Raw genomic sequence first — 55,596 nt, 5'->3', positions numbered from 1 at the left:
GTAGATTTTGATTGATAAATTGGTATTGTATGTCATTTCCAGAGTTCAAATATTGTTGTTGAGATAAAAATTTTATACTGGCATATTTTGGGGTGGTAATATGAGATAAATGTTTATTTTTCAATTGGCTAAATATAATTTAAATTTATTTGTTAAATCTAAATTATAATAAGTACTTAGGATTAGTGAGGGAGGTTAATTTTCTGGCATGGGAAGATATTGTATTTTATACTATTTGCAGAGCTCCCATATTGTGGTTGTGATAAAAAAAATTTTTACTCCCATATTTTGGGGTGGTAAATAATTTAAATTTTTTTGTTAAATCTAAATTGTAATATAAAAATAATTTTATAAAAATTATTAAATTTTACTTTGATTGGATATAAATACTTACGTTAAAATTAATATGTGAGATAAATGTTTATTTTTCAATTGGCTAGATATAATTTAATTTGCTATTTTAAATTTAATATATTCATTCTTACCATAATTTGAGGTAAGGTTAGTATTCTTTTTAATATAACACAATAAGATCTAAATTATATAAATTAATTGAAAAATATGTTAATAGCAAAATATTAACATATATAAGAAAAATTATATTACAAAATTTAATATAGAAGGTGATTGAGTGGAAGAACGTTTGCTTATAAAACGTTAAGTCATAGGTTCGAATCCCGTTATGTACAAAATATTTTCTTAAAATTTAACATTAGAGATATATAGTCTCATCGATTTATTTAACATTAAGAGTATAGGAAAGTTGAAAGAAAAAATAAAAATTAACATTAAGATGATAGGAAAAATTAATATTAAGATTATACGAAAACGTTCATTTCTTGATTACGGTGATTATATATATAGAAAAAACAAAAAATTTTATTTATAAAAGTCATATTTATTATAAAAAATTTTAAAATTATTATATTTGAATGGCGTTTAATTAAAAAAAATTGAAACTCTTCCTTGATGGTTATGAATATACTGTCCTCATCTAAATATTAAAACTTCAGGGATTCCTATTTCATGAAATACTTTAAAATTTACGAGTCAAAACAATATACTATTTACATAAAAAAAAATCACATAAAAATCACATAATATGACATTATTTGAATTATAAAAAATGTGTAAATTTTTTTTAATACTATTGTATTATCATACAGAATTAATTTAAATATATAATAGTATCTAATGTTTGATTTTATGATGTTGCATAAATATATTATAATATATCTTTATATATGTTAGCGGCAATGTGAAATATTCGGCAATGGGAAATATTCGGCAATGTATATGTCGTAATTTTTAAAGGGATCATGACTATCCGGGATCTTCACGGGATTTAAAGGGATAACTAAAAAATTAGGGTTGATAATTAAGGAATGATAATACGGGATTATCACGTTTTAATCGTGATAAAGAGGAATCTTATTTTAAAAGCGTTTTCCACGAGTTTCGTTGCGTTTTTAATTTTTAATTTTGTTTATTTTGGCCTTATGATATAAGATATGTCTAGTATAGGGTATCATTCGATAGCTAATCAAAAGATTTATTCAACTGGAGGTCAATCTCTGCTCCAGTGATAATACCATTTTAAAGGGATCCCTTTAAATCCCGTGAAGATCCCGGATAGTCATGATCCCTTTAAAAATTACGATATATACATTGCCGGAATATTTTCGGCAATGTGAGGTAGTGGTAGGCAGGGTAATTTTGTTATTTCGGCAAAGTATACATTGCCTAAATAACCCGGCAATGTATTCTATTTTACAAATTAATAAATTTATTATTTATTTGAGATTTATTTATTATTATTTAATATTAATTTATTATTAAAAATTTATTTTATATTTTTTTTATATTTTTTTTAAAATATATTTTAATTTGTTACAATATATTTTTTGATTGATATTTTTTTTTAATATATATTTTGATCGCTAATTTTTTTTATTTTTTGTGTTATATGATTTCTTTAATAAATTTTTTTAAATATATTTTTTTGATTGATATTTTTTTTTAAATATATATTTATCTTGATATATCTTATGATCGCTAAATTTTTTTATTTTTTGTGTTATATGTTTTTTTAATATATATTTTTGATTGATATTTTTTTTTTATATTTATTATTTTTTGTGTTATATGATTTTTTTAAATATATTTTTTTGATTGATATATTTTAATATATATTTTTAAAATGATTTTTATATATTTATATTTTACATAATTTTATCTATTATATATCTTTTGATAGATAATTTTTAAGGTAATAGTGACAAATGTCATAATCGTTATTTTTGAACTTTTTTGAGTTTTTTAAAGCTAATAGATAAAAATATGTTTTGTAAATATGTTAAATTAATATTTCGGTGAAAGTGTACTATAGAAGTGACAATTGTCATAATCGTTATTTTTGAACTTTTTTGAGTATTTTTAAAGTAAATAGGTAAAAATATGTTTTGTAAACATGTTAAATTAATATTTCAGTGAAAGTGTAGTATAGAAAAGTGACAATTGTCATAATCGTTATTTTTGAACTTTTTTGAGTTTTTTTAAAGTATATAGGTAAAAATATGTTTTGTAAACATGTTAAATTAATATTTCAGTGAAAGTGTAGTATAGAAAAGTGACAATTGTCATAATCGTTATTTTTAAACTTTTTTGAGTTTTTTTAAAGTAAATAGGTAAAAATATGTTTTGTAAATGTTAAATTAATATTTCAGTGAAATTGTAGTATAGAAAAATGTCAATTGTCATAATCGTTATTTTTGAATTTTTTTTTGTTTTTTTAAAGTTAATAGGTATAAATAGGTTTTGTAAACATGTTAAATTAATATTTCAGGGAAAGTGTACTGTAAAAAAGTGACAATTATCATAATCGTTATTTTTAAACTTTTTTGAGTTTTTTTAAAGTATATAGGTAAAAATATGTTTAGTAAGCATGTTAAATTAATATTTCAGTGAAAGTGTGTTATAGAAAAGTGACAATTGTCTTTTTCTATTGTGAAGATACAAAATCTTACAAGATCAGGCTTGCTACGAGATTTCCGTTAATAATATAGCGAAAATTTTTTTTTAAAATAATATTAAGAAGCATATAAATATGATAGTGGAAATTCCCACCCATTTTACCAAATGTGTCTGATTTGGTAAATTTTATTTAAAATAATAAAGAATTTACCCCTATCAAATAACTAAAAGTGCGTATATGATGTCATAAAAATATAAAAAAATGAATAAAAATAATGACCTTATAAAATTTGTGAGAAATATTAAAAAAAAAATTATAAACCTGAAGAAAATTTAAAACATAAATTGACCAAAGGCCTTCAAAGAGAGAGCCTAGCATTATTCAATAAAATATAGTAAAAAAATTATCAAAAAGCCTTCATTTCTCGAAAAAAACTTAGATAAACTTTTGATGTATAATCTTAGTAATTGAATATAAATATTAGGGCTAACTTTGAAAATACTAAAATTTATTTCGTAAATATATTCATTTTCGAAAAGCTATTTAATACTTTGATAGATTTAAATTTCAATATTAGCTCTAACTTGTAATTTCAGATCGTTCAGTAAAGTGAATAAATATTTAAAATGTATTTACTCACAGAATTGAATTAATGAGTCAGATATTATAGTTAGTTGATATACAAATAACTGTTGCAGGATTCTATATTTAAATATATTTTGTAGTTAACATTTTAGAAAAATAAATTAATCTTACAATTTTTTTAATCTTATATCGGCCTACTATTATAAATTATGTTAAAAAAACATTTCCGGATGCTATGAAAATTAAAGTTTAATCATAATAATGGAATTTTTTATCATTTGAAGTGATTAATTTATTCATAATAAAATCTCGAGTTTAATCAAATCAAGGTATTGACGATTTGCAGGAAAATAACTCATAATTAATTTTAGATATATAAATAAAAGCGAATTTAGGTGTTTTATTTTTGATATTGCTGTTAGTGACTTTAAAATATAAAACAGATCTAAACTGAAATTTTAAGTTTACAAAACATATTTTTACCTATTTACTTTAAAAAAACTCAAAAAGTTTAAAAATAACGATTTTGACAATTGTCACTTTTCTACAGTACACTTTTACTGAAATATTAATTTAACATGTTTACAAAACCTATTTTTACCTATTTACTTTAAAAATACTCAAAAAAGTTTAAAAATAACGATTATGACAATTGTCACTTTTCCATAGTGCCATCCTAACTGAAATTTTAGTTTAATATGTTTATAAAACGTATTTGTACCTATTTACTTTAAAAAAATCAAAAAAGTTTAAAAATAACGATTATGACATTTGTCACTTTTACCTAAAAAATTAACTATCAAAAGATATATGATTGATAAAATTACATAAAATATAAATATATAAAAATCATTTTAAAAATATATATTAAAAAAAAATATCAATCAAAAAAATATATTTAAAAAAATTTATTAAAAAAATCATATAACACAAAAAATAAAAATAATTAGCGATTAAGAGATATATCAAGAAAAAAAAATATTAATCAAAACAATATATTTAAAAAAATTTATTAAAAAATCATATAACACAAAAAATAAAAAAAATTAGCGATCAAGAGATATATCAAGAAAAAAAATATCAATCAAAAAAATATATTTAAAAATTTATTAAAAAAATCATATAACACAAAAAATAAAAAAAATTAGCGATCAAAATATATATTAAAAAAATATATCAATCAAAAAAATATATTAAAAAAAAATATATATTAAAAAAATATATATATTAAAAAGAAATATTATATTTAAAAAATATATCAATCAAAACAATATATTGAAAAAATTTATGTAAAAAATAAATATAACAAATTAAAATATAATATTAATCTTAAAAAATTATTAATAATATAATATTACAAAAATAACACAATGCCTGGTTATTTCGGCAATGAATACTTTGCCAAAATAACAAAATTACCCTGCCTACCACTGCCTCACATTGCCGAAAATATTTCACATTGCCGCTAACATATACATTATTTGATTGATCCGACTAACACTGATTCTATAAGCTCCTAATTTCTTATATAATTAATACCTTCTAAAAATATATTTAAACATGATATATGATTATGAAACTTTTTGAATTGCGAAATGAGTGTTTTAATTTTCTTTAATGTTAATTTTATTATTTTTAAACTCTTCATATTTTAATATGCCATCTAATAGTATGATGTAAAAAGTTTTGATTTTTACCTAAAAAACATTTTATCATAAAGCTATTTAAATAGCTGAGGGGTATAAAATATTTTTCTTCTCAAATACATATTATACAATGCTATTATATAATTAAATTTGAATTTCTGTACCTGTCTAGGTTTTAAACAAAATCCGCATAGCCGACAAGTCTCTTGGGCCGACCTGGTCTCCCCTATTCATAACCTGATAAGTTGATCCAGCCTATGTTGTTAATTGGTCCTTAAGAAAATGAAAGCAGTTTTTCCACATATATTGGGAAATATAGGCCTAATTATTTCAGGCTTTGGGTGGGGTTGTTTAAAAATAATTTTGGGTTTGAACTTTTTTATTAAAATGTTTTTTATAAAAAAATTTTGAATTATAATCATTATCTTGAAAACTTATTAACTTTTACTTGTTATTTTTTAAATTGGTTTATACTAACAATTGGAGAGAATGAGATTCTTATAAGGCAAATTATTTTTATTAGCTTTAAATTATATTTACGAAAACAAGCTAATTTAAACATTAAAGTTTGCATTTATTTTTTGTAAATTTTTGTAGTAAATAACATTTACCTTTGTAAATATTAAGAGGATAAATATATTTTATTTTATATTATACACTATTCTATGCAACTGATGTTATTAGGCATCAGTGGCGTATCCATTTTCCTATAAGGGGGGAAGGATTTTTTCGGCCAGCTGAGGGGTATTTGGGGGGGCAGCAGGTCATATCTTTGAGCTATTCTTCTAAATTATTCATAATTCAATAATAATTACATTAATATTTTTAGCTTTTATTTACTAATTCGCGCTTATGGATAATTTAAAGAAAATAATGGTTATAACCCAATTTTTTATTATTTTATATTAGGTATATTATATTAAATAAATTTTTTTTAAATATAAAATTGAAATAAAGTTTAGGGTTATTTTTTTTTAATAAAATTGGCTTTAAAATCTAGCCTCAGCTTAAATTCTCATACAATATAAATATAGAATAAATTTTTTTATTGGAAATACTAATTGTAGTGTGTATAAAATCTTGGCTAGAAAATATTGGCTAGAAAATATTTTAAAGAACAAGTTTTTATAATTATATAAAAAATTTATTAAATACTATAATTATTGCGATTTTTAATTTTCGTGGGAAATTTGCCAATTCATCAAGTAGGCAAATATGGAAGAATATAAAACAACTTCAAAATATTTTGGAAATAGAGCCAAGGTTTCTTTACACCGATTGAGCGCATCAATAGCATGCTTAGAGCTAAACGTAATAAATATTTATACCACAATTCGAATTCATTGATTAAACTGATTTCAGTATCAATATCATAGGAATAATATTTTGCTAAATATTTTATTTTACCAATAATGGCATCAGAAAAAGAAGAAGGATTTCTAAATACTTGTTTTTTATCTAAAAACCGTACTTTAAATTACAAAAAAAGTCTCTAAGAATGGGATGAAAATGGATATTTTATAATATTCTTCAGTTGAGTCAACATTTATATTACATCAATTGCCTAGGTGCTAGACGAGGTTTAATTAGTTTTATATCATAAGATTTAGCTTTCGATTCAACGTCTAGATAAATATTATGAAAATATTCATCTACATTCATTCTTATTTACCTGTTCATATACATTTTCCACCAAACAATAACCTGAAACAAATCTAAATTTGGTTTTTGTAAATTTCTACCAAGTAGTGAGCTGTAGGAAAATAATTTATTAATGCAATTTTAACAGGAAAGGGGGGGGGCGGTAAAATTTTTATTAGCATAAAATTTTATAATGATATTTATGAAAACAGAAGAATGTGGGGGGGATCCCCCCCCCCCATTGATTACGCATTTGTTATGCATTTATTTATATGTGGGTGGGGGGGGGGGGGTGCATAAATCCAAATATTCAGATTCCGGCGAAAATATTTTTCAAATATATTACATGATTATATATTTATAGTGATATAAATGTTGCATCAAGAAATGTTGAAAAAAGGAACACTTTATAGTTACTCGTGACTATGTGCTATCCAAAAAAACTGATCCACATCGGGCCTGATTTTATAAACCCGGCAAATAGATATTTTTTTATTTGCCCCAAAAAGCCCAACCCGAAATAAAATTTATATGTCCCCCCGATCTGGACCGGTTTGTATTTATTTAGATATAGAAAAATTTAATTTTTTAATTGAGAAATATCTACAAATATAAATATTAGCCCGTTCGTTACTAGTTATCTTTGAAACAAATAAGGAATGTACTTTGCAGCACTTGATATTTATAATTATTCCTACCTTTTATCGCATATATATTTCAATTTATTTATCACATTCACAGCCAAAATAAATAAGTTACCAATATATTATATGAATTCAGAGTTGTTAAAGAATCTAGATACAAGTATCTAGATATAAAAATGTGGTATCTGTATCTAGATAGATTTTTGATTAAAGTATCTGTATCTAGATATTATTTTAGAGGTATCTGTATCTGTTTTTAGATACTTTTTAAGATACATTTTGATATACTTCTATTTAACGCTTTTTTATATTATAAATAAAAATACTTGAATGTAAAATTTATTTTATTTCATATGAGCATATAATTTAATATTAATATATATATGTAAAATATTAAAACTTATATATAAAAAAGAATATATAAATATTAATTAAATATTATGTCCGAGTTATCAATAACAAGCAAATTCTGATATTACAATCCATCTCAAGGAATTTGCTTTATGGCCAATTTATAGACCATATTTTAAAATAATAACTCAAAATAAAGAAAACAAATCTCTGTTAGTAAAATGTTTGCCATGTCTACCAAAAATATGCAAATTTTAGTTAGTATTACCTCAACTTGCAACATTGTAAAACATTTAATGGTATAGATACTAAATAAATGTTTACAATTTTAATTTTAAATTTTAGAGAAAACATCAAACACTCTTAATCCAAATAAAAAAGGGGAAGGAGAAAAAATCTATTAAAGAAAATATTGGACTAGGCTCATCATCGTCCATTGATTTTTTTCCAAGGGACCTCAGACTTTAACCCAAATCACTTTAGATGATTTAATAACTGATTTTATTATAGATAGCATTCAGCCATTTTCAATTGTTGAAAATCCTTCATTTATAAAAATGATCAAAACATTAGCTCCACAAAAAAAAATAATTTGCCGACAGACAGTGGTTGTTACTGAAATCTAATAATTATTTATAATCATTTAATCATATATTATATTATTTTATTAATGATATATAATAATTATTTATATTAATCATATATTATATTAATATCTAAAAATCATTATTTTAGTTATATTTTGATAAATGTGATATCGAGTCAATAAATTTTTTAGATCATTTCATAAATTTTCACAATAGAATCCTAATTTAGGTTTATTCAAACCTTATCTAAGAGTATAATAAAAAATATATCTGTACATAGATACATTTTAAATTGTATCGGTATTAAGATAACTTTTTAGAAGCTGTATCTGTATCTAGATAAATTTTTAGACGATGTATCTGTATCTAAATCCATTTAAAAAGTATCTTTTAACAACTCTGTATGAATTAATATCGATTTCAAATTTTCCTTGGCGTTATATTTATATACCATTTCCATTTGAAATTTCTCAACAAATCCTTTTATTTAACTGCAAAACTAAAGTAAAATATTTTAAAAAAATTAATAGTTAAGGTTTAAAATTTATTAATGTATATAAATCCATTTTTTTACCAGTATTGGAAAAAATCAGAATCATAGTCATCTAGACAAGGGTATGATAGAGCCCATGCAAAGAGTGGGCAATTCGATGGGATTCAGGCCTTTATAAAAAGAAAATTATCAGTGTTGTTAAAAACTACTTTTAAAAGTAGCGCACTATAGCTACCGCTATTTTACAAAAAATGTAGCGCGCTATCGCTAACGCTAGCGTTTTCAAAAAAGTAGCTCGCTATTAACTAATTTTAAAAAGGTAGCTAAAGCTGCTTTTTACGCTAAGCTGCTTTTTAAGCTACTTTAGAATTATTTAAAAAATATTTTTTAGGTATTTATATTTTCATAAATAAAATTTTAAATATATAAATTTATTAATTTTTTATTGTATCTCAATAATAATAACATTTACATACTATCATCCCCAAGTCTAGAACAACGATCTCAGACAATAATCGTTGAACACTAGCACGCAATGCAATATTAAATTTAATATACATATTTTTTATATAAGAAAAATCATCAAAAATATTAATTTGAGCATTTTTAAATTTAAAAAAAATGCCTATAAAGGATTTTCAATAGTATTATTAATTATTTTAAAAAAAATCATCTATATAGGTGAAGATTTTGATCTGGTTAGGGTGAATCTAAAATTATAATTAAAAGCTAGAATAAAAAATATGTAGGTGATTAGTGAATTACCATTTAACTAGCCAGGTCACCACTCTAACTTTTTATCTATTTTTCTCAAAATAGGTTAAAATGTGAAAGAATTATAATAAGTATTTTTTAGCTGTTTTCATAAAATTCATAAATATATATAAATAGATGAGTGGTTAGTTTTAAGCATGTTTAACATCGAAATAATAATTTATAAATTTTTTTTTCCTCTTTAGCTTTAATTTTTTCTGGTGGTTAGCTCCTTCAATATGTCTCTCCACTTTATGTTATTCATACTATCTCTTTCATCTCTTTCATCTAATTTATACTTCTTCATATTGGCTCTAACTTTATGGCCCCATTGAAGATTTGGCTTTCCTCTTTTACGTTTACCCATCACTTCCAAACTCTCAACCTTATTTCCTATGTAGTTCATAGGCCTTCTTATTGTAGGCCCATACCACCTAAGTCTGTTTACCATTATCTTAGTCTTAATGGGCACTACCTTTAAACTTCCTAGTATTCTTGTACTTCTCACCTTATCCTTTCTTGTTACCCCAACAATCATCCTCAGGATTCTCATCTCCATAGTTTTTATAAAATATTATCATTAAATAGATGAATCTGATAATAAAATGAAATATTAATATTAATTATTATAATTTTTAATTTATAATATAATTCTTGAATAATATCTTATGGGCATTTAAAACATAGCATGTTTGGACTGGGCCAGAAAATCAACTTTCTCATAAACTCACCTGGCTCAAAAACTAATATAGAAAGAGCTTTCATAATTTTATTTTTAAGATTAAGGATTGGGCTACACATTTATATTAAATTTGTTTGATATATTACTTTTAAATAATGTTTTTTAACCTTCCGGTACATCTTACAATGATATTTATACCCTGTGTTAAATTTTTTATCGATATCAAAATATTTTGGGAATTCAGGAAAAGGAAATCATATTATCATCATTTTCCAGGGAAATTACTTTGTCGATATGATCTGTACCAAAATTTCTTTAATATTAATCTCTATCATCGACATTTTGAATTATTTTGAAAACATGCAGATTTTTAAATATAAATTTCAAAATTAAATTAAATAAAAAGATTATGATTTTAGAAATAATTAAAAATATATATTAATTATTTTAATTTATATTTATTATATAAAATTGAAAGTAACGAAGTAGCGCTAATTTAGTAGCAAGCTACCGCATTTTTTTAAAGTAGCGCGCTAATGCTTCCGCTACTTTAACAATGTAGGTGCACTTTGCTGCTCATAACTTGGCAATTTTTGATTCATGGAATCAACCATTGATATCAAATTGCTTAGGTATAATTTCTTTATTTTGATACAAATATTTCATTTACATCAATCAAAATTAGAGACAAAATATAATAAATAGAATTATATCTGATACTTCTTGTCTACACGGAGAAAAATATTACGAAAAAGTTTATCCAATAAGATGAAGCCTTTGCCAAGCAGAAGCGGCTTTTTGGAGTTAGAAGAATTGTTTTATTAAAAAATCATTGCCCTGAAAAAGGAATTTCTTCAGGGACACACATATTATTGGACATAATTCTATAACCAATTTTTTTTTACATTATAATGTATTAACAAATTATTTAATTGTCCAATTATTTTATGTAATATATTTGAAACATGGACATTTATTTGATAGAGACTCTGAGAATAGCTGAAAGCATTATATTGGAACTTAAGGAAATTAGGACAAATGTTGATGACGAATTTCATAATTTATGTTATTGTTGGGTAAAAGAAAGATCTCGATTAATATTTGTTTACCTCTACTCACAGTAAGGAAAGCCAATCGTTCTAATATTAATATCGGATCAGTCAAAGAATACTATAAAATAAATCTCTCTTTACCTAGATCTTGGATACTTTTATAACTCAAATAAATGAAAGTTCATGATTCATCAGGCAGCACTTACAAATCTGCAAATATTATTACCTTGGAAACTTCCCAAATATCGATAGAGAAATCATTTAATATTTAATTTTTATTCGAGGAAATATGAATACAAACTATGTTAAGGTTAACTAGGAGGGTTATAATGTTCCAAAAATAGCTAAGGATGCTATAATTTCAAACACATTTTATCTTTTTAATATATTAAAATTATATATTTTGGCAACTCTACCCATTAGTATTTCTACCAATGAAAGAATATTTGAAAATACATTAAATGGGTTAAGGCTTCTTAATATATGTTGGAATTTGACACCAGGCACTGATGAAATTATTGAAAAATAAGCTCAATCGCAAGGAAGATTAATTTCACATTATATTATAATATATGCTTCTTAATTGCATTTTTTCGTCCAAATTATTCTTTAACACACCACATTTTTTTCATAAATATACTTTGTTAGTTTATATATATAATTCTTAAGAATATTTTTGTGCAATAATCTATATTTTCAAGATTTAAATTTTTTAATATTATAAATTTATATATCGAATTTTAATTCATATATCAAAATTTAATTAAAATAATTCATATTTTTTTCAAGGTTCTTTTTCGGGACATTTATTTTATAGTGATTCATAGGCCGGTTATATACATCTAATTTGTAACCTTAATTTATATTTGAATTTATTCATTATAATCTATCGATACTTTATAGTCTTCCTAAAAAAAATTTGGAACTTAAGATATTCTTGAATGACTCCTGGAACATTTTTTTAATTCCCCCCCCCTCCCCCACATAAATTTCTCAGTATGCGCCTTACCACTCCAATTGATGGAGTTGAAGAGTTTTCAGCTAGAATTAGCAACGATGGGCATAATACTCAAAAATTGTATTTAATTACTAATCAATTTCTTATAAAATTTTGTATTTAATTATAATTTTTAATTCCTTTTTAAAAAAAAATAATTATCTACTAATTACATGTCATCGTGATTTTCTAGAGTAATTATAATTATATAGATACAATTTCATTTATAGTAAGATTAAAAATTAAAGTATATAAATTTATTAAAAATCATAAAAATTAACTAGAAACTTTATAATATTTTTATGTTTGAAAAGTATAAAGGAAACTACTCGTACAATATAAAGTACATCATGACATTTGCATATAAATTACTAAAAATATTATATTTAAATCTTAAGAAATGCAATCAATTCTTTGTTACAAAATGGAATATCATTTATGATGATGAATATAAATATAAATTATGGGCATTAACATTCAAAGTTCTTTCACTACCCTAATCAGTAAATGACATTGATAAAAACTATTTTTTTTAAAAAATGTCTATTTTTCAAACAATTCGTAATTTAAACGTGTTTTATAAAACTTATTTAGCTAAGTTGCAAAGCTAAATAATCTTTCTACACCTTCTGTTGAAGACAAAAATGCTTTCTTTATAAGAAAATTTAAAACTAAATCATTAACCACTTGACTTATTTTGAATGACTTTGAAAAAAAACATACTGGTAAAGTTAGTTGAATATTTTCTTTAGATGATTCGGTAAAAAATAATTTAAATGATTAAATTATGTTGACATTAAAGAATGTTTTCTCTAAAAGAACTAGATTAAATCAAATAGTTAATATTTACAAATAGACCTTCATATGTTTTAGGAAATTACTGATGGTTTTAACAGCATAGCCAAGATTTTGCTAGAAGGGGGGGTCTAAATTTTATTGGAAGACTTTAGTTCCACTTATTGTAGGCTGCTATATTATATTATTATAAAAATATAGTGTATGTATGATTTGTTGTAAAACATCTTATAAAATTGTTTTATCTGCTACTGTAAAATAACATAGTGATAAAATTTAAAAAAAAAATATAGCAAGTTAAACAATTTTTTAGGAAAGTTGTTACAAATATATAGAAATGTTTTATAACAAATCATATTAATACTGTAATTTTTAATTTTCACTTATTTTTTTATAAAAATGTTTCTTTTCTAAAAATTTTGAATTAACGTTAATTTAAAAGGTTATTAACTTTTACTAATTTTTCTTTCAAATTTATCTCTGATATATTGTTTACATTTCTAAAGGATGGGGGGGGGGGGGGGTTTATTAGCCTAAAATGATATTTAAAGAAAAGGATTTGCGATTGGGGAAATCTCCTCTTGGACATGCTTTTGAATACTTTGATTTTACAATAATTTGTATAAGCATCTCTTGTAGTTATATCATTTTTATAGGTTTTTTTAAAAAAATTTGGATTGAATATTGGCAATTTAGATTAATCTTTTACTGAAAAAATTGTATTTGAAGAGCAATTATCGGAGTTATTATCAGAGTCCAAAAGGTTAAATATTTAGAATCACTCATTATATTTCCACCAAAAATATTTCTTAATAGTTTTAAATATAAAAAATAAATATTTAATTGCAATGATTAAGCGTTTTTTCTAAAAAATTAATTAAATAGGAGAAGGAATTATAAATGTAATTACCTAGTTAACTTTTCTTAATAATATACTAATAACTTCAAGAAAACGGAAAATTTGTATAGGGGAGTTTTTGGTGTGTGGAGTGTGGAGTGTGGACAAATGAGCTTTATGGGTGGGGGGGGCTTACGATGCACTTATAAATAAAATTTATGGGGATACCCTCGCAGACAAAATACATAGGTCATTAGATTAGTTGGGTCTAAATAAATCTACAATTTATCCCATTTAAAGATGCTTCAACTCCCCTAATAGCTTGGATAAAATGTAAAATGTTTATTGGGGTTTTTATAGTGTTGTCTAGGGAAAAGGACCCGATTCAATTACGTCATTGAAAGGTTTCCAGTTTAACCAATATGCCACTTTTTATTGAATCTAGTTCAGGTAAAATATATAATTTATTGCAATAAATCACTGCTTCAGTCAAATAATATCCTTAAATTTTTTGGCTTTAGTTGATATTCTAACCCTTATGGCCAGGCTCAAACTATTTCTTGGGCTCATTATCATTTTTTGAAGGATTTACTAGGCACTTCTACTAGGTTTTGTGATCCCTTTTTTTTGTATCACAAAATTACAAGTAATATGATTGAGATGATTTGATCAAATCGATGGGTAAGGAAATATTTAAAATGTTAGGTTATAATTTTTTTAATTTATTCGTATCCCATAATAAATTAGCTTTCGTTAAAATAAAACAGGCAATCATAAAATTGTCAGAAAATACTTCTTTAGAAATAAAATCCCATAAAATAATTTATCGGGAAAAATTATACCCTGGATCCCTGGAAAATTATGTCCCTGAAAAAATATCACCAGGAATATAATTCAGAGGAAAAATACTACGGAAAAGTATTTTAAGGGAAAATTAAAATCCCCGGAAAATAAATACTCGAAAAAAATTAGTTACCCAGAAAAAAATTGTTCAGGAAAAATTCCCTTGGATAAAACCACCATTTTTTTAGATCCTAAAAAATATTAAAAATTTTTTAGAGAATCAAAAAAAATATGGAAATTCCCAAAATTTTATTAAAATTTATCGATTTTCTTTTAAAAAATATAAATATTTTAAACAATTTAAAAACAGATTAATGTAACAATTTTTTATATATAATAGACCCAAAATATATCCGTGTTAATCTAGCCATATTCCTAATGACCCATATACCCCACTAAGTTAATTACACGAATTGCGTTCATAAGGGTTGCCCTCGACCTAAATGGCCATTTAAAAAATTCCCCTTCCAGAATATCTTATTTAAAATTTCAACATTCCTCTTTACACCCCCCCCCCTTCCTCCCCTCGTTCTCCAAACGATAATTCTATAAAAAAATAGGTTTATAATTTTTTTTATTGAATATAATTGAATAATTTTGACAAAGGTCGTTTAATCTATTTTATTTATCATATCAACTTTAGTTCTAGTGCTTTTTGTTGATATTTTTAGGCATATTCCCGGAGTGAAACACAAAAAAACAATGTTTTGATTGTAAATAAAATTTGAAAAAAAATTAAATTAAATTTATAAAATTTTTTAATTAAAAAACTAATTGAGAAAACTAAAAAATATTTGTTTTTAAAGAAATTACTAGACCATGAATAACACAACTTTGTCAATTATCAAAATACGCGGAAGCGTATGGCCCTCATTATTTTGCTACCAGTGACCCTTATTCACCTAAAGGACATATTATAAATTTATATACTAAAAAATATTGTGTAACTATAAGACTGCACATAACCTCATTTACCTGCCAGGTCTAGTCCCATATATCATTTCGGTGAAATTGATCAAGAGTATCATTATATCTATAATTCCATAACCCCGGCAAGCATTGCTTTATCTGGTGCCTGATTTCGGTGAAGTAAGCAAAACTGTTACTACAAATTAACTTTTAAACCATAGATGGTTAACCCAAAGCTTAACCCTAACTCTAAATTATTATAAGCTATTCTGTTTCTAGATTTGGTGTTGATGAAATTTAGCAAATCTAATAAAGGTATTAAAATTCTTATGATGATGTTCGTACACATTACAATTTCTATAGTTTAACATGGAAATTCATCAATTAATATTTTCTTTTTATTTTTGATTTTCAAAGGTAACATAATTATAATTACCAAAATATCTTATAAATAAAGAAAAAGTATGAATAATTTTCATATTAAGTAAGACTATAATTATAAACTTAAACCATATCTCCTGTCAAATCTTATCCCATCCTATATAGTTTCGTTTAAATTAAGCCAATGTTTATAAACTAACTAGAAAATATATACCTTACTCCAATCTTAGGTTATCATTTTATTTTAGTAAGAATTATTTATTAAATATTAGACCCCTTTTCTTATTTAATATTTTCGATTTATGTTAAGACTTTTACCTAGAATTATATTTGGCGATTTCCTTATCTTTCAACAAATTTTTATAATCTTTTTTCATGGAAATTTTTGCCGAGGAATATTACTTTTAAATTTCGAGTGTCGTAATATTTAGCTATCATTTTCAAATTTCTAGTCAAATAATAATTATGGACAATTTTCCTGGAAAAATTATTTCAGAGGAAATTTTTTTAGAGAATTTATTTTCTAATGAATTTTGATTTTCTTGAGATTATATCTCGGGTTATTTATTTCCTGGGAATAATTTTTCCCTTAACTATGAAATCACTTGTCAAATATATCATATTCATATTATTTGAATTATCGCCAAATACATAAAATAAATAAAATAAGTTTTTAATTTTTATGATGCCAATCACTTAATGCGAGAAAGTATATTTAATAAAAAATAATAAATAACTATTAATTTATTCTATGAGAGATTTTGGGAGAAAAAGAAAAGACAATGATCAATAAAAATAATAGAAAATTTAAACAAACGGTAGCCAAATTTTAAAGAAGTGTTTTATATAGTGGGGTATTAGGATTTTTCTGGAAATGAAGGTTTGCCTCCATTATAAATTTTTTAATTATACATAATTTTAAAAACAACCATTTAAAAGTTTTTTATATTCTATTTAAAAAATTTATTACTTTTCCAATTATTATATATTGTTTATAATGTTTATATAGTGTATAGTGTAAATTTTTTGTTGGGAGAGAGGGCGGGGGAGTATAGGATAAAGTCGTAAGGCTAGTTTATATTATCGGCCTTGGCCCGAAATATATAAATTTTTATTTCCTTTTATTCTTCCTTTTTTGCCTGAATGAATATCACTTTTAAAAGAATGAATTTAAACAAACAAGAAAAGTTTAAAATCATGAGGTGTGAATAATTTCATATCCATTTTTGGTAATAGATAGTGTATTTAATAGATAAATATAATATAAGTCCGGGTTTGGATTCAAGAAAAAGAAAAAAATTTTAAAAAAGGATTCGGGGTTATGGTCCGGATTTAGGGTCCAAATTTGGACAACATAAAGAAATATTGAGTCAAAGAATACCATTTTTTTTCATTTATTTCTTATACTCCATCACTTCAAGTAAAAATTTTGTTTATATTTTAAATGTTGTATTTAATAGCATATCCTTAATATCATTTGATATAATATTATTACCAACACTACAAAGCAGAGGCGTATCCGGGATTTGTTAGGGGGGGGGGTCTATTAAGGGGGTTTTCCTTCATAAATTTTATAGAAGATCTTTAGGTCCAGTTAATATATTCCTTTGGCTATATTCGATTATTATAAAAATAATTTGGGTTTTCACTTTTTTTATACAATACATTTTTTGGATGAAAGGTTTGTAGGGAGGGGGGGAGGGGGGACATTTTTATTAACTTAAAATATATTTACGAGAACTGAAAAATTTGCTATAGGTGGGGGTGGGGGATTTCCCCTTGGTTACGCGCCTGCTACAAAATTCCCAATATTTCACTTTCTAAAATTGATATAAAACAAGATAATCAACGTATTCCTATTACTTAGCATAAATAAATTATCATTTATAATTAAATATTATTACCTACACTATAAAATTTACAATACTTAACTTTCTAAAATTAATATAAATTAAAAGAAAATATTACCTATAAAATGGAAGTATAAATAGCAGAATATTTTGAAAAATGGGAAGAGAAAAAATGATTCCTCGAAAAAAAAAATTAATTTATTTTTCATGAATTAAATAAAATATAAGCCTACAAAAATATTTAAATTTTTTAAAATATTTCTCTGACACCTAGAACCCTTGAACCTTTCACTTTCAAAAAAGGTTCGGGTTTGGGTTCAGTCAAATACCAGGGTCCAGGAGGGTCAGGGTCCGGATCCGAGTTCACATCTCTGGAATTATTTCTGAACATTTAAAATGCATATTCCAAGCTTATAAAAATATCTATTGGGGCTAAAAAATATTTAAAGACATGTTCAAAACTTGAGAAAAGCTTGTAATTTTGATTTTTTATAGAAATTTTTTTATTTCCTTTGAAGTTCTTATATATAAATTTTAATTCATGATGACGCAACTCAACTTATTATAAAATACTAGTAGAAAGCCCGCCAAGAATGACCAAAATATTCCCTTTAAGATGATGGACAAATCAGGAATTTTCCTTTTATTTGATGATGGATAAATTAGAAATTTTCTCTTTACATGATCATGGATGAAATTTCCCCTTTATTAGATTTGATGGTGGATAAATCAGAAAAATGAAAGTAAATTTCTGAATCATAGCTCTCGTCAAAATGATGACTTTATCCTTAATTTGATGATGGATGAATCCGAATTTCCTTTTTATTTGATGATGAATAAATTAGCCTACATCAGGAAAAATAAATGGGAAATACCTGATTTATCTATCATCATATAAAGGAGAAAGAAAAATCTAATTTCTCATCATTCTTGAAAGGCAAAATGAATAAAGTGAAAGATAAAATACTAAGTGTCTACATAATCGAAAGGTTCAAAGTTATCTGGTTAATATCTAGAAGAATATAGACATTCATTGTGATGAAGATGAAATGAGATAATTGATTTTGAAAGCTGCATGTGAGAAATATATGCTATTTCAAATAGACTTAATTTCATTTCAGCTGAATTATATGACCTCTTTAAGATTAGTTTAATCATCAAAAGTGATAAAATATTTATCTCTTTAACTGATAACATTTACATTCAACCTTTGAATTTAGGTATCTTGACTCTTTATGCTCAGTCAAGACATCAATCATTTATTATCTGAGATTACAATTTAAATTTTCAGACAGTAGTACAATTATTTCAATTATTATAATCAAATTTCTTGAGTTATATAAATTTTTATATTGTTCTTTAATAAATTTTAAGTATCTTTCCCTTCACTAAACAATAAATATATTTATTCTTTTAGTTATAAAACAGAACCTCTGAATTTTACGCGAAAAATATGTGATCTATCTTTTATGCCTGGACTGAGTATAAAGGATCAAGCTAGAGATCTGCAAAAGTAGGCCCGGCCCGTGCCCGACCCGTACCCGGCCCGATTTATAAAAATTCGGGCCGAGTCGAGTCGGGCTTTAGAAATTTTTTAAAATATATCTAAATTTATCAATTTTATGTTGAATTTTTTATGTAAAATAAAAATATGTGATTTTATTTATAGAAAGTGGGCATATAACATATATAGTTTATTTTGAGTAATTATGAAAATTAATTTCTATATTTAAATAAATTCGTGCCGGACCGGCAAAATTTTTTAAAAAAAATTTCGTGTACGGGCCGGGCAAAACTTTATAAAACAATATTCGGGCCGTGCCGGGCTTGAAAAATTAGGCCCGATGCAAAGAATCAAGACACGAAATTTCAAAGGCTAATTGTAAATGTTTTAAGTTGAAGGCATAAATAATTTATAATTGGTATATAAACAAATCTCTATAAAGAAGCCAAATAATTTAGCTAAAATAAAATTAAAATTAACTGAAATATCATATATTTCGCACAAATTCAAGTATTTCATTTTCTCTTCATCAAACAATGAATACCTATATTCTTCTATATATAAACAAAAAACTATGAATCAAATTTCACTAAAATTATTATCATTTTGGTGAGATTTTTATAATATTTCCTATATTCTTCTTTCTTTTCCCAATACAATTTTTTATAAACTATTATCTACATTTGGGGATTATAAATTTTATGAGAAGTGTTTGGGATTAAAGACCACCATTCAATCTCAGTATAAATATATTATTGCCCAAATCAAATAATCTAAGACCTAAATTTTTCTTCCATAAATCAAAATTAACTAAAATATATATTATCTTTATAAAATATTTATTTAAGATCACCATTCAATCTCAATAGGAATTTCTTATTATTTAATTTTTCTAATATACCGGCCGGGCCTGAAATTTTTTTAAAATACTCAGGCCGAGGGTCTGAAAATTTTTTTTTTAAATACCCGGAAGGGTCGTATATTTTTAAACCAAGTATTTAAATCGCCATTATTAGTTACAAAAATTAAAAATAAATATAATATAATATATTTTGAAAATATCCTGGCCGGGCCAGAAAATATAAAACCCAGGCCGGGCCGAAAAAATTTTAAATAAAAATCCGGGCCGGGGCCGTGCCAATGGTACCTCTGCAGGTCTCTGATATTAATTATTATTCAACTTTTAAAATTATTTATGGATTTATAGATTGAAAAATAAATAGATAAAAAAAATACATAAATTCATAAGAACTCGTGAGTGCATAGTGGTAGGCATGTGGCATGTTTAGATGCCTTATTTAGTTCTGAGTCAGATTATACCTCTTAGCTTGTTGCCTTTTCTTATAAATTGTCAAAATTTTTCTGTGACACAGATTTTATTATATATAAAGGGCATATAATATATGATTTATCAAAGTTATTATATATAAATTATTATATAATTTTTTATATATTTTTATTTTGTGAATGATATAATATAATAAAATGTTAATATTTTAAAGTAAAATGTGTTTCTTTTTATATTTCATTTATATTTATAAAAATATTTATAAAAATATTTATAAAAATATTCATTATCAAAAGTCAAGTTGTTTTGTTTCTTCTTTATTGATATTTAAAATTCGAAATGATTTAGTCGTTGCTGTTTTGTAGAACGTAAATAAGATTTAAGATGTGTTATTATCGTTCTGCAAAACAAGGACCTACAGGGAGTGTTAATAGCATTTTAATAAATTTTAGATATACCCTAAAATTTAAAAAATTTGTTTCTTACTTTGTTCTATTAATATGGTTATGACGTCCTCTAAAGAGTTTTAATGTATATTTTTGCAACTTTGAGTATTCTAAAAACATATCTCTAAGAAGATTTTTATTTCAAAATTATCTCCATAAAATAAAACATGATTTCCCTAGTTTTTGAATCACAAATGCTCCATATTAATTAAATAATCAATTACTGGTTTGTTGAAACGATTTGTCACACTTGCAATTGTATAATCTAAAATTTCATAATAAATTTGTCTACAATATTCATTAACTAACCCGTAATGATGGTATAATAAATTAGACTTCTTCTTAAGGGCGTTTTTTTCTGTCGCCTTAAAATGGGCTCCTTTAAATTTAATCTATTTTTTCTCTCCAAAATTTATTGAAACCACTATCTTGTCGTATTGTTTCTATAATTTTGGGATCTCCATTTAATATTTTGGAAATGTAATGAAAAACTTATTTCAGCATTTAAAACTTTTACTCTTTTAAATATTGTTACCATTATTTTAAAATATATATAAAGTTTTCAAAAAGCATTATTTTGTGTAATAAATTTTTGCTTTTGTAGCAAACTCACTGCGAAATATAAAAGTTTTATTATGATTTTATAATTCCTGTCTATTGATTTCAGCGATATTATTCGTGTAGGGGAGAATGGCCTTAAAGATGTTGAACTATTATTGTCATCTAGGATGGAGCGAAATAATACCATGCATATGGGAGATTCTCGAGCAAAAGATAATAAAATTTTCATTAATATTATATAATCGAAATTTTTATTAAATGAATTTTCCACCATAAGATTTAATACATTGTACATATATTAGTAAAGATTCGACGCCTTTGTAAACCAGGTATCTTTCCTTTAACATTAGAGGCTCCATCATAACATTGACCTCTGCATTTTTTGATGTCAAAAGAACATATAAGTAATATATCGATTATGTTAAATAAATATTCAGAATTTGTTTCTGATGCTTCATAAAATTCGAAAAATATTTCATTTATATTTAAATCCTCTTCCAAATAACGAAATCATTGGCGTACGCACCAGCCAAAAAATGCAGATGCCGGATTTTCAAAAATATTAATGTTTATATTAATTTATATTTGTTAATATTTATTCCTATCTCATATTAAATATATATTTAATTACATTTATTTATCACATTCATCTATTAAGTTATTTATCATCTAATTTCGATTTCAAGTTTTCATTGGCGTAATATTTACCTATTATTTTCAAATTTCTAGTGGCGTATTATTTATCTACCATTTTCATATTTCTAGTCAAATAATAATTTTTCTGAAACTCTTTGTCCAACAGGGAGAAAGAAAGTGCAAGCCTGTCCAACGAGATGGAGTCTCCGCCATCAAGCAGTAACAGCTTTTATGGAGTTAGAAGAACCGATTAATGCTATTACTGAAATATCACAATGGCCTGAAAGAAATATTTCCTCAGAAGCAAGAAAATTATTGGATTCAATACTTATTTCAATTTTTTTTTCTCATTAGAATGTATTATTTAATTATACAACTATTTTATGTAATACTTTTCAAAAATATGACATTGACTTGATTAAGAAGATGAGAATAGCGGAGAGCATTTTATTAGAACTCAAGGAAATTAGGGCTAATGTTGATGAAGAATTTCAATTTTATATGTTATCGAGCTATACGTGTTTAATATTTGTCTCACTCGATTTACAGCAAGGCAAGCTCATCGTCAAAACATTAGTATAAGATCAGTAGAAAAGTATTATAAAACTATAATCCAAATAAATGAATGGTTTTTAATTCATCATGCAGCACTTACCAATCTGCAGATATTACTTCCACAAAAGCCTTCCCAATCTTTTTCAGATGGTGATAGAAAAAAAATAATATTTGTTTGATGCCTTATTAGCTGAATAACTATGTTTAAAAGATTCACTAAGATATAGTCTCAAAAAATGCTATGGATGCTTTGTATAATTTCAAACACATTTTAGATTTTATTCCCAATGAATTAAAATGATTGTATATATATATATATAAATTAGCAACTCTTCCCATTAGTAAACTAATGAGAGAACATTCTCTTTTTTAAGAAGAGTAACAGAGCCTTGCAGAGATACAATTTGCAGGGCACGGCCTGGATTTTATTAAAAAAAATTTTCCGGCTCGGCCCGGGTTTTTTTTAAAGAAATTATATTTATTTTTGATTTTTATAGCTAATTTCAAATATTTGGTTTTAAAATATATAGCCGAGCCCGGATTTTTTAAAAAAATTTCGGGCCCTGCCTGGGTGCATTTAAAAAATTAAAATACGATCCAACCCGGGAACCGGGCCTGCAGTTCTCTGAAAACATACCTAAGAAGTACAACTTCTGAAAGTGGATTGAATGGTTTGGATCTTTTAAATATTTATAAGCATTTGACGCCAAGCAAGGATGAGTAATTGAAAAATTAGCTCAATCCCAACGAAGATTGGATTTTACATTGTAAGTATAATACAAAATACAATTATTCCTAAGAAACTTTTTGTGTATTAATATTTATATTTCCAAAATTAAATTTTTACTTTATATATAAATTTTAAAGGCTCAAAAATTTCAAATTTCTATTTTGGGTCATTTATAAGTGATTCATATGATGGTTATATTCACTTTATATTTTTTAATTCACATTTATTTTATAGTTTTTTATGTGTCGGTTTATATATATAATTTTTTTATAATTCATATAATTTAAAATTGTGTATTAGAACTAGTTATTAGTCCTAATAAATTTATGCTTGATATTTTTAAATAACAATAATATTTCTTAAAAAAATTTATTATCCCCCCCCCCCAGACCAAATTTCTGCGTACGCGCCTGAACGAAAACATAACTGCTTTATGATTGATATCCGTGGTTTCATCTACGATTATCGAGTAGTAGCCGATTTTATAGGTTACATAAGTCTCCTTTGAAAATTATGAAACATTTTGTGAGAATATTCTTTTAAATCGAAATGATCCTCAGTAATAAGCCTCAATAATTTCATGAATTTGTGTCTTCTACTTTATATGATCTTAATGTCAACCCTCTAAGCAAGATAATGAATGGAGGATATTATTTTAATCAATGCGATGTTTAACTTTTTCATGGATTGCAATTTTGTTTTTTTTTTAATTTTTCCGTAAACATTATTCCTTGCGAAGGAGCATAACAATATAGAAAAAATATAATAATAATTTTTTTTTCCTTTCTCTGTTTCATTTTTGAATGATATAATAATTCATTTACCCTATAATTTGTCATTGGGGGCGAAGGCCCCTCTCTGCACTCATGAAGTCGGCATCTATGATTCGTATGACTATTAGACTTGGCTTTTAAGGAAAATATATGAAAAAGCCATTATAAAAAACATAATGAGGACTGGATAGATGAAAACGATACGAATTAGACACTTTTTTGTTTTTAATGTATTTAAAAATATAAGAGAATAATGCGGAAAATTTTGCAGTGGGGATTATTTATAAAAAAACTGCAGAACTGCAGGAGCCTTACATTATGATAGGAAACCTGATAACTATATTGAGATATATATCCAAAATCTATTTATTATAAAGGGCTAAAGTCCTAAATATTTTTTGCCATCGGACTTCGGGTCGAAATAAATACAATTTACAGGTCTCTAATGCATACGGATAAATTAGTTAACTTCAAATTACTTATAAAAATCTACAAATTTGTCAGAGAAAAGGTATTCCGGCCCCCTTGGTTACGCCGATTATTTTTGGTTAACAAGTTATATTTTTCTAAAATTAATTAAATAGGATCCTAATTTTAAATTGATACTATTTATTTCTATTCATACCTTATATATTTTATTTTAACATATTATAAATAAACCTTAACAGTTAACACTATAAAACATGTATTTATTTTAATTCATAGGCATAGCCAGGTTTTTGCTTGGGAGAGGGGGACATTATTAGGTGGGCTTTCCCCTTATAGATTTTACTAGAGTTCTTTAGGTCTACTTTTCGTAGGACTATGGCTAGTTTCGACTTTTATAAAAATAATTTTTATTTTACATCTTTTTTAAAATGCTTTTTTCCTAAAAATTTTAAATGATAATAATTATTTTAAAAAATTATCAACTTTTACTACAATTTAAAAAATAATATTTTATTTGTTTTTTTTTAATTTTATTTAAGAGCATCAAAATCTAGATGGTAAAATTAAAATACAGATTATTTTATGCCCCACTTTGATAGTGCACTGCAACTTGTTTTTAATAAAACTATTTTACCTTGTGACTTCGTTCTTTCTCTCGTCCTTTTCCTTTCAATTATATTCACTATCTTAACGACCTTCGGTAAACTTGCCTATCCCTTTTTAAAGATTTAGGACATCACATTTGCAAGGCTGACCATGGCTATAATTACGTAAGCTTTAACAGTAGTCTTCTTTCCAAGGAGTTTACTTAGACTTACTTTTTTTTCCTTATTTTTTTTTATGTTATATTACTTCCTTATTTTTTAGATTAACTTACTTTATAACTATCTATAAATTAATTATATTTGATTTGTTTTGTAAAATAAAAAAAGTATTAAAAAATATATAATTTCTTAAATTATATATTACTTGATAAATTTTTTTGCAAAATATGGTGGTAAAATTGTATAATAAAATATAATAAAAATGATTTTCACAATAAACTTTAAAAAAAAGGTCTTGATCTTGAACCCTGAATTTTAAAAAAGGGTGTTTGAGTTCAGTAAAATCTTGAGTGTTTGGGTTCTCAGTCCTGTTTAATATTTAGTAAATTTATTTTTGAATATTAATATGGTAGATTTGTAGATCTTAAGAAATATAAAAATTGCGTTATGGAAATTTGATCAATGTGGTACATTTCATTATTTTAAAATTGTGATAGTCTTCTTGGGAGACCTGACAAACCTGACCTTGATGAAACATTAATTCATTAAACACCTATTTTCTTGGGCAGTTATTTTTAGACATTGTTTTAATTTGATTTTAAAATAAATGCGAGTTAACAAAATTCTTAAAGATTACTTTTTTTAACTTAAATCATTCATTGCATATAATTGTAATATACAAAACAATCATATAATTGTAATATACAAAACAATTAAAACTATTTGTTTGTGGAGGATATACTTTGAAAAAATACCTCCTTGGCAGGATCATTTGCTTCGCAGTCACGTCTTTACAGAGATCATCGGCCCTAATCGCATAGTATTTTAGAGAAGTTATTTTTCATTCTATTTTTTGGAATGAGTTTAAAATTATCGAATTCTTTCAAAATTTTAGATCTGAAACTGAATTCTCCTTCGGGTCGACTTCCAGGCTAATTTTATACGCAAAAACTTTCTCGATTTAAGCAGTTGCTCAAATTTCAAAGGTTCACATTTGACAATATTTTTACTTTATTAAGTTTAATTTTTTTTAAAATAGTTTGATACAAGCTTCCTCCAGGCAAACAAAAAATATGTGCATATAAATCCCGTAATATTTAATTTACAATTTTTACCCAAAAAAGATCCCCAAAAATTATGCATAGTAAATAAAAATATATTTCCTGATCAATACTATATAATGAAATCAAACATATTCACAAAAGTGCTTATATAAAATATAAAATAATAACAATAACAAATTTAATTGATACTGAATTGAATAATTCATACGATTTTATTTTTAAATGAGAAAATAAACAAATTTAATTTAATAATAAATTTATTTATTTATCCACATTGTGTAGAATAAATAGTATGCTATTTTTGCATTATGTAAAAAAAATTAATAGCATTTGATGTCAATCTTTATTTATAGGAATTTATTAACCAATCAGGAATGAGATATTTTTTTGTTTATGGAAAAATGTTTGTTACTTAAAACCATTTTATTTTTTAAATTCTAATTTTATTGTATTTTGATTCCATTTCCAAATGATGAATTATTAATTTTCAATATATACAATAGATTATTCTATACATGATAGTTATAGAATTTGCGTGGTAAGTTAATGAATAAACTTCAATCAGTTTAATTCTTATGGAATATATTATTTATATTTTACAATATTTATAAGGTATTTTAGATATAAATTATAAACTAAACATAATTTTATTAAAATTCCTTTTAACATAAATGGTATGCCCATTTTTTTTTATTTGCAGAATATAATATTTTTTGACATTTATTTATATAAATTTATTAATGCTTAAAATATAATCACCAAATTTTGTGAGCTAACTTTAACCACATTCCTCTAAATAATTTTACACATATTATTTATTTTTTATTTAAGTATAAGATAATTGTGTTACAAGCATGTCATATGAAGACCTAAATTATTCAAATAATCCAAACAATTCAAAATCAATAACAGAAACACATCAATTTCCTATTGTCCAGCCACCAGCACCTATATTGCATGGTATAGATTCTAAAAATAATGAAACCAGATTAAAATCTCAACATTGTAAAAATTCAAATATATCACCCTATGGTATAATCTTACCTCAAGGCTCATTTTTAATTCAACAAGCAGCATTGGCCGCAGCTGTTCATCAGCAACAACAAATGCAACAATTTTTATTGAAACATATTGGAGCTCTAAATGAATTAAATATGAAAAACACAATATGTGAAGCTCCTATTTATTCGCCTGAAAAACCAATGATAAAAAATAGTAATTTATCTTTCAATACCTTGACAACATCATCCCACAAGAAAAAAAAAGTTAGTAAGAAAGATGAATATGAATTTTTACCAAAATTAAAACATTTAAAATTGGATATAGATAATAATAAAAAGGAAAGCAAAGAAAAATCAAGTGCAAGGTCAGAATTAAAAGAAAAGAAAGTGAATAACCTAAAATCAGATACTCATTTAAATACCAATGGTCATTCTAGTTCAATAATTGACTTTAATAAAAGAAATACGGGGTTACAAATACAACATAATGTACCTGGAAATTGTATATATCCGTATAAATCACAGGAAGGCATATTTAATTCTATTTACAGTAAAAATGGGTTAACAGGAGGTGAAATTTTAAATGAAGGGTTGAACATAACTATGGTAGGGGAATATAATGCACCCCAAGCTCATACTACCCGTGTTCTTTCCTCATCTTCTAAATTTCAATTTGAAAATTTCTCTAAAAATATACCTATACCAAATATAAATGATTTTACTATATTACCAAACAATAGTACCAAAAACCTCAAAACTCCCATTCCAATTGCCCCCAAACCTCTTTATACTTACATTTCATCACTTAATTTGAAATCTCTCAACAAACTATCTTACACAGTAGCAGCCAATAATAAACCCACATTTGAGGCATCCATAGTTCCCAACCCATTGAAAACCAATGTTATGTCTGACAAAATTTTAGACTACGACAACAATGGAAAGGAATATCATCATAATACACTTTTAACCAGAGAATTACCCCAACAAGTTAGCGCTGTAATATTCACTTCAGATAATGTAACCATATCCCATCTATATACATCAGCTTCTGCCATGTCAAATCTGCATATATCTCCCACTACTTCCAATCTATATATAGCTGACCCAGTGATATCCAATTCACCAATCAAAAAGGCACTACTTGACTTTAGTACTAAACACTCATCTATGATGATAAACAATATTGAGAGTAAAAAAAATAAAATGAATAAATCAAGAAGTCATGTTGTTTCCAAAGATAAAAAAGTGGACATGCTATCTCTCCCCAAAACCAAATATGGTGTCCCGCATGAACATCTAGAAAATGAAAATAACAAAGACATGACAGGATATAATTATTTATATCATAATCATTCAATAACGATGTGCAACAAGACATCAATGGAAATAAATATTCCTTATCCACCCTTATCTACTCAAAATTCGGTATTAATAGATAATCAGCTTGCATCTTCTGATTCCAAGACATTTAATAGTATTATATCATCAATTTTGCCATCACAAAGTATGAGTCTCAATTGTTCAACAGTCACCACTTCAAATAATTATATGAATCCCCATGCTTGTTCCAATTTTATATCCATTGCTCATGCCAATGTTATAAATAATGTTACTGTTTCCAATGTTATATATCCCATTGCTAGTTCTAATATAATAAATCACATTTCTGGTTCTACTATCAATGATCAACTAGTTTATATCACAAACACCCAAATTGATAAAAATTATGAAAATATAAATAATAATATTTTGATTGGCAGAGGAAATAATATACTTTCACCAAATAAATGTACTGCTAATATGAAGCCTGATGATTTGTCAAATACTAAATTAAATGTTTATAGCACGATAAATGACAAATTATCATGTGAATTAGAAAAGATTGATGATATTGATTTAGATAAAACTTGCGATTTTAGCCACTCTGATGAGGTCTATTCTAAAAATTTTACAAATCAAAACGTTTCTACTCTTAATAATCCATTGAGTTTATTGGATAGCCTGTCAAATTCGTTTGATTATAGTATAAATAATGTTATCATAAAGGAAAAACTAATTTTCAACGATAATAGCAACCCAGAAAAGGATTTATCATTTGAAAATAATGTCCCTATTTCGCTTTTTAAAGCTTCACCCACTACCACAGTTTTTCCTGTGAAAAGGAATAATATAAATAAACACACAGTATCACGCTTGAATAATATCAATGTTAAATCTAACCGTAATTGTATGATTTCAACACCCAAAATTAAGCCATTGACTGCTCTCGCTAATTTAAATGTCCACAAACCTCCCCAATTATTGTTTTATTCGCCTGGTACAAATCAATTTTACAGCAGTAATCAGGTGCCATCTGCTGTCTCAAATTTTCACAATTATTATCCTTCTAATAACCACAACAATATAATAGCTTTAAATAACCCGTCTTTGAATGGAAACACAAATTTCAACAATATAATTGGTTATGCAGCCCCTAACAATTTAGCAGCTTTAGGTCAATTAGCTTCGGGTAACTCGCCAAGCTTTTTCATTATTAGTCACAATGTTAATAATTCTATGAATCATAATCAGACCAATTTATCTAATGTTCAAAATCCACAAAATTATGCTAATATCATTAATCTTACCAATAATTCAAATTTGCAAAATCCACCTCTTTTGTTAAATAATCTCAATCTATTGTCTAACAATCAGCAATCACTAACAGTTTTAGACCCCAAACCTTTGTGTCAAAAAATAGGTGGCTCCGTTCCACTATATGTAAATCAAGTAAATAATCCAATTTCAATAGTAGCATCCTCATTCATATCTTCAAATCAGGATTCATATATTTACAACTCCAATAGAGTCTGCAATGTAACCCCATTAAAACAGCTTATTCCAAAGACCGACTTTAGGTCTTCACTTTATTTACCAGAAATTAAAGCCTGTCAAGGTACAATAACTTCTAATCCCATGGTTAAAACGATTACAACATTTCCTCACAAGGAACACCAAAATTTACTCAATTCTAAACTTTTCCAATTATCTTACCCTGAAAAAACTTTAAATAATAGTTCTATAACAAATATCCAAAGTGTAAGAACAGATAAGGAGATTATTAATGGAGCTGAAGCGATATCATCGGACAGTAATGATAACCTCGTTAATTTACCCGCTAAAAACGATTTTACAACTGATCAAGACGTCCTAATACACTTGATTGGAGGGAATATAATAAAGGAATCATCTTCACCTTTACCCGTATTTCAATTTATATATAAATATTAACAATTAAGATAATTTTTATTATGCTTCTTATATTAATTATGTCCATTTAACGCTAGTTAGCCATCTCATTTCAGCAGATATTTAGCAAAAATGCGGAATTCAAGGCTAATTGCGCTTATAAAGAAGAGTTTGATTTGGACGAGTATCGGAAAGATACCAGGGATTCTAAAATAATCCCTAAACTTTCTACAAGTTAGTTTTATTTAAAAAATTATATTTAATTTTCGAACTATTATTTTAACTTTATTTATAAATATAACCCTATCATGAAATTATAATATTTCAAAGTTTAGAAATTTATCTTTTCGATTTTGTATAATTTATATTAAAATTTGTTCATTTTGTAATATTTGTAATTTACATCTCAGTCTTTTCATAAGTTCAAAAATAGCTATGATTTCTCTTACTATCATGAATGAGACAATTTATTTGAGGTAGGGCTTGGCCTATAACCCTACATCTGACCTATTTTAGCAGATACTATAATTTTTAACTTATCCGAAATTATTTTCGAAGGCTATCTGGAAAAAATTTGAATGATTATAAAAATTTTACGATTTATCATATAATATTTTAATTTTATTAATAAACAAATAAAATTGCAAAAGTTTAAAAAAAGAAGTATATATTTATCTTGCAGAAATATTATTTACTTCCTGCCTATATTTTTTTTCACAGCCCGGGTTTTATATTTCCAGGCCTGGCCTGGATTTTTTATATTATATTTATTTTTAATTTTTATAGCTAATAATGGCTATTTAAAATATTTGGTTTGAAATAATAGGCTAGGGTATTTTTTTTAAAAAATTTTCAGGCCTGGCCCAAGTATATTAAAGTGCCGGGATTAAGGCCTGGCCATAAGAGCATTTGAAAACAAAGTAACTATAATTTTCAGACTAGATTAGAGTGCGGCTGTACTCATAAAATAAAAAACAGTTTGGACCTACTGTTTCATAGTGTATGTGTATCCGATCTATTCGAGACTAGTTTTCATAACTCTTATATTAAATAGAATCTATCTTACATGGTTATTATTAATTATCTTTTAAACTATCTTTATTCTTATCATTACAAATATTATTAAAACTATTTTTAATCCAAACATTTATTAAATTGATTGATACAGAATCTATATGAGCGGGTGGAGTAGGTCAGCTTGCTTCCAATTTTTTAGGGGGGTAGTTAGTAGGCTAGAGATCGGATTTATTGTTGGTGATCTATTAAATATTTAACGAAATAGGGCAAAATATATTGCTGTAAGATATTATTTTATAATATAAACCTATTATAAATACAATGATATTGCTAAACATCGACCAAATTTATGTATTGCATACAATCTTTACTCAATATTTATCAAATAAAACTTATTTCTGGATCTTACATTCCCATTTTTGATACAGATAATATTGATAATTTAGATTATTTTTTTGAAGGGATCATTATAATTAAAAATTGGTGGCGAAACATTTTAAATGGGGTAGGTATAGGTTTTAGAGGGGAGTTTTCTTCCAGTCAATACTTGTCATGTAGTAGACACTGTTATCAGCTTTTTAAAAATATCAATCAAGATTGTTAATATAATTAATATTCAATCGATCAAGGTATATTAATTTATATTCTCTAATATTATAATCTATTTTATAATGAATATGTTAATAGAACTTATTTCTTCAGATAAATATAATTTAACTTTGCCTTAACTCCAATGAAACTTTTTTTAAACAAAGAATTAAGGGTACTAAGTCCTTTGTAAGTATAAATTAGTTAACTTTTCCACGCATTTATTGCTGACTATTACGATTTTTTGGATGGTTTCTTCTAAAACAAGACCAAATTCTCTCCGAAGCAGCATTCTTCGGAGGATAGCTATCAGACTTATAGGTTGGTGCAGACGAGGAGTGTATCTATACCACTTTTTGGAGGCCGATCCGATATTCCCGATATTAAATTGATATCGGCTCGATCTAATTTTGTATTCTGCAAAGATACCAATGGTTTTAATTTTTAATATATTTTTTATCAGTATAACATCTATAATCTAACTATACCATAACTTACATCATTTAAATAAATTATAATGATCAGTTATAGTTTATATTCAATTCAATTGCAATTCTAAAAGTATATAAAATATTTTTATTGTTAAATTACTTTTATATAATAAATAATGACATTAATTTATATACATAATAAGTAATAAGCAAATATATTATGAAATTTGAAATAAATATTTAAAATAATATTTAACATTAATATATCGAAGATTTCTTTTTAGAAATACCAAAATCTCCAATTTATCAGAAATCAGCCTGCTGCGATGGTAACTTTTTATATCACCAGCTTTACTAAAATCAGATTCTGAAGAGATTATCGCACAATTTTATAAACACAATGCGCAAAAAATAACAATATGGCAGAATGTTTATTAATTAATTATTATTATTAAAAAAATATGGATTTGGATTTTATTAATAAAAATAAATGATTTTAGATATAACATTTTATTTTTGTTAAAGACGCTATTTTATATCGGTTCGGCTAATTTTATAATATTGGCCGATTAAAAAATATCTGTACATCCATAGTGCAGATAAAGGCCTTTTCACCCTATCAGAGGTTGAACATGCTTTGCACTTTCCCATATTTAACGCTTTCCCCAAAACCACTCTCTGATCGAAATTCTGCGAGAATGGCTAAAACAACTGATCAAGATAGAATTCTGCAATTAGGGAATTAACTGTAACCATGCCAGATGATATCTCATTATTGGTTAGTTCATAATCATTGAAACTAGAATCAGATGTGTTTGCCGTAAAATGAATATTCCAAATAAAACTATTTACGTTTTCACCCGCTGTAATATATATTTCTGAGCCAAAAAAATTCATATTTATTTTTATTGATGTTAAAATAATGGAAGGTGAATTCGGTACTTGTGATATACTTGATTTATCGTTTTCTAATATGCAGATCTGGGTATAAATCGGAAATAATATGTTACAAATATTCAATGGCTACCCAGAGATCATCATCTAAAATTTGTACGCGTTTTCTCTTTCAAAACATTAATAATTATTTCTTGAAAGGTCCCTTAATTTTTGATAACCTCTCTATCATAATTGATGCCCTACCCCATTTCCTATCTCTAGGCAACTTCAAATTTATTAAGAATTTGGCCTTCGATTTTGATTTAAGGATATGAATTCCTCAAATTTAATGCATCCAGCACATTCCATTTTTGGGTGTAAATCTTGAATTATCTATCAAGTTGTCTTCATATTACTAGCATTATCATTAATTAACGTGGAAACTTTTTCAAAATTAAAATTTCTGTGACAATATAGTCAAAAGTATGATTATTAGTTCATGTTTCAATGATTTCTAAAAAATGTGCTTTGGAGGGAGGGGGGAATGGTGGTTATTATATAATTTATAATACTTTCACCTCTCACGTTTGTTTAGCCATCTGATATCAAACATAAATTAACAGGTGAGGATTAAAATAATTGGATGCTATTTGATGCTTTCCATTACCTTTTCATATCCTTCATTTAACAAATTCTCACTAATCGTGTATCTTGAAGAGATTTTATAAGATAATTGCAAATGGACAATCTGATGAAAATATAGGTCGTACTAAAATAATATTCATTGTTTTTAGTTAGTTATGTACATTAAATCTAAATATTTTTTTATTTTGATAAGAGTGAGTTAGAACTGAATTTATTGGATTCAATGCTACTTGTGATCTTGATACTTGTAAAGTTGATGGGGATGCTTCATTATCACTTTCATCCATAATTATTACTTCGTTTGTGCCACCTTTATATATACTGCTGAATTTTATTAGATAGGTGCAATTTTTTTTTAAATAACAAATATGCGTTTGCTTAAATGTTATATCATTTTAGTGGAATTCCTATGAGTGTAGCTTTCATCACAAAATTTGCAAAAATATTAAATTTTTTTAATACCAGTTTCTTGTTTATAGAAAATATGGTCATATTTTTGATAAAGTCCTCATTTGTAATAAAAGCAATAATAAAATTCCCATGTCACATTTTCTATTTTAAAATTTTCCATTTAAGATATATTATAATTATAAAAAGTTTGTTACTTAAAATTAGATTACCTTTGACTTATAAATAAAAAAATTACTAACTAAATATATTAAAATTTGCGATAGTTATGTTTAATCTATTTTATAAGTATATCAATTAAAATAATCTTATATAAAAATGCCTTGAGGAAAATCAGAATACTGTGATATGATGCTTTGAAACTTTTTAAAATGATATTCAAATATTAGGATTTAATTAAATATTGGCAGAAATTTTGACCACAAATATGCAAAAATTTCCTGGAACGTTTCCGAACTTTACATTAGTACAAAGAATTTATATCTACATTTTTTGAGGAAGTGCCCAACTGTCCTTTAATAAATAGGGCCTCTCTGGACCTCGCTGCTAGCCTTTTCACCTGTTTCTGACATCGTCACATGCTGTTTTTTATGTGCAGTTTCTGTAAAATGTCATTTTGCTAGAATGCCAAAATCTTTCGACTGTTGACATATATTTAAATGTTTTTTCAATTTTTATACATTTTTTTTAAAATGAAATATTTATCAGAGGCCCTAAGCCCGCCCAGGCCCAGGGCCGGGCTGTATTTTAAATTTTTAAATAATGGCAGGACCAGGCCTGAAATTTTTTTTTTTAAAAACCTGGGTCGGGTTGGGCTTGAAAATTTTTTTTTAAAATACCCGGGCCGGGCCTATTTTTTAAAAAAATTTATACAACATGAATTATTATATTCGTCAATTAGATATGGTTATAATGATTATATATAGTTATGTTTGGTGAAAGTTAACACTAGCCAACACTCATAGATCTATTACATAATATAATTATAGTTTTCCTGCCATGGAATAAATACTCAAAGGATTAAATACATTATTATATAATATATGTTATATTTTTTGATTAAAATATCAGTTTTATTTTTTTATAAATACAATTAATATAGTATATTCTCAAAATATTATTTACCCAAATTTTTTATAGTATCAATTTGTAATACACTAAATATCTGTTTAGAATAAAAAAGATAATAATATGTAGTAAAAACGGCTAACTCAGTTTTTTATCCAGAAAAATATTATGCAAGTCTGAAAATTTTGCTCATAGAAGGAGCAAAGGTCTAGACATATAGTATCGAAATTCGAGGCTTAGTCAATATTTTTCTGGCGAAAATATTGAGTTAGCCGTTTTTAAAAATCGGCTCAAAACGAGCCGCTTAACAACATTAGCTAATATGCTTGCTTATAAATGTTAATCGCCGAAAAAATATGATAAAATACCAAATGAATTTTTTGTATATACCAGGTCAAATATAATTTTAAAAAGATCCAGGTCGGGCCGGACCTATAATTTTTAAAGGGCGGGCCGTAAAAAATATTTGAAAAAAAATCCGGGCCGAGCCAAAATTTTTTTAATCCGGACCGGGCCGTGTAAATGGTACCTCTGCAGGTCTCTGATATTTATATAAATACATAATAAAATATAATAGTTTTTCTATAAGACACGAACGTAGTAGTTAAGTTATTATATGGAAATAATCATATAGATACATTATTAAGAATATGTTAATTGAAATAAAAGGCCATCTAAAGTATTAAAAAGATTTTTCATTTTTTTAACTAGTTTTTATCGATTTTGCCTATGAAGTCTTAAAAACTCCACTCTTATGAGAATTTTAGATTTTATTCTGTAGAGGTATAGAAAATTTTAAAAATAATTAGGCTTTAATACTAGATTTATTATTGTTACTCGTCAATTCTGGAAAACTTGGCGCGGCGACAAATCGGCGCGGATCTGCGATTTATTTAAAAAAATTGTTATTATATGATATTTATCAAATTAAAGAATATGTTGAGTTGAACTGGTTCTACTAATTGAATTCCAGGCATCACTGGACATAAATACCTCCGGATGAAAACTTTTCCATTTTAATTAAAGAAGAGTTTTTTGAAAAATATATTTATTTATTTTACACGGTTTTAAATATGTACTAGATTTTATCGATATAGTGGGTTTGGTGTCTATTAAAATTATTATTTTTTCTCATCTAATGTAAGCACTAACCTTTTTCTTTGTTGCATAGCTCTAAGCCAACGCGATCCATGAGCTTGGTTTAGTCCTTAGCCTATTTTACCACATGTAGTGGATTTGGTTTCTAATAAAATTAATTATTTCTCATAATGTACTTTTATGCTCAAATTAACCCTAGAGGCCCTGCCATGAACCGCGTAGCAATACATGTAGCCAATATCTAAATATTTCCCCAGTACTCCACATATGTGCGTGGTTTTTATATTTTATGCACGCTGCGCATAATTAGTTAACTATTTTTTTTAAGTAAAAAATTTATTTATGGAAAAAATTAATAATTTTTTTTAACTTTCCCTTTTTCCTAAGCATTAAATTTTTTTTATTAAAATTGGGGTATTTTTGTCCGATGTTATTTTATCCGGGAGTATTTATGTCCAATGTCTTTTTGTCAAGGACATTTATATCCCGTATTCAATTATTAGGGCCAGCGTTCAACCATCAACAACCACTTTAATTTGATAAATGCCATTAATTTATTTTTATATTCATAGAAGAATGACTTTTAATTGAATTGCAGCTCATTAGATGCGCGCCAAATTGTTGTTGCACTAGATTGTCACCATGCCGAGTTTTACTCGCCGAATTGATGTGATACTATTTATTATATCTAATTGCGTAATTTTTAATCAATCATTAACTTAATTATTACATAATTTCACAAAAAAGATAATTTTTTATAATTTGACCTTAGATATATCCAAAAATATAAATCAAAAAAGCTAAAATTTTACCCACATAGTTTGTATACGAATTTTTTATAAAATTCGAAAGGGATCGTCCTAATCGTGATCGATTTGGCATTTAATAACTTAATCTAATATTTCTTTGGGGCTCAAAGAAGCCTGTGATATATTGTTGTGGTCTCCTAATGTTCCCAAAATATTCTTTTCCACGTGAGACCTGTCCTACTATTATATATGGTCAGCCCGCTCCTTTGTATTTAATTTTTTTAATATAGTAGTCTATCATCAATGGGGAGTAATGGTAACCTTGAACCTACCTTAAAAGTTATAAATAATTGTAAGACAATTTCTCTTTTTAATATCAATTGTTTCTTTAACTCCCTCCTCTACTAGAACTAGTCTCTTTCCTTATCAACAAAAAAGATTTATTTTATTTGGAAATGTATATTTTTTATTTTTAATAAATAAATAATATAACCTCTATTTTTCAATCTATCGAAGCAATAACGAAATAAACAACTGTCTCCTCGTTCTGACCTTTTTTTACAATTTTATAAACATTATTGAACACTCGATCAGCCTTTTTTAACTATAAATAAAAAATATGGCCAAAACATTTATTTTCATAGCTTGAAGTAGTGTTGTTAAACAACCCGATTAAGATTTTAGATAAAATTATGTAAACACGGAGATTTTGCTCATAAATGACAGAAAGGTTTGGACATCTATTTGAAAAATCTCGAGGCTAACATATTATTATTTTAGCTAAAATCTTAATTGGTTTAACGACACTAGCTTTAAGATTAGTCTACCTAAAAGTTTTGAAACAAGCTTTGGACACAAAACCAATAATAAAAGCCAAAGATTAACAAAATATTGTATTCGTATTGGTTTAAATTAATAATAAATTGAAAGAATGACTAGTGATTTTTAAAACCCTTAATTGTATTTAAATATGGTCACGGAAAGTTAACCATGAGGTATTTCTGTTTGGAAAAAACAGGGCTGAGAACCAACCTTGGTCCGAGTCCTGTTTATAAATGAGGATTCAAAATCCTGAAAAATGAAATTAAGCTGAAAATTTTTAATTTAATTATAAATTTTTTATAGCAACAAACCGTTACCAACAGGGTCGTCGCTAGCTAGGTGCCTTGAGTGCTAAAGTATCCATCTTTTTATAATTAGCACCAATTTTGAAAATAGATTAGCACCTTTTTTTAAAAAAATAGTGACCCCCAATTTTAAAATAATTTTTATCTTTATTGTTATAATTTTGTTCCTTTCGCCTTAAAAAAAAATAAAATTATGAACAACAAAAGATATTATATGAAAAAAGAATTATTCTATTGAATGATCCTACATATCAAAATGAAATAAAGTCTAATTGTGCTTCAATTAATTTAATGTTCATCATTGAATTAGGGTATTTTAATTCTGAAAAAAATCAGTAATATTTTCTAGATTTTTTGATAAATTGGGGTTATTTTAGGATTTTTTATTGGTTATGTATATTGTAGTTAATTATAGTAAATTTATAAATATAACCCGGACGAAAGAGGGGAGTCGAACCCCGCAAAAATTTATATATTAGAGTATTTATTAGACCTCTTTTAAAAATAAATTAGCACCTTTTAGTACCCACATATAAAATGCTAGCGACACCTCTGGATACCAAACAAAAAAATAAACACGTCTTTTGAAACTTTATATTTAATACAAAAATATTGCAAATTGAAAAAATATATATTACTGTCTATTTGCATTAAATAGAGTGCAAAAGATTGATAGGAATTTAATACAAGGAAAAATTCTTTAGGCATAGGCAAGTTTGAATAGTATGTTCATATAATCAACAACATTGGTTTATTATAACATAAAGTCCTTCTGAAAACGCCCTTTCAGAACTAGTTGAGATAGCTGGAATTGCCAGATAACTGGAAATTTTCTAAAATATTAGTATATATTTTGATGTAATTTTCACCAGTCCAGTGAATTTACATTTTTATAAACGGTGGCTTCATCAATATACTACTATAACTTTCTTCAGCCTGAAATATTTTATCAAAAAAAAATCCACGTTCATCTAAATTGTAATTATTATTTATTTTATACATATCATATTCTTCCGTTAGATATCTTATGAGAATGAGGGCGATTAAAGGATTATCTTTTAATAAGCGGCTTGATACTTTATAGCTAGATCAATCATTGTCGATATTATATATATGTTTATATTAATGATAATATTTATCCTGTTTAGCAAAAGCAGCTAAAACCCGCTGGAAAATAGCATTAGGATTATTATTATAACTAAATATATTTAAAATTGCTAAAATATAGAGGTATAATACTTGAAATGGATGGAGTGTTTGCACATTAGGCCATCTCCGTAGCTTAAATGGTTTCATAAATTCTCGATAAATTTATACATTATTCCAGGCTAAGGTGCTAATATAATTTTATTCATTTTTTTAATCGGTTAATATATATTGTTAAATATGCTTTAAGCAGTATTGCACTTTCAAACATTTGGTAAGTTGAATTTCCAACTAATTGGAATATCCAAAAATAGGAAAATTTTACTCTTGGTCAAGATATATTTTATCCAGTTTATAAAATTTTGTTTTTTATTTTACAGGTTTATTTAATGCCTCTAGGGCGACCATAACAGCCAAATATGGCAAAACTTTTGCACACATTATACACTCACAAATAGTGAACTAGTAGTAAGAGTTGCACTAAAGAAATATTGCATGTAATAAGTTTAATTGGGAAATTGAAAGGAAGAAATTAAATTTAACGGTGATATATTGATCCACAAAAAACTTAATAATTTCATTTATTTATGTATTTATTTTACATTATGGATTGGTTTATATTGCTTTTAAAACAATATTTAAATAAATTTATTTAGGTTATTGGTTGTAAAACCAATACCAACAATAAATTTTATATTGGTATTGTAAAACTAAAATCGGTCCTACCCCTACAACCTAATAAGATTTGATATCTTAAATGTGCGAAATTAAATTAAAATTCCTCCCTCTTGTAATAATAGTTTGTAATTTTTTTTATTATCCAGTACCTTTATTATTTGAATCGACACGAGCGTCAATCACGATGATAATTAGCTTTGTTGGCTTTTGCGTTTTTTTAGAGGAAATTATTAATTTTTAATCGAAATGACTTTTTTATAAATATTTTTTATTTTGTTGTATTAGAAAAGTGTGCACTTAATGAATTGTATTTTTTTTATTTTTTTGGGATATTTGTATAAATTGAAAATGGCATTTTATAAATATGAATATTTGATATTAGAAAACAAAGTTATAAAATGGGGTAAAGGGAAGGAAATGGATGCTCAAAAAAGCGAGGAAGAATCTACGATTATTGATACGTGTATCGTGAATGATGGAAAAGCTACTAGTCAAAATGTAAAAATATTTTTAAAATAATTATGATAAATCAAATTTATTTTTTATTAATGCGACAGATATTAATTTTGGTTCGGATCCCTGGCCTGAATTATATTTTTTTCTAATAACATGTTAATTTGTCTTTTTTTTAAATATATTTATTTAAAAATAATTTATGCCGTTACATTCTATTATTTAGTGATCTTTAGCATATAAGGGAAAATAAATTTATAAACATATCCAGTGTTATAGCCAAAGGCGGGGGGGGGGCGGGCTTCGGGCCGGGCCTAATATTTTTAAGAAAATTCGGGCCGGGTCGGGCCTTAAAATTTTTTTTAAATATATCTAAATTTATTAATTTTATGTTGAATTTTTCATGTAAAATAAAATAATGTGATTTTATTTATAGAAAGTAGACTCTATATAACATATATCGTTTTTTTGAGTAATTATAAAAATTAATTTCTATATTTAAATAAATTTGGGCCGGGCTTGAAAAATTAGGCCCGGTGCAGATCACTAATATAAACTTTATTTTCGAAATTTATATTGCGCATATTATAGATTCGAGATCTATAAAGCCCGACCCGCTTCACCCGTTATGAATTTTTGCACAAGTTGTTCGGACCGAAATTTTTTTGCAAGCTTGGCTCATTATAGTTTATTTTAAATTTTCAGCCCGGCCCGTTAACGTTTTGCGAAAACTCCGTCATATTTTTAATATCTATATTATAATTTTTCCCCAATATCAATTAAATGGCTATTTCTACAACAATCATTTTGTAAATCAATTATGGTTGTATCTATTGTACATTTGTGATTGTATCATATAAATAAATTATTTCATTTTTTTTTGTGAATCTAATATGTTTTATTAATAGATTTTGTATTTTAGTTAGGCAATTTAAAATACAAAGAAATTAGCATATTGTAATTTATATTTAATAGTATTAATCAAAATATTAGTTGAAATTCAAAAAAATATATTACATTTTCAATTTTAATACCCTTGCTGGACTTATAAAATTTTACGAATCCGAGATTTGCAAAGCTATTTTTAATGGGCAAATTTTCCTGTCTGGTATGTTAGATTTTTTTACCCGATCTATTATCATCTTTTTTTTGAATTTGGCGGACCAGGCTTTCAAGCGGGCCAGGCTCTGCAGATCTTTAATGCAGATAATATTATTTAATCAAATGAAATTTTTCTATAATATATTGGATATAAAGCAATTTATATTTTTTTTTCGAATAATTCCTCACTATTATAATAAATGACTTATAAAAGGTTTCAAATATTTTACACGATTTATCTGACAATGGTAACAAAAAAAAAACTATAACTCCTAAGTTTCAACAATGTATAATACCGATATCTTCGAATGATCATGACGCCTCCTATGTTACAACAGGAAATGAAAGTGAATCAACCGAATTTATTCAATCAGCTATAAATTACAATAACCTTATTTTACCTCTTCCTACCAAACACGAGAATATTACACCCTTTATACCACCTGAGGATATTCGTGATTGGAATGTAATAATATTATTTATTTCAAATTATATATTAATATAAATAATAAATATATCGTATATTGGGATATGGAATTCATTAGGATTTGAGATCTCAATTTTAAATTATTACTGAGAGTAATTTTTATATCTGATTTGATCGGAAGTGTATTCACTGTGAATTCCATAAATTTTGCCTAGAATTATCGAATTACTTTTAATTTATATCCATTTTTATATAAAATTTTCATATAAATTAAAAATACCCAAAAATTGATGGCTATTGTTTGAATTTTTAGGTATTCTACACATGCTATAATTCATTTCCTATAAATCAGATTTTTCAAATTATAAAAATAGTTTTCAATAATTGATATAAAATTGAGAGATTTCATATCCCAAAATGACAGATATATTTATTAGATAAAATCATCCATTGATTTGATAGACTCGTTATTTTTAAGTTTTATAAATATTTTAAATTATTTAATGACCGAAATATAATATTATCCAATGGTAAGATATTTTGTCATCTTGGGATTTTAAAAATAAATTAGAAATGCCTATAATATTGACTGGATGGTATCTGAAGATATGTTTTAGTCAAGTTGTAGTCATCAACAATTGATTGATTTGTTTGGAATAGGAATATCGATTTTGTGTAGAAAACTTTAATGATTCAATTGTGTATATTTTATTTAAATTCTATATATTTGAATTTTAAACTGAGCAATCTTAATGTAAAACTAAACAATTTAATTTTAAAACTACATATTTTTACCATTCAAATATTTTTTAAACTTTGAAACTAATAATTTAAAATAGCATAGCTAGCCCAAAAAAACTTAATTAATATCACCCTTTTTAAAATGTTATATTCCGTAATTTGACATTTAAAATTGACCTTATCTTTTCATGATAACCCAAAAAGATATTTTAAAAGAGAAAGAGAGAAATATAATTTTAGAGACTGTGTGTGGCCGGCGCCGCCAAAATTTTCTCCTCGGAAGCGTTGCCGATTTTTTTTATGGCAATGGTGCGGAATGTGAAATTTAAAATGATATTAATTTATATTATATATTAAATTGTTATTTTTTAAATCTGAATATTATTAATAAAATATGAATTGTGTAATAGTACATAATAAGACCTATTGCAATTCATCAAATTGAATTAATACGAAAACCTTAAAATCAAAATGCCCTATCTATTGGAACAGAATATTAAGCTAGAAAGTATCCATGGTTTCTACAAAAGCCCTATAAATAATATGTTAAGTAAAATAGGTAAACAATTTTAAAATTTTTATAACGAAATGGATCTCGGCGAATTATTCACATTTACTAAATTAGAATTTCTTTCCTCCCGAAAAGGATCAACAATTAATTTGTTTATTATTTCTTACTGAAGTAGAAACATATATACATATCTATAAATCTGAAGCTTAGATATCATTTATCTAAAAGAAAAGCAAAAAAACTAGATCATAGGTTTCCAATTACCGACCTTAATTTATTTTATTTAATAAACATTTATTTAAAATATTTTGAAGATTAGATATGAGTGAATATTTGATAAAGATTTCAAGATCATAAATTATTTCAGAATATTTAAATTCTAATTTTACGGCATCATTGCAATTTTAATTAGACATTTAAAACTTCTAAAGCATCATAGAAATGCAGAGAGTCAGATTCAAGTTAAAGATAATGGCTAAAAATCCAATTCGTATATAGCTAAAATAGCCAACAAATATTTACAAACAATTACTATAATAATAGCAAACTAGATCAAGATGCCACATTTTACTAGGCCCACATACTATTCCAGAACAGTATGCGCTAACCTTTTGGGGAAAAAGCGACTCGAACTTCCTACACTTGCTAATTTAGCTAGGAAAAGTAATCTGTAACCAGTACACCTAGCGAAATGCTTTTCCGTCACTGGATTAATACTTAATGCTAAAAGAACCTATTTATGCCCCATCAATTTCTACAAAATAATATTTATACGACAATTATAATTTAACTAAATTTGATTTCTAATTTATTTATTTCTTACTTTATATTTTGTTTTCATTCCAAATTTGTTTTAATAAAAATAGACAGAACATTACATATGTTAGCGTGACCATGACTAAAAAGGCAATTCCTAAGTCTATTTCGGAAAATAAGAAATACATAAGTTTATTTAGGAGTGGGACAGAAAATAATTTAAGAACTAAACTATACTAACAATCTTATAACTAAGTGGCCCAAATATATTATAAAAAATTTAATACAATGAATTATAAAGAAAATTTATTTTTAAATATGCAGTGCCATCGACGCCGCAGCACCCAATTTATTAGATGGCTGCTAAATCGGCGCACCGTTAAACACCGATAAAAATTTTAAAAAAACTGCCGTCGTTATTGAGACTTCTCACAAAAGTCTACCTATAAAATTACATAAAATCAAAATATATTAATAATATTTATCTCTCACTCCATATTGTATAGTTCAAAAGACTATCAAATTAATCATATACAAAAAAATGATCTTATATATTAAATGATAAAAATATTGTTTTATTAGTTATGTAATTTAAAAAATAGGAACGCGCGTTACTGACTATTCAAAAAAGTAACGGGTTACTCGTTACTTAAAAAATTATATATTATATACAAAAAAATTATTTTTTCCTACATTATATAATATAAATAAAACTACTCAAAAAGAATATATAATATGATAAGATCTTTTTATAAAATTAAATTTCATATATATAATTATAATATAAATAAAATTATACAAAAATAATGTATTATATATAAGATAACATCTTTTTGCAACAATTTTTTATTTATTTTAGCAACAATTGATTTTCAAAATTTTGATCAGACAAACAAGAGTGCTTAGTGCTCAACACAGTTTTCGCAGTGCTAAACACAAGTTCAATTGGCGCAGAGGATGGGAGAGTTGTATAAATAAAATTTTTAATTCGGGGAATTTTTTTAAAAATATTAAGAATTATATTTATTTTGAAAAAAACTTATAGATCATCTTCACAAGGATCTTCATTCATTTCATCATTAAAATTTTTTTTTTATCTTTATCAGAAAATATTCTGGTATATGTGTTGGATAAAGGACTTAAGTCAGCTCTTTCTTTATCAAAGTTTTTTCTCAAACTGGAAAGTTCTAGCATTTTTCCTTTGTTGACCTCTAATTTTATCCAGGGCCGATCCAATTTAAATATGGGTGAATTATTGCGGATAGTGTATATTCATCTTTATAAGATGTGTTTGAATTTGAAAATATAAGGTAATCAAAATATAGAGTGTAAGCAATATTTGAAAAGACTATATCTTTTTTATATGCCTTCCAGGATTGAATTTAATAAGTGGCTTACAAAACTTAAAATTATTTAAAGCCATTTTTTAGGTTTTAATATTATAATAGTTATCATGAGAGTAAGATATCACAAATGCATTTTTTTCGCTTTTTAAAATTGAAAGATCCGTAGCAATTGGTTCCATAACCTATAAAATCATATATAACATATCATATTTCTTAATTAATAACCATACAATATTTATCCATGAACTACTTGTCGTTATCTGAAAATCTCTGTTATTCAGATTTATCACAAGATTTGTCATTTTTGGCAATTCTCCTTAATATGAATATCTATTAATTTCACGGAGTTATAAAAAGAGTTTTATCTTGTTATAACTGGTTTAATCAGATATCTTCCTATGTTTTACTTGCTTAACAGTTTGAAGATTGCCCATGTTTATTTATAATTTTTGAAATGGTTTTAAAATGAACATCCTTACCTGTCTTTGAATGTCAACACAACAAAGTGTGCTGAACTGGAATGATGCTTAGGTAAGTATATAATACTATCAGTGGTATTTTGATTGTCAAATAGATTAAATAATGGCAGATGAATATTTCATCATCCGATTCTTCTCCTAGATCATACACTAAAAAATTTTAATAAATATATTATAATTTTTTTACTTGAAAGCTTTTATATAATTTCTAACATTGTCGGTAATGTTGGTCACTTTATTTTGTATCTTATATGTGGTAAAAAAATTTTGTTAGACAATCAAATGTGTGTTTTTGGTTTATTTTACAAGCTAAGCAGGCTGAAACCCTCTTAAGAGTGTCTGGGTGTAGCCAGATGGATTCTACATCTCAATGAGTGTGAGTTGATTGACTTCAAATTTTTTTCTCTAAATGTTCATTAATCTTTTGAGGAATAATTATCATTTAAAAAGGAATTAGGAAAAATATCTAGTTTCAGTTCTCTAAAACAATATTGCTTCATCACTTTATTTATATATATTTATTTAAACAACTTTTTTTTAAATCACTATTTTATTCTTTAAATTTATTAACAATTTGAAGTTAAACCAATAGCAACACTAAAACGAGAAATATAAGATATTGTTTAAGAATCCAAAATAATTTTTTGAACCAATATAAATATTTTGTCGATCTTGGGTTTTTAATGTTGATTCCCAGCACTATACTATAGTATAATTTAATTGCTTATATTTTAATTTCATGATTAAATTTTTCAAAATATTATGAAAGAAAACTTCTTTTAATGGTTATTTTATAATACCCATGTTTAATATTCTATTTTTAAAGTAATGTTTAAAATAATAATATATTAATTCATCTTTCTACCTTCATATGCTTTTTTAAGTTTGAACTACTGGACATTGAGGTTCAAATATTTGTGTTGGGACTTAATTTACATTTACAAAGTGTAGACTTTGTATTGTACCTTTAATTTTCTTTATTGGTGTAAAATATGTTTCAAATTAGGGACAGACAATCTTCATCTGAAGAAGTATTATGGACATAATATTCTTAAAATAAATTATAAAATAGAAATAATATTATTCACATTTACTTAGAATTTTGATTGAATATTAATTAGTTTTATTTTATAGTACAATAAATATGTTTTTCTTTTTTTAATATTTTTCATAACGAGTAGCGTTTTTTTGCGTTACCATTACTCAAAAAAAGAAACGAGTTACCGTTACCTCTAGGAGATAGTAACGAATGGTCTTTCTTTTCTTCAAAAAAGGTAACGAAGTTAGTACGACCTTTTGACGTTACTTTACAGCACTATTTTATGAACCGATTCTAAAACTTCCCTTTTTAAAATCTTACAAGTACAAAAATGGCTTATTCATAAAAATACGGCTAATTAATCTTAGCCATTTTTATGGCTGTTGCTTATTAACCGTAGTAGTTATTATTGCTATGGTTAGGCCGTAAGCTGAGATGGCATCGATTGCAAACTATACTTTTTAATATCAATATTTATAAAAATACGGTTTATATTTTATCAAAAAAGTAATTTAATTAACAGTATTTAAATTAAATCATTTTTTATAATTAAGCAATTCATACTTATGTAAATATTGTAAAATGAGGTATAAGAAAATGTTTTTAATTAAACTGAAAAACCAGGGATCCAAACCGATATTAATATCGGTTCAGGTTCGGATAAAAATAACGGTTCAAGGTTCAGGTTCGGTTTACCAAAAATATAAATATCGGTTCGGTTCAAACCTCTAAAAACCGGTTTGAAATTTTTGCATTCAAACCTACATTAGAATTATGTATAAGGAAAATTTTTTTTTAATTTCATAATTAAAATAAAAACCTTCATTTTTATTAATTGCACATTATAAAATAATATTATTTATAAATATAACAAATAAATATATCATAATTTTAATATGAACAATTACTTAAATTTATATATTTTCAAAATTCGTCTCACTCAAATTACATCTATAAGGAGATAATATAAATTTATTTGTTGAAAAATATCCTCCCACACTAACTTGGGTAGCTCGCATTGCCAGTATGATATCAGATTTGATGTGTTATTTATAAAACTATATGTAAAAATTTATATATTAGATTTAATTTTTTTCTAGGCATTATAATTTATAAGCTTAAAATATTTAAAAAATATTGTAAAATGGCGATATACTAAAGTTTATAAAAATTATGACTGACGTTTATCAATCAAATGTGATTGATAATAATTTTTAAAACAATTTGAATATAATTAATATTTTTGCAATATACTACTAGTAAAAACTTACACGTTATTTTATAAGCATAAAATAATGAGACTCGAACCGGTTCAGAGGCATTTTAACGGTTCGGTTCAGGTTCGGCTAGAAATTTTTTAGAGGTTTAGGTTCGATAAAAAATACCGCTTTTTAGCGGTTTAACGGTTCGGTTCAAGTTCGGTTTGAAAACTAATGATTATTTAAAATTTACAAAAAAAAGACTTATATCTTGATTTTTATTCAAAATAACCATAGGCAACTACTAATCACTAATTTTTTCATGGTTGTTGTTTTAGCATAAAGTATATAATTATTTTTAGACATCAATCAATTTTGCAATTATTGGATTACTCTTTATAAAAGTTGTTAACGCTCCATTTAAAAGAGTGCACTCCCGCTCTAAATTTAATAAAGAAGCGCCTCTTATCTACTCTTTTGATTTTAATTTATATAATATAAAGTACACAAAACAAAATATATTTTTTATCTATATATTTTATTCAAAGAAAATGATGCATCAAAAATTTATAATTTTCTATTGTCTATTAAAGGTAGCAAATTTTTTATATTTTAATCTGTGTAATTAAAAAAATTTAAATCCTTAAATATAACAAATATTTATTATTATTGTTTGTTAAAATAAATTGTCTAGTATATCTTAATGAGTAATAATGTGAAGAGAGATATTGAAGGACCACAAGAAAAGGTGAAGCTAAAAAGAAAAAAAAATCAATTTGATTGTGTCCAAAAATATCTTTATGTTAGAAAATTGTTATATATTTTTTAATTCTCTATTTTGTTCCCTGCATATCCTTCAATTTGAATGCAGATGGATAATAGCATTTATATTATGAGGATTATAAATAGCTAAAATCTGTAACAAAGTTGTAAAAATATTTTTTATTTATATAAAATTATAAACTTTTTAACAATGCCGCATATAAGAAACTACAACAAGTTGGCAAAACTGAATCTGCGAAATCATTTATCAATATGATTAAGTATCTTCAAGGTGTTTGCCAAAGGCTCCATAACTTGGAATTTATACATTTAGAAAATAACGATAGTAATATTATTTTTGGCTATATTCTTAGAGTTAAAGCTTATATTCCCCTATTTCTATGTTATCACATAAATGTTTAAGATTTTCCAGTTTTTCCCTTAATATTTTATATAACAATGCCCTGGATTCATAATATGATTTCTATCTTATAATATTTAGAATTATCAAATATTTTCCCAATTTTTTAGTTCTATTTCAGCCATATTTGTGGATATATTTTGTTTATTTCATAAAGATTGACACTTTTTAAATGAGCGGGATATAATATTAAAGCCTTTATTTTCTGAATATTTCTCCACTTCAACTTTGGCCACAAATTAAATTTGTGGCAGCCGCATCGGGAATGTTATGGTAAAAAATCATAACTTTCGGCTCTATTAATTAGAATGTCATTTATATCCACAAGTTGAAAGTTTCATCCATTTCATAAATTTTATCCTCCAACATTCTACAAAATAAAGAAGTTATATTTAATTTTAAACTGATATTAAATCTTCACAATTTATATTTTACCATTAGCATTAATGGTATTTTATTTTTTAAAACTTCTATGAATATCAATTATAATCTTGGCCAACATATCAAAATGGTGCACTTTAAGCATGTTTTTAAGCTAAGGATGTAAACTTTTGTTGATGATTTTGCACCCAAGAATGACTTTTATAAAAATAATTAATTAATCACTTATAGGAATCTTGAATAGAGAGGCACCAACCTTCTAAATTCACACTAACAATCAGCTATAATACGAATATAAGACTCATCAGGAAGTCTATCTAGAATGTCATCTATTTTTAATTCCATGACAAATTTACTGAAATAACGTGATTTTCGGACGATCATTTTTAAAATAGATGAAACTTGGCATGACGGCTAAATAGATTTATATTTTTTACAAATCAAAATTTTAATGCTCTAGCTCAAATATATCCCGAGTTATGGACCTTCAAAGTTCGTGAGCGCCTTTCCCACTTTTAACGAATTAATTTAGTCAAAAAAATTTTGGTTTTAAGAACAAATTATATATTATTTTGTAGCCATATAAAATTTATTTAAAAAATATATTCAGTTGTTGTATTTCGGCTAAAACAAAAGAAAATATTTTGAAAAATGCCACATATAAAAGAATAAATCTCATGAAATTGTATATTAACCAATATGTTTAAATATTTAAGTAAAGATATTAATGGAGAAAATAAGAATTTAATTTTATTAAGTTTTTTAAATTTTAGGAATAAATAAATTAATTATAAAGGGCGTTTGAAACGATGAAACTAATCATATGTTTATTACAAATATATTTAATTAATTAAGTAAAAATTTAATTTTTATAATTTTAGGAATAAATAAATCATTTATAGATAGCGCTATTTTTAAAAATAATTATAATGCATTTTACATTATAAATAATCATTAATATTTCTATAATATTATTATATGCACTAGAAATTTTTAAAAAACACATTTTTTTATGCCCAATAAAAAGAAAATATATTATAATTATCCTTCAACGACATTTTCTAATCCAACATGTCCTTGCGGGTTTGAGAAATCTTACTTAATCGTGGCCTACCTCTAGTTCGTTGGCCCGTAACTTCAAGATCGAAAACTTTCCGATTCACCATTTGAATCAGTACTTACCACCACTTAGCCATGCCATCTCAGTCTGCTCTCTTTTACCTTTTCTGACTAGGAAACTACGCCTATATTATTTCTTAGGCTATCATTTTATAACCTAGACTCTTTCGGATCATCCGCACATCCAACATCTCGGCAGCTCTCAATACCTAAGTTTCACACCCATACAACAAGACCGTCTGACGATAGTTCGATAGGCCTTACCTTTAAGCCACAGTGGCATCTCCCTGTCACAAAGCACTCCTGATTGGCCTTTTCATTTTATCCAACCCTTTTGCTTCCGTCTTTATGCATTTCCCATAATAGCTAAAATTTTCAACTTTCGGGTATGTAGCAAGTTGTATAATTTTGTTGCCAGTTACACTGTCTTAGAATAGCTGACGCGGAGGCTATTCTCCAACTTAATTGCCCAAACACCGGCCCGCTTAGCTGCCATTATTTCGGTTTCCTTGCATATTACTATGTCATCTAGATACAACATTGACCATGGTGCTGAGCTCTGCAAGTCCTCGGTTATAGTATCCGGGATGAGTACGAAGAGAAAGGGGCTTAACGCTGGCCCTTGATGTAGCCCGATATCTATGGGAGGTAAGCGGAAAATAATTCCCCGGAAAAAAATCCTTGGAAAATAATTATCCGGAAAAATATTCCCCAGGGAAATAAATTCCCCATTTTTTAGATTTTAAATTAAATATTGGGGAAAATTAATCCCCGGAAAAAAAGAAAAAAATTCCCCGAATAATTTTTTTAAAATTATCAAAAAATAATCCCGCCGCTAAAATAACGAAAATATTTCTAAAAAATTATATTAGTTATTTCTGAGTTGAGAGTATTTCCAAAAGGGCAATCTTTAAATGAGAATTGATAAATCGGTTGGTAGCTTTTATAATTTAGTAGATAGCATAAAAAGAATAGATTTGTGACGATAGATTTTTATAGAAATATATGAAAATTATGAAAGAGGTTTTACAATTTAAAATTGAAAAGAAAAATGTGAAAGCAAATTTTTCCCTAGAAAGAGAAAGGTTATTTCCATAATCCACTTTTTATCTAGACTTGAATACCATGAAGAGAGGGGGGGGGTATTTCTAACACGCCACTAAGGTTAAAATATATATAACATTAAAATGAATATTATGACACTATTCTGTTCCGTTCGTTTGAATCCCGGACAAAAATAACATAATGGAAATTTTTTATGTTTAATACTATTGATTTTAAAAATTGTATCTGATTATAAATTTTCAAAAAAAGTATTGATCCTAATCACTGATTACAAAAGCTTATTTAATTCAAAGACTATCTCAAGTAATTGAACGTTACCAAAAAATATGGTGAATTCCATATCAAATCAACCAAGGTTTCAACCCAACCCCCTTCAATTTTTCTTAAATTTTGTATACTGGTAGTATATACTATAACTAAGAAAAAAATGAAATTTTACCTTCCAACACTGTTTACCCGGTAAGATATGGCCGTTTAAAGCGCGGAAAAATGGTACATTTTTGACAAAATGCACCTCGTTTATTTTCAAATATCTCGAGTAATAATTATGTTAGAAAAATAATTTAAATTTATTTTGTAGCTTAATAAAAGTTCTTTAAAATGACATAAGAATAAATATGATGGACATTTTATTAATATCGAAAACCGGATGTGTAAAACCGAAAATGGCCATAGAAAAAAAAGGTATTTTTTCAATTTTTTTTCTGTAGATAGGTATCACACTGTTTTATATTTGTACAAAATCCTAGACTGGGATGAACATGGGTTTAGGAGTTATCACTTTTTATATGGCTAAAATTTAACATTAATATCATCATATTTTAACATAATAAATAATTATGAAATAATGTTAATTTAAAAATTAGGTCTAAATGATATGCCCTGACTTTTTTTTATCTTTATCAAAATTTTTGAGATGTGGCTGGAATAATCAGCTTTGTTTAACACTTTAGTTAAATTTTATCTAGAAGTTACTTGACAAAATAATTCTAAACATATTTATAACTTTATTTGCCTTAAATTGCATTACATATAATACAATCAAAAATTTATAAAATATACCATATATTATAATCATCCAAGGAGTTTTAATAAATTATGACTTTTGTTTTCGTCTAGGGGAATTGGAACTTGTGTTCAAGAAATTCTTTTTGCTCTCAAAAATCTGCTTTCAAGATGACTTTCTATGTTCATATATTCATTATTGCTCACAAATATATAATTTACCCCTTTGATATTATTTCTTACATAGTTAAATAAATCTATTGTTGTCAATATGTGATGTTCATATGGACGTTGCAAGCTTGCTCGAGCTGCTAACCGTTTAGTAACGGCCCCCAAAATGTCGCATGGACATTTATGTGCGGTTTCAAAGAATGTCACTCAGCCTTTATCCCAAAATCATTTTCATGATTAATGAAATCTTTTATTTTATATTGGTTACTGCTCCATCAGAAAAATAATAAATTTTAGCCACTCTATTAAATCTTTCCTTCAAATTTTTTTTCCGGGAATATTTTTTCCTATATTGTTAATTTTATAAAAATAATTTTATATTTTATAGGGTTTATAAAATGGGAAATTTTTTCCGGGGAATTATTTTCTATGGAAATTTTTTTCCGGAGAATTATTTTCCTGGGGATTTTTTTTCCGGGGATTTTTTTCCGGTGAATTATTTTCCTAGATTCATGGGAAACAGCCTTGAGTCTCCGACCGCCCTTCTAACCATTGAAGCGACCTCTACACACATCTAATGAGTTGCACATAACCCCTGGGATTCCTCTTTTGCCCATCCATCATCATATCAAATTTCTGGGTATACTTTCATATGCCTTTTCCAGGTCAATGCAATTTATTATATATAATCTTACTTTTAAAGAATGGGTGGATAAACTGATGACTGGTACTGGAATATCAAAAATTTATTATTATCATTTTTTTATAGTGTTTATACTAAATATAAGTCCTTAATTTTCTGTACCTTAAATTCGAACTCTTTTTTACGAGGGTTATAGATTGCAAATTCAATTTTGTAAAATAAATCTAAAAATTTCTAAATATAATAATATAAACGAATTAATCCAAATATCCCTAGTTCTACTATCCCTTTGGTTACTAATATCGTTAATAATATATAATGATACTTTTCAATTACCAAATAACTGCATTATATAAAATTCTCTTCGTTAAATTTTTCATATTTAGTTTTATTAACCATTAAATTTTTAATTGTTTAACAAAAATATATCCCAAGCATTTACAATTTATCGATCAACGCAGAAAAATTTTATTGTATAATTTAATATTTAGGTAAATGACGTTTTCCAATTTATACTCCAACTATCTGGCTGCAAAGAATACGCCGAAACATTCAAAACCAACGAAATTGACGGCCCATCATTGTTTCTTCTCAAAGAGGAGCATTTCACTTCATCACTCAAAATGAAACTAGGACCGGCACTAAAGATTCAAGCAAAAGTGGCTGAATTGATAAGAAAATATTCGAGTCCGTGATTGATTTATATTTATTTTTTGTGATAACAATTACATCAATAAAATGACGTCTTTAATACCGTCAAATGCATATCCCTCTAATTTATGTTTATATCTATCAATCTAAATGTAAATAAAGATTAAATGTTGCATTTATATATTATATAATAATTTTAGTTTATTATAACTTATATGTTCACTGGTATTCTTTACTTTAGTAAATTTATATTATAATATATTTATCTTTTGTGTGTAATTTAAAATTCATTATACAATTCAATAAAGAATATTTAAATCTAAAATAAATGTAGTTAGATAAGGTTAATACAAAAAATCAATTATCCAATTAGCCTCTTCTTTTTTCCACATAAAAAAAGTCCTGATAGTCAAATTTAAGATGACATCCATAAGTGAATGCATGCACGGTCATAAATACGTTTTAATTTGTTTGTCAATTTATTTCCGGATA

General features: G+C 25.8%; 1 protein-coding gene across 2 annotated transcripts; it reads left to right on the top strand.

Moving 5' to 3' along the window:
- The first annotated feature begins 27,194 nt into the window (after positions 1-27,194).
- LOC135923104 (metacaspase-2-like) lies at positions 27,195-55,274 on the top strand. 2 transcript variants are annotated; one of them, XM_065457675.1, is made up of 6 exons: positions 27,195-27,309; positions 27,603-31,018; positions 31,102-31,237; positions 41,217-41,332; positions 42,603-42,854; positions 54,945-55,274. In XM_065457675.1, exons 2-6 carry the CDS (start codon positions 27,626-27,628, stop codon positions 55,146-55,148), a joined length of 4,101 nt encoding a protein of 1,366 aa, XP_065313747.1. In that variant the 5' UTR covers positions 27,195-27,309; positions 27,603-27,625; the 3' UTR covers positions 55,149-55,274. The 2 variants fall into 2 exon arrangements, with proteins under 2 accessions (XP_065313747.1, XP_065313748.1); XM_065457676.1 differs by lacking the exons at positions 41,217-41,332; positions 42,603-42,854; positions 54,945-55,274 and having other exon boundaries at positions 31,106-31,237.
- The last annotated feature ends 322 nt before the right edge of the window (positions 55,275-55,596 follow it).

This window comes from Gordionus sp. m RMFG-2023, chromosome 2 (assembly GCF_954871325.1).
Source record: "Gordionus sp. m RMFG-2023 chromosome 2, tfGorSpeb1-WG-v2, whole genome shotgun sequence".
Lineage (NCBI taxonomy): Eukaryota > Metazoa > Nematomorpha > Gordioida > Chordodea > Parachordodidae > Gordionus > Gordionus sp. m RMFG-2023.
The sequence above is the reverse complement of the archived record's forward strand: the minus strand, read 5'-3'. Positions and strand labels throughout refer to the sequence as shown.

Coding starts and splice junctions, on each gene's coding strand:
- LOC135923104 (XM_065457675.1), top strand. CDS start 27,626: ATGTCATATGAAGACCTAAATTATTCAAATAATCCAAACAATTCAAAA. Junction 31,238..41,216: donor AATCCCTAAACTTTCTACAA/GTTAGTTTTATT, acceptor ATTTGATATTAG/AAAACAAAGTTATAAAATGG. Junction 42,855..54,944: donor AGGATATTCGTGATTGGAAT/GTAATAATATTA, acceptor TTTAATATTTAG/GTAAATGACGTTTTCCAATT.